At 33.4% G+C, this 72089-nt stretch overlaps 3 protein-coding genes across 4 annotated transcripts; 1 reads left to right on the top strand and 2 right to left on the bottom strand.

Moving 5' to 3' along the window:
* Nucleotides 1-46166: 46166 nt before the first annotated feature.
* On the top strand, nucleotides 46167-47175 carry LOC139902313 (uncharacterized). Its single transcript, XM_071884952.1, has 2 exons — nucleotides 46167-46205; nucleotides 46336-47175. The coding sequence occupies exons 1-2, from the start codon at nucleotides 46167-46169 to the stop codon at nucleotides 47173-47175; spliced, it is 879 nt and encodes a 292-aa protein (XP_071741053.1).
* A 4925-nt stretch (nucleotides 47176-52100) lies between these two features.
* LOC139898974 (methyl-CpG-binding domain-containing protein 7-like) lies at nucleotides 52101-57617 on the bottom strand. 2 transcript variants are annotated; one of them, XM_071881788.1, is made up of 9 exons: nucleotides 57346-57617; nucleotides 56176-56262; nucleotides 55371-55562; nucleotides 55217-55255; nucleotides 54975-55121; nucleotides 53940-54104; nucleotides 53460-53679; nucleotides 52990-53043; nucleotides 52101-52303 (listed from the first exon to the last, which is right to left on the bottom strand). In XM_071881788.1, exons 1-7 carry the CDS (start codon nucleotides 57496-57498, stop codon nucleotides 53482-53484), a joined length of 981 nt encoding a protein of 326 aa, XP_071737889.1. In that variant the 5' UTR covers nucleotides 57499-57617; the 3' UTR covers nucleotides 52101-52303; nucleotides 52990-53043; nucleotides 53460-53481. The 2 variants fall into 2 exon arrangements, with proteins under 2 accessions (XP_071737889.1, XP_071737890.1); XM_071881789.1 differs by having other exon boundaries at nucleotides 52101-52299.
* A 9793-nt stretch (nucleotides 57618-67410) lies between these two features.
* Nucleotides 67411-68648, bottom strand: LOC139902311 (uncharacterized). The gene is made up of 2 exons (XM_071884951.1): nucleotides 68455-68648; nucleotides 67411-67681 (listed from the first exon to the last, which is right to left on the bottom strand). The coding sequence occupies exons 1-2, from the start codon at nucleotides 68646-68648 to the stop codon at nucleotides 67411-67413; spliced, it is 465 nt and encodes a 154-aa protein (XP_071741052.1).
* Between the last annotated feature and the right edge of the window lie 3441 nt (nucleotides 68649-72089).

The raw sequence follows: 72089 nt of genomic DNA, 5'->3' as shown, positions 1-72089 counted from the left end.
AAAACGGATTGAGCAAACTATGAAGGAGGCTGTGGACAAATCACAAAGACTAAGCCTGCCTTCAAAGAATCCAAATGATTCAGTATCTGCTGAAGTCATTAACAAATACCTTACTTCTGCTTTACGGACAAAACTTCTTCATCATCCTTCGATATTAGAAATTCTAAGATATCATCGTATCTTTCATTATAAATATCCTCGATATTTCTGAAGATATTTTCATAACTATTCTTATTTGAAATCATTTATCTCTTCGTGATATCTGTGTTATATCATAAAGGAAACTGTTTTAGTTTCTAAAATCTGAAAAAATCGAATTTAAAATATGAATGTTTTTGAAGTAGTGTTGGGAATTGAAGCATGGGTTAGTATAATATAATGACACTTGATCAACGTGATTATGTTACAATAAGTCATGCTGAGTTTCTAATGGAACGTGATAAAGGTTCACAGATCATACCCTCATCATGAACCATGTTATATAACTCTTTCATGAAGCTACGAAATAAAAAGGGGGTATAAATCGCAGCAAACGGAAAAGATCATTAACCGTAGATGTCAATAATTATGGAAAGACAAATACAAGGAAGGATTATGAAAATCACCACCCCAAGAGCGAAATAGAAGTAAACAGATTCCTCCGGAAGAAGTTGGAAAAGAAGGATAATTGTTGCGACGGTTAGGAACATATCAAGGATCAGAACTGGATCAAGCATATTGTTAAATGTTTTAGAAGTATGAATTGGAGAAGAAAGTATAGAAGATGGGAGATGTAGAAGTAAGGAAATAAAAGGGGTGGATTTATAGTGAAACATCCGACAGAGCAATCGAAATAGATCATTGCATTTAACCAAAGAAGATCCTAATTTCCTTAATTACCGAAGAACCAAATCTAATTACGAAGATTTCCTCTAAAATCCCTTAAATTCCGGAAATCAACCGTGACTACGTCACCGGTTAAGTCAAATCTGCATTTACTCATTTTCACTCTTTTGCGATAGCTTCACTCGTACGGTTCACATAATCGAATCGTTTTATCTATATTAGTCAATAATGATAAAACTCTATTTATCCACTCATATTCGTCATAAAAACATTTTTATTGTTAGCCATGATGACCTCACTCAAATTTCAGGATGAAATTTATTTAACGGGTAGGTACTGTGACGACCCGGAAATTTCCGACTAAATTTATAACTTAATCTTTATATGATTTTGGCAAGATAAGCAAAGTCTGTAATATTGATTCTCAAATTTTTAAACTAATGTTATATATTCAGTTAACCTCTGACTATTGTCCGACGATTCACGAACATCTATTTGTAAATATATATATATATATATATATATATATATATATATATATATATATATATATATATATACAATAAGTTGGAATATTAATTATTCATAAATAACTTGCAATGTGTATTTAAAAACTGATTTATGTATATTAAATAAAGATATATACATATATATATATAATTTCAAGTTATTTAGTAAACGATAGTAACATTCGTTTATTGATTCGATTGATATTTAGATAATTTAACTAAAACGTTTAAGATAAACAAGTAAAACACTAATACTACAGTATTTTCGAATTGCTACAGTACCCGAAAAGCTACAGTGTTTTCGAAAATCACTATTTGCTACAGTAAAAATCATTTGCTATAGTGTTTTTTCGAAAATCACTATTTGCTACAGTGAAAACGACTTTGCTACAGTAAAACAATATTTGCTACAGTTAAAAATGACTTGCTACAGTAAATACTATTTGCTACAGTACACTATTTGCAACAGTAACCACTATTTGCTACAGTAAAAAATGTCGACAAACAAGAAAACAAAACATATTAGGTGCATACCAGCTGGCCATGCGATCGCATGGCAAATGGGAACGAAATCCATGTGATCGCATGGGGTTCAGTTCCAGGCCACATCTATAAAGCTCGCAGTTTTTGCTCCGAATTCATTCACTTCTCTCAATCTATATCGATATCTCTCTATATTTATATTATTATTATTATTATTATTATTATTATTATTATTATTATTATTATTATTATTAATCTTATTATTATTAGTAGTATTAGTATTATTATTATTTATACATAAAATACTACGACGAGGTTCTGCTCGCATGTTTTCAAGATGGGTTTTGCGAGCGGAATAGAGCTAAGGAAATTATGGGTATGGTTCGAGGGTATTGCTCATGAGTCAAACTAGTGTTTATCATCTCCGTTGCGTCTACGCACTTTCCTACAATATTGAATCACAATATTGATACGTGAGCATTCACATCTTATCTTTTATATTTTAATATTGTATCCATGTCTAGTGCTCGAGTATATATGTTTATGCATGCTTGTACGCTTTAATTTTGTCGTTAAACAGTTTATGATGAATCACGAATTTGATACATATGCTACTGATATAAAGTATATGATATGCATGATTTTGGAAAGCTGACGAAAAATTATTAACTTTTCATTTAGAAATCGCGTGATTTCGATGAACGGATTAAAAGATATGGTCAACTGAATTATGTTTGACGTTAATTGAAATTGTGTTTGAAATTGTAAATTAATATTTAAACAACTTGTCTATGAGATTGATAAATTGGATTTTTAGATATTACTAATCGAGTAAATTAATTTCTATATAAGGCACGTCTCGTTTTATTGAACAATTGTCAAAGTTGACTGTCTTATCAGGTTTTAAAGCTTTATAAATACTATAGTCTGATTTTACAAGTATTGGAAATGTGACAACCCGGAAATTTCCAATCAAATTTAAATTTTATCTTTATATTATTTCGACACGATAAGCAAAGTTTGTTAAGTTAAATCTCAAGAATTTTAAATTGTGTTCATACATTCATTATAACCTCGACCAAATTCAGACGATTCACGAACCGTTATATATAAATAAATATGTGTATATATATATATATATATTATAACTTGAGAATATTAATAAAGTATTAAACGTATAATACTTTACATGATCGTATTTGTTTCAATATGTTTATCGATGGAATTAGAAGATAATATCAAATTGTTGATTTATCAGATACATTATGATATGATTACGGGTCCATGTTATGAGGTCCACTGTGATCTAAGAAATCTATTCTTTTTGACAACATTCGGAAAATGGTAAAATGATTTATAAGTAAGAACGTGAAGTGTAAATAACTTAGATGTTGGATATCGACAAGTTAAGTAACTCGACATTTTTCATTAAGATGATTTCATACGTTTATTTAACCTTTGAACTTTATCCCATGCTTCATCAACAAACTGTAATTTAAAAACTTGAAACCTATTATGAATATATATGATTCTATTTTTTTAAAACATTTTATGATATAACAATTTCCATTATTTTAATCTTTAAACAAAATGATTCTTAAAAATATATTTGGTTTTGGAAAACAAAATTATTATATTTATTTGATTTAGTTTCAAACGTACAAAAACGTTTTCAGTTTAAAAAGAACTTTATTATTAAAACGTATATAACTTTTATAAATATCTAGAACCACTTTTGACAACTCATTACTTAACCAGTATGATAAAGATAACGATATTTATATTTTATTTTATTAAATATATATAACGATTTAAATTAATATTATATATATTTATACGCGTATTATACGTACATAGTTTTATACTTTTACTATACTTAAACTTTACCTTTACTTTATTTTTACTTTACTTTAACTTTAATAATTCACTTTAATAATTCATATTTTAATAATTCACTTTAATAATTCATACTTTAATAATTCACTTTAATAATTCATACTTTAATAATTCACTTTAATAATTCATACTTTAATAATTCACTTTAATAATTCATACTTTAATAATTCACTTTAATAATTCAAAAATCTATTATAAATAGAATTCAATAGGTTTCATTATTTCATAGAAACTTGAAAATATTTTTCTCTAAACTCTCTCAATCGATTTACATATATATATTTACTCCGTATTATTTCAAGATATTATTAGTATACATAAAATATTACATCAGAGTGCTGTCCGAGTGATTTCGAAATTGTTTTTCGAGTGGGATTGGATTAAGGAAATTATGGGTTATAGCTATGGAGGTGATTGGTATGGTTCATGGGTATGCTCGTGAGGTCAATATAGTGTTTATCATCTCCGTTGAGTCTACGTACCTTTCCTGCAATATTGAATCTCAATATTGATACGTGAGTACTCATAATTTAACTTTTACATACTAATAGTGTATCCCTGACTAGTGCTCGAGTATATAGGATTATGCATGTTTGTACTTTTGATATTGCCTTTAGTTAGGTTATGTTGAATCCTGAATTAGTTATATATGCGACTGAGATAAGGTATAAGATATGCATGTCGTTGGAAAGCTAGCGAAAAATTAAGAACTTTTCATTTAGATATCGAATGATTTCGATGAACGGATTTGAAGTTATAGTCCATCGAATTTTTGTATTATTATTAAAAATGATTATTATTATCGTCGTTATTATCATCGTTCTAGTTTTATCTTATTATTATTATTATTATCTTTATCAATAAAAGGATTTATCATTAAAAATTGTTATTTTTTTATTATTACTATCGTTATTATCGTTAAAGTTATAATTAGTATTATTATTATTATCCAATTATTATTACTATTATTATTATTATTATTATTATTATTATTATTATTATTATTATTATTATTATTATTATTGGTATTATTATTATTATTATTATCATTATTAATATATATATCATTATTTAAAAATAGTTATTGTTATTGTTATTATTATTATTACTATATTATCATTAAGATAATTATTAGTATTATCGTTAATAATGTTATAGTAACTATCATTATTAATATTAGTGTAATTAAAACAAATATTTGTAACACCTAATTATTTTGATTACTATTATTATCATTATTACGAACACGATATAAAAGACGATTAAAAGCTATTAAACGAAACGATTAGGAAATAATGGGTAAGAGTATCATGATGAAATTAAAATATTATAAGATATTGATTTAGATAAAATTATCGTTCTTATTATTTTTATCATTACTATAATTATTAAAATTATCGTTAGAATTAAAACTATCATTTTAAAAAAAATTATCATTTTAATAGAAATGTCATTGTTACTATAAAATATCATTATTATTATTATTATTTTAAATAGAATTATTATTTTAAAGATAATATTAAAAATTATCGTAAATATTAAAGTTATCATAATTAGAATTATCGTTTTATCATAATGTCATCTTAGTAATTATAAATATTGATATTTTTATAATAATAATTATTATTACAAAATAATACAACTTTTACTTACTTATCATTATAGATATTATTTTATCAAATAAATATTTGATACAAACGTATTTTACTACGTGTAATAACTTACTTTAATAATACGTATCATATTATCTTTATAATATTAAATGAACCCTATAAATTTTATTACTTAATATATATAAAAGTATATTTTATTATATAAATATAATATAAAATTTTATTTATTAATAAATAAATTATATTATTTACTCTAATAAATCTTTTAAAAATATTTAAAAATATAAAACGACGATATTTAAACTATATATTAATCATGTATAAATTTTTGGAAATTATTTTGAGTCAAATTTACTTTTGTTGACTTTTGCATATTAGTCTCGAGCATTAGGATTGTGGTACACTATGACTTGACCTAATTTGTTAGACAAATATTGACCAACACATAAATATATATAATTAATTTAGGTTCGTGAATCCGAGGCCAACCTTGCACTTGTTCAATGACGTTATATGTATTTTTACTACGAAATACAGTATGGTGAGTTTCATTTGCCTTTTTACCCTTTATATTTTTGGGACTGAGAATACATGCGCTTTTATAAATATTTGACGAAATAGACACAAGTAATTGAAACTACATTCTATGGTTGAATTATCGAAATCGAATATGCCCCTTTTTATTAAAGTCTGGTAATCTAAGAATTAGGGAACAGACACCCTAATTGACGCGAATCCTAAAGATAGATCTATTGGGCCTAACAAACCCCATCCAAAGTACGGGATGCTTTAGTACTTCGAAATTATATCATGTCCGAAGGAGGATCCCGGAATGATAGGGGATATTCTTATACGTATCTAGTTAATGTCGGTTACCAGGTGTTCACCATATGAATGATTATTTTTTGTCTCTATGCATGGGACGTATATTTATGAGAACTGGAAATGAAATTCTTGTGGTCTATTAAAATGATGGAAATAAATGATTATGATAAACTAATGAACTCACCAACCTTTTGGTTGACACTTTAAAGCATGTTTATTCTCAGGTGTTAAAGAAATCTTCCGCTGTGCATTTGCTCATTTTAAAGATATTACTTGGAGTCTTTCATAGCATATTTCAAAGAACGTTGCATTCGAGTCATTGAGCTCATCAAAGATTATTATTAAATCAATTTATAGTTGGATAGTGGATATTATGAAATGGTATGCATGCCTGTCAATTTTTGATGTAAAAAAAGATTGTCTTTTAAAAACGAATGCAATGTTTGTAAAATGTATCATATAGAGGTCAAATACCTCGCAATGTAATCAACTATTGTGAATCGTTTATAATGTATATGAACGGGTCCTTTCAGTTGGTATCAGAGCGGTGGTCTTAGCGAACCAGGTCTGCATTAGTGTGTCTAACTGATAAGTCATTAGGATGCATTAGTGAGTCTGGACTTCGACCGTGTCTGCATGTCAAAAGTTTTGCTTATCATTTCTAGTCGGAAATCATCTGCTTATCATCCATAGGAAATTACCTGCTTATCATTATTAGTCTAGACACGTCTTGCTACATTAATTGCATGAGTAGTGTATAGACAAACTTCATATCTTAGCGTATCTGCTAAATCATATCTTATCGTATCTGTTACTTTAAACTTTACCTGACATACCCCGCAAATTCCTCCGTAATCTATGAAATCTTTTGATCTCTATATATAGATATCCTATGTAAATAGAATACCACCCGATAGCCGAAAAATCATTTTTATATCGAAAATCCTTTATCCAATCGTACGAAATGGAATTTGTCATCAGTTCAAGTCACTCGGATTCCGAAATGGAATCTCACTCAAGCTCCGAAAGCAGTGTGACCGGAATGGATCAACCAATCAGTCATCACCTATTCTGGATGAATTGGGGATGGGTTCGTAGCCTCATCAATCATTGAAAACAAGAAGAAGGCGATCCTTTCCATCCACCACATTGCCCTCTTGGCGAAGAACCTGAAGCACTTACCGGCGAACCTGTTCGAGACACCATTTTCTCTTTCATTTCCAGGGTATTTCGTCACGATTATATACTACATCAAATTCTAGATTTTATTTATCCACTCGTTCCGACCGACAATCATCCTGGAATAATAGAAGAAGTCAACGAACTTCGCACTCGAGTAGTGGCTTTGGAGAATATGGTGCAGAGATTACAAACACCAGCAGCAGCACCAGCAGCATAACCAGTACCACCATCATCAACGCCAACAGTACCATTACCACCTCCAACCACAACCGCGTTGTAAACCTCAACTTCATAATCTGTCCCACGAGCATCAACGTAATACGCACCATAGATACCAAGGAGTACCAACAACAATAACTGACGAAGTATTAATTCATAACTTCATTGGAGAAACATTCCGCGGCGATTATATAATCTCTAAAGTCTTAGAGATTATCTAATCTAGCCCTAACCATAAATCAGTTAAGCGAACCAAAATGATAGAAGGAAGAGTAGAAACCCTGACAAAAATGGTGTGTGATTAACAAGTTAAACTTGTTTTACCAACAGCATCAACAGTACTGTCAACATCACCAGCATCGTCAGTACAGTCAACATCAGAATCAACAACACCTATAACATCACAAACTTCGTCAGTTCAAGAATCATTGTGGACATCATTACAAATCAATAACGTGTATATTGTATCAACAAGTTATGAAGAATTAACTCATTCCCTTTGAAGAAATTATATATATATATATATATATATATATATATATATATATATATATATATATATATATATATATATTGAAATAAAAAAATAAATCTTTCCGTGCTAAGCTATTGTGTGTGAATCTTAACTACTCAGTTAATTCATATTACAAATATGCAATAATGTACGTCCCTCACCCGCGACTTAACCATCGTTAACTACAATCTCTGTCTCAATTCAACAAATTCCAATTCCTAATAAATCAAGTATATATTTGATTTTACACTTCATCATTGATGTAACCGAAACTTTTCAGATAACATCATTCGTACTTTGCGAAGTTCACAAGAATTTAACGAAAACCAACATCACATCTCAACAAATAACGAAGTATTGATTCATAATTTTAATATTATTGAAGAAATACTTATGTAACCTCTAAACCTTCAAGGAATTATTCAATTCTAGTTCCAACCGTAAATCGAATGAGTTTAATTTAGTATTAACTCATTAAAATCTATGTTACATCTGAGGAGAATATATACATATATATTTTCATAAAGACTGTAATAAAATTCTTATGTACAAAATATTAATTGTGAAAATTTTTTAACGGGTAGGTAATACCCGAGAGATATATATAAATTCACAATTAATATGTTACATTCTTCGAATCAGATTAAGCAAATTATCAATTATACTTCCTACTTTCACAATAATATACATTCTTTCATAGAAATCAAAACAACCATACTCATTCAAACCCAATTACGTATTCTGATTTTAAAATCTCAGAATTCAATTCGAGATATAACCGGTACCATTACTTTTAGATTCCTACATCTTTCAAAGCTATACTTTGACTTCAAAAGTGTGTTAGAACATCAAATGTATACAAACGATTACAATCTATGTTCAAACCCTTCGAAAATCTCTGAAGACACTTCAAATAATGAGCAATCGAGATGATGATCCAACCACATATTACCCACAGTTATGTACTTAAAAAGCTCTCGAAACCAAAGTCATAATTCAACACATATCTGTGTCAGATCTTTTGGCATTTATTAGCAAAAATAACCATGCAATTCCTTTGCAAAGTAGCAAATTATATCACAGCTCCAGCAAGACAACTTCGATTTTTTCATTCGGAGTAGCCTTATCATAATTTTGATATATGTGATTACCCTTTTGTTACCGGAGAACCTTTCATATTCCACCACATTAGCAATAAACTTACCAACAACTTCACTGATCTTGGGCATTCCGATGAATCTTTATATTTATCGAAACCTCATCATTTACTCATCTGCCTCTTGTAACAAGAATTGTCATACGAATCATTGGGAGTTAGCAATCAGTATTTTGAAATCTCACAACATGTTGACGCCAACAGTTATACATAACGTCTATTTCCAAGGCTTACATACTTCGAATGTGAAGTTTCTGAAAAACACTCTCGAAATGCGGATGAAGCAACAAAAACTGTAAACGACCTTAGCAGTAAAAAGTTTGATGATAAAGATTAGTGTATTAACAAAGCTCAGAAATAGAGAAGTTTTGGAACTGGAAAACGGATTGAGTAAAGTATGAAGGAGGCTGTGGACAAATCACAAAGACTGAACCTGCATTCAAAGAATCCAAATGATTCAGTGTCTGCTGAAGTCATTAACGAATACCTTGCTCCTGACACTAAACCCTTACAGACAATATTCTTCATCATCCTCTGATATTAGAAATTCTAAGATATCATCGTATCTTTCATTATAAATATCCTCCATATTTCTGAAGATATTTCCATAACTATTCTTATCTGGAATCATTTATCTCTTTGCGCTATCTGTATTACATCAAAAAGGAAACTGTTTAGTTCCTATACTCTGTAAACCTTTGAGTTTAAAATATGAATGTTTTTGAAGTAGTGTTGGAAACTGAAGCATGAGTTAGTATAATATAATGACACTTGATCAACGTGATTATATTACAGTAATTCATGCTGAGTTTCTAAATGGAACGTGATGATTCACAGATCATAACATCATCATGTGCCATGTTATACGACTCTTGTATTCTATTTAACCTCTAAAATATCAAGAAAATATTTCTTGATGATTCGGCCTTTTCCAAGGTATTCTAGTAATTTGACAAGTCAAGATCGTGCCATCACAATTTCCTTCCTAGAACATTAACAATGTTCATTTCGAAAATCATATTTGTGAATTCTGGACCATTACAAGCGGTGCTTAATCGCAAGAAGAAGAAACGAAAGGACAAAACTCCGAAATAGAAATTGGGGTATAAATTGCAGCAAATAAAAGAGAGCATTAACTGTGGATGACAATGATTATAGAAGATAGAAACAGAGACTTTGAAATATAAGGGAAGATATAAAGCCCAACGACAAACCAAAAATTATAAACCATATATATCGATGCATATAGCAATATAAAGACACGGGAGAACTAGAAACACTATAAACCCAAGAGTATAGTAGAAGTAAATAGATTCTTCCGACGGTAGATGAAAAAAAAGAATGACCGATATGAAAGTTATAAGTATATCGAGAATCAGAACTAGATGGAGCATATTGATGAATACTTTAAAATATGAGTTGAGGGGGAAAGAATAGAAGGTGATGAAACATGACTAGGAACTTAGAAATCAACAGATTTAACTCACACAATGACGGAATAAGTGAATCAAACCCTCTAGTGAATAGGTTAAGCTTTTTGTGATTAATTTAGTCATACCACAACTAAATCAAGTGTGATTAGATCAATACCTAGAGCTATTATTCACCACCTGGGTGATTTGGGTTGAGAGAGAATCGGAGGAGCTCACCAGATCTGAGTGTGTGTAACAAATGAGAGGCTTAACCTAAAAATGAAGAACATAAGACTTTATATACCCCTGCTGTTGACTCACCCGTACGATTCATCCATCACACATATGAGTTGGCTTCATCAGCCGTACGGGTGATCACTCACTCGTGTCTTCTCATTTAGGTTGTAATTGTGACTTATCTCAGTATCAACCGTGCATATGAGCCTGTCAGTCGTACGAGTGAGGCTTCACTCGGGCGTCTGACTAAGTCTAACATAGTCAAACATCCACATCTCGTTCCTGGAGTTGCTGTAACCACATACAAACACGGATAGGATAATAACGAACGATCATGGTGGCCTGTAAACTGTTGTACCTGCAATGGACGTGGGTAGATGTCTAGGGACTTGCATAAAATGCATCAACAGAAGGTGTGAGTTGTAAGAAAAGGAAGGAGGTGAATTTATAAGAAAATCTCCGACAGAACAATTAAAATGGACGATCGCATTTAAAGCGGATCCTAATTCCTTTTGTTACCGGAGAATCAAATCTTATTACAAAGATTTTCTTCAAATCCCTTGAAATCTGAAAATCAATCATATCTACGTCAAATGATAAGATGAATCTACACTTACTCATTTCACTCTTCTATGTTAGCTTCATTCGTACTCTTCATATAAATGGATTGTTTATCCAAATTATTCGCTGATAATAAAACCCTAATTTTCAGCCTGTATGCATCATGAAAACATACTTATTATCATTCACGACCTTTCCACTCAAATTTCGGGACGAAATTTCTTTAACGGGTAGGTACTGTGACAACCCGGAAATTTCCAATCAAATTTAAACTTTATCTTTATATTATTCCGACACGATAAGCAAAGTTTGTTAAGTTAAATCTCAAGAATTTTAAATTGTGTTCATACATTCATTATAACCTCGACCAAATTCAGACGATTCACGAACCGTTATATATAAATAAATATGTATATATATGTATATATATATATATATATATATATTATAACTTGAGAATATTAATAAAGTATTAAACGTATAATACTTTACATGATCGTATTTGTTTCAATATGTTTATCGATGGAATTAGAAGATAATATCAAATTGTTGATTTATCAGATACATTATGATATGATTACGGGTCCATGTTATGAGGTCCACTGTGATTTAAGAAATCTATTCTTTTTGACAACATTCGGAAAATGGTAAAGTGATTTATAAGTAATAACGTGAAGTGTAAATAACTTAGATGTTGGATATCGACAAGTTAAGTAACTCGACATTTTTCATTAAGATGATTTCATACGTTTATTTAACCTTTGAACTTTATCCCATGCTTCACCAACAAACTGTAATTTAAAAACTTGAAACCTATTATGAATATATATGATTCTATTTTTTTAAAACATTTTATGATATAACAATTTCCATTATTTTAACCTTTAAACAAAATGATTCTTAAAAATATATTTGGTTTTGGAAAACAAAATTATTATATTTATTTGATTTAGTTTCAAACGTACAAAAACGTTTTCAGTTTAAAAAGAACTTTATTATTAAAACGTATATAACTTTTATAAATATCTAAAACCACTTTCGACAACTCATTACTTAACCAGTATGATAAAGATAACGATATTTATATTTTATTTTATTAAATACATATAACGATTTAAATTAATATTATATATATTTATACGCGTATTATACGTACATAGTTTTATACTTTTACTATACTTAAACTTTACCTTTACTTTATTTTTACTTTACTTTAACTTTAATAATTCACTTTAATAATTTATACTTTAATAATTCACTTTAATAATTCATACTTTAATAATTCACTTTAATAATTCATACTTTAATAATTCACTTTAATAATTTATACTTTAATAATTCACTTTAATAATTCATACTTTAATAATTCACTTTAATAATTCAAAAATCTATTATAAATAGAATTCAATAGGTTTCATTATTTCATAGAAACTTGAAAATATTTTTCTCTAAACTCTCTCAATCGATTTACATATATATATTTACTCCGTATTATTTCAAGATATTATTAGTATACATAAAATATTACGTCAGAGTGCTGTCCGAGTGATTTTGAAATTGTTTTTCGAGTGGGATTGGATTAAGGAAATTATGGGTTATAGCTATGGAGGTGATTGGTAAGGTTCATGGGTATTCTCGTGAGGTCAATATAGTGTTTATCATCTCCGTTGAGTCTACGTACCTTTCCTGCAATATTGAATCTCAATATTGATACGTGAGTACTCATAATTTAACTTTTACATACTAATAGTGTATCCCTGACTAGTGCTCGAGTATATAGGATTATGCATGTTTGTACTTTTGATATTGCCTTTAGTTAGGTTATGTTGAATCCTGAATTAGTTATATATGCAACTAAGATAAGGTATAAGATATGCATGTCGTTGGAAAGCTAGCGAAAAATTAAGAACTTTTCATTTAGATATCGAATGATTTCGATGAACGGATTTGAAGTTATAGTCCATCGAATTTTTGTATTATTATTAAAAATGATTATTATTATCGTCGTTATTATCGTCGTTCTAGTTTTATCTTATTATTATTATTATTATCTTTATCAATAAAAGGATTTATCATTAAAAATTGTTATTTTTTTTATTATTACTATCGTTATTATCGTTAAAGTTATAATTAGTATTATTATTATTATCCAATTATTATTATTATTATTATTATTATTATTATTGGTATTATTATTATTATTATTATCATTATTAATATATATATCATTATTTAAAAATGGTTATTGTTATTGTTATTATTATTATTACTATATTATCATTAAGATAATTATTAGTATTATCGTTAATAATGTTATAGTAACTATCATTATTAATATTAGTGTAATTAAAACAAATATTTGTAACACCTAATTATTTTGATTACTATTATTATCATTATTACGAACACGATATAAAAGACGATTAAAAGCTATTAAACGAAACGATTAGGAAATAATGGGTAAGAGTATCATGATGAAATTAAAATATTATAAGATATTGATTTAGATAAAATTATCGTTCTTATTATTTTTATCATTACTATTATTATTAAAATTATCGTTAGTATTAAAACTATCATTTTAACAAAAATTATCATTTTAATAAAAATATCATTGTTACTATAAAATATCATTATTATTATTATTTTAAATAGAATTATTATTTTAAAGATAATATTAAAAATTATCGTAAATATTAAAGTTATCATAATTAGAATTATCGTTTTATCATAATGTCATCTTAGTAATTATAAATATTGATATTTTTATAATAATAATTATTATTACAAAATAATACAACTTTTACTTACTATCATTATAGATATTATTTTATCAAATAAATATTTGATACAAACATATTTTACTACGTGTAATAACTTACTTTAATAATACGTATCATATTATCTTTATAATATTAAATGAACCCTATAAATTTTATTACTTAATATATATAAAAGTATATTTTATTATATAAATATAATATAAAATTTTATTTATTAATAAATAAATTATATTATTTACTCTAATAAATCTTCTAAAAATATAAAACGACGATATTTAAACTATATATTAATCATGTATAAATTTTTGAAAATTATTTTGAGTCAAATTTACTTTTGTTGACTTTTGCATATTAGTCTCGAGCATTAGGATTGTGGTACACTATGACTTGACCTAATTTGTTAGACAAATATTGACCAACACATAAATATATATAATTAATTTAGGTTCGGGAATCCGAGGCTAACCTTGCACTTGTTCAATGACGTTATATGTATTTTTACTACGAAATACAGTATGGTGAGTTTCATTTGCCTTTTTACCCTTTATATTTTTGGGACTGAGAATACATGCGCTTTTATAAATATTTGATGAAATAGACACAAGTAATTGAAACTACATTCTATGGTTGAATTATCGAAATCGAATATGCCCCTTTTTATTAAAGTCTGGTAATCTAAGAATTAGGGAACAGACACCCTAATTGACGCAAATCCTAAAGATAGATCTATTGGGTCTAACAAACCCCATTCAAAGTACCGGATGCTTTAGTACTTTGAAATTATATCATGTCCGAAGGAGGATCCCGGAATGATAGGGGATATTCTTATATGTATCTAGTTAATGTCGGTTACCAGGTGTTCACCATATGAATGATTATTTTTTGTCTCTATGCATGAGACGTATATTTATGAGAACTGGAAATGAAATTCTTGTGGTCTATTAAAATGATGGAAATAAATGATTATGATAAACTAATGAACTCACCAACCTTTTGGTTGACACTTTAAAGCATGTTTATTCTCAGGTGTTAAAGAAATCTTCCGCTGTGCATTTGCTCATTTTAAAGATATTACTTGGAGTCTTTCATAGCATATTTCGAAGAACGTTGCATTCGAGTCATTGAGCTCATCAAAGATTATTATTAAATCAATTTATAGTTGGATAGTGGATATTATGAAATGGTATGCATGCCTGTCAATTTTTGATGTAAAGAAAGATTGTCTTTTAAAAACGAATGCAATGTTTGTAAAATGTATCATATAGAGGTCAAATACCTCGCAATGTAATCAACTATTGTGAATCGTTTATAATGTATATGAACGGGTCCTTTCAGGAAAACTATGTGAAATAATAAAATATTTTCGATTGCCATGATAATTCAAATATAATATAACTCCTGAAATAAATAATATTTTGAGTTTCATAAACTATAAATTCGTTCAATTATCAAGACTTATACTATGATAATAAACATGTATAGATTTAAAGATCATATTGGGTCAGGTTGACTTTTGAGATGACTTTTGTTAACTTTTGCATGTCGGTCTCGAGCATTAGGATTGTGATACACTATGACCTGACCTAGCTTGTTAGACATGTATTGACCAACATATGTTCTCTAGGTTGAGATCTACGGTTATTTTGCATTCCGAGTTTCAGTCATATTTCGGTGAATGACCTTATGTGCTGCTAAGGTGAGTTTCATTTGCTCCCTTTTTAATTGCTTTTGCAATCTATATTTTTGGGCTGAGAATACATGCACTTTATTTTAAACGCAATGGATACAAGTACATACTAAATTCTACACTGAGTTTGAACCGAAAATCCCTTAGCTTTGGTAACTAGTAGCTGCCGATTATAAGAACTAGTAGGCGCGAATAGTTGTATATGGATCCATAGGGCTTGACATCCCCGTCTGTTCCAGGTATAAAAACCCTAGCCTGAACTATAAAACAGACGTATGCTATTTGAGGTTAGTACACGTTGGTTTGCGTGTATTGTACATGTTAGTTGCATGTATGTTAAAACAGGGGTACTTATTATATAGACGTTAAAGCTTAGTTACCAGGGTGCTCAATTTTGTAGAATATTTTGATAAACGTTTCTGATGAAACAACTGAAATCTTGTGATCCACCTTTATATATAGATTATGCGCAACATTAAAACTATGAACTCACCAACCTTTGTGTTGACACTTTTAAGCATGTTTATTCTCAGGTTCCTAGAAGTCTTCAGCTGTGTGCTTATACGTTATACATGCTATGTGCATGGAGTCATACATGCTTTATTCAAGAAAACTTTGCATTCACAAAATCATCACCATGTATCTTATTTGACTGTATTGTCAACGCATGTATTGATAGAAACTATTATATACGATGATTATCTATACGTAGAAATCATCAGAAGTCGAAAACCTTGGATTTATTTATTCATTTATGGTGTACATTTTCAAAATAATGCAATGTTTACAAAACGTATCATATAGAGGTCAAAACCTCACTATGAAATCAATGAATGATGTATTCGTCCAAATGGATTTGGACGAGTCATCACAAAATTAAAAGACAAGGGTTCTAAAATGTCAGGCGGGCTAGGAAAAAAAGCCCAATTCATTGAGAACAAAGGCAGTTCACGAAGTGTACATCATAGTTTAAACTCAGAAGAGGTCTCGCTCTGTAATGGGTGTTATTGGGATGCGATTGGAAACTTGAAAGCATCCTCCAGACTATTGCGTCTGAAGAACTTAGCTAGAAGTGGTGTGGATATATCCAAAGACAATCGCTATAAGTGCAAAAGATGTTGTAACAAATCGAAAGCGAAGGTAAAATCAAAATCAAGGTCGTATGTGAAGCAACCTTCAAAGGGTGTCTCGGCTGGTGCAGATGTATCTGAGGAACAATCAATCAATAATGCGGTGTTAAAAGCGTTCGGGGAACAAATCGGGTTGAGGTGGCCAAACCTTAACCCTATGTAAGTTTCTCTTGTGTACCTCGTCTTTTATGGTTATTAATGAAGATTATTTCTTTAAATATTCGCGGTTTTGGGGTCAAGGGTAAATTCGGGTGGGTTAAAGAAATTTGTTGTAAAGAAAGGCCGGATATCGCGGCATTTCAAGAAACTAAATGTAGAAGTTTAGGGGATAATTGGGTGCGTAATTTGTGGGGTTATGATAGTTGTGATTTTTTTCAAAAAGACACCATTGGGAACTCGGGGGGTTTACTAATGGTTTGGGATACCTCGAACTTTATTGTGGAAGAGGCGGTTACCAATGAATTTTTCATAGCTATTAGGGGTAAATGGTGCGGGTCGGGGCATGAATCAATTGTTGTGAACGTTTACGGACCACATAATGATGAAAAGAAAAGAAAGATGTGGAGTGCCTTAGAGGAGATTATCCAAAATATTGAGTCGGCTTGGATTGTATATGGGGATTTCAAAGAGGTAAGATGCCATACGGATAGGTTGAACAGTGTTTTTCACCCCTCTCGGGCTTCAAGGTTCAATGATTTCATTCTTAAGAACAATTTAATCGAGATACCTCTCCTTGGGAAAAGGTTCACGCGCATTAGTGATGATGGCTTAAAGTTTAGTAAAATCGACCGTTTCCTCGTAAATGACAAGTTTATTAACCTTTGGGTTGATCTAGCGGTGGTTCCAATTGATCGTAGATGTGACGCCCGTACAAAATCATCCTGTACGGATCATCAACAACAGGATCATTACAAGGTCAAACACTATATGCTGTTTAAAAACAGTTTTGCATTCATGAAAAGATAACTTCAATTGTTTTACAAAAGATAACGTGACACAAAGGTCCTTACAAAGCCATTATTCAAAATAACATAAGTTACGAATGCAAAATAAAAGTTCCATGATTGAGACATCCCTAAGTAATGCAGCGGAAGTCTAACACAGCGAGTCTGTAACAACAAGTCTATAACACCAAGATAGCAAGTCTAACAGCGAAAGCAACAACGTCTAAGCACCTGAGAAATACACGCTTAAAAGGTCAACACAAATGTTGGTGAGCTATAGTTTGTTTGTAATCAGTAATATAATGTAGACCACGAGATTTCGTATTCAAAACAGTATGAAAAGTATATGCTTATCCGTGGGTACCCGGTAACTAACTTAATAAGTAATATCACCCCCTAAAAGTACACCTGGAAAGTGCGTAAGTTTACAAAGTATTAAACACCCGTTGAATGCTAGCGCGACTAGCCCGAGTGGGGTTGTCAAACCCTATGGATCCATATCTAAGATTCGCATCACCCGGTTCATAAACCAATAGTTAAACGTTACCAACCTAAGGTGAATATTTGTGCCGTTATGTCACCCACACATATAAAGTTTAAGTACTCGTTTCTAGAATGTAAATCATAAAAAGCGCATGTATTCTCAGTCCCAAAAATAGTTAAAGTAAAAAGGGAGCTATAACTCACAGTGAATGTGCGGTGAAAGTTGCTATGAAAAGTATGCAAGTAGTAAGTCGGTCCGAAAGGTACTCAACCTAAGTCAAAGGTTAATAGGTCAGTAAATTGTCCCCAAAAGTTTAAAAGTGAATAAATTAAGTCTTAAGTATCATCATCATTATCATCATCATCGTTCGTAAAAGATAAAGTAAATTTTCAACAAGAATAGAGATCGAAACAAAAGGCTGACTTCGGACAGCTGCTACGACCTCTATACAAACCGAAAAGATGCGTGGTCAATGGAAAAGGCTCCGTATGTGAGTCCTTGTACTGCTATCCAATTTTCAGATCCTAACTCGATGTCGTTTGACCGTGGTGACGGTTCAAGCGCGAGTAGGTCAGAATTTTCAGCACGTCGTTACAAAGGCGTAGTGATTTTTGGAAGGCTATAAATCCTAAACCGTATATCGGATTTAGGCTAGTCTTGAACGAAAAGTCATCTAATCGAAACGAACAATCTGAAAATAAATTTTCCAGAAGTCCCAGGAGTCTGATCATACCCCAAAAAACAGTAAACAAGTGCTCCGGTGGGTTTCTTGGTGCTTGATGCTCATCACGGTTCTCATCCTTGATGCGTGTAAGCTTCAAGTGTACAACTCTTTGATGTTTTAGCATCACTTTGACCAAGTTTCAACCATCAACACACAACTAAGAGTAAAAGCTAACATTCTACAAGTTTTGAACATCAAAGTTGTCTCTTTATTGCATAAACACAATAAAGCTTCAACCTTTGTCCTTTTGACACAAGTTTATGCATCTTCATCATATGAAATGATGAAGACTTGATTTTTATCACCATAAAAATCATAAAAAGGTTCCAAGTAAGTGAGATCTACAATAATAACTTAGATCTCAAGTGTTAAGAAACCCTAAGCTAGAAAGCTTGTATCTTTACAAGATTAATGAAACCATAAGCTAGAAAGCTAAGATCTAGTAAAAGTAATGAGATCATAAACTTAAAAAGATTAGATCTAAATAAAATAATGAAACCCTAAGCTAGAAAGCTTGGATCTTTAATGTTCTTGAAGATCCTTAAAGCAAAAGGCTAGATCTACAAGTTACATGAAGATCATAAACACAAGTTTTGATCTTTTAACAAAATAAAGTGATCTTAAGCTTCAAAACTTAGATCCAACAAAGTAATGAAGATTCAAAGCTAAAAAACTTAAATCTTTCATGTTCTTGAAGATTTCCAATCAAAGTTTGAATCTACAAGATATAACAAGATCAAGAAGCTAAAAAGCTTGATCTTATGATGATGATGTCGTGTATAAGAAGAAAAGATGAAGAAGAAGAAAATTTAAAACTTGTTTTTTTAGTGTGAGAAAGACTAGAGAGAAAATTAGAGAGTAAGTTTGTGTAAAATGAGAATGAAATCAAGTGTAAAATGGGTGAATGAGGCTTGATATATATAGTGGTGGAGGGGTGCTAGGTGGCGTAGGTTTAGGGGGGACAAGGGGACAACTTTTTGCTTTTTGCTTAGTGGTGGTCTAAAGGTGGTGCTTATTGTTGGGATCCCATGCAACATGTGTGGTAGTGGTTAACAAAAATGCTAGCATGTTAGCTCATCTTAATGGGTTTTTGTCCTACATATTAATGGGTCATAATTCCATTAAAACTGGGCTAAATTAAAAGTCCAATAGCTAGAGTAGGGTGGGCTTAGGTACAATAAGGTAGAAAGTCCATTAAGACTAACTAGTAGTAAATTACTAAGCGTAATTAAGCAACCAATAAGCCAAATAATTGTCATTAGAAAATAACAATTAGTATTACGTAGCCATAATATTCTAATTATGACAAAATTTAAACGTGTACCAAGATACATAGCTCGTTCTAAACGTCAAGTCACACTAACGGTCATAAAAGCATTCGGGGATCAAGTTAAGTAACTAAGTACTTAATGGCACGCTGTATGGTATTAACGAAAGTAATTAACATGAAATGAGATTTCAGAGCATAAACTAGCTCGGTACGCACAAATACGCAGTTTTGTGAAAGTATATAGCACAAAAATATAAGTCGAAAAAGTCGGTTCGTTACATTAACCACCTGTTAAAGAAAATTTCGTCCCGAAATTTTGAGGAGGGACCAACAACGGTACCGAATTTGAAAAAGAAGGAGCGTATCAAAGTTCTGAGAGACTCGTGGGCTCAGAAGTGAGCTATTTACCTTGAAAGATACTTTGGCGTATAAAAGTAAGAATAGGTATATGCCATTAATTAAGTCCCTTGACCCTATGATCAACAAATTGATCTCGTTTCTGGTTAACATGAGTATGTCATCTGAATATATATCCACAAAAGGAATGATGATGTTTTTAGCCTTACAGGCATCTTCAGTAAGCTGGTTGCATGAAATGCGTCATGAATGTTACCAAACTCATCTAAAACATTGAGCGCTTATGTCGCAATACAAAGCTGACAGGTAGAATGGAAAACATGGTGATCATAACCATGTGATTTGATGTCTGGATAGTGTTAGCCACGGATTTTACTAACCCCTTAATTTCGGAAGGAGACCATAGGCATAAAGAACCCGATATTTAAGAAATGTTTCATTTGAATAAATGAATTGAAATTTTAGCTGAGAGTGACTAATCAAACTTACATGCAATGCAAGCCATAATTATTTATAGCGTCTTCAGGACGGTCTGAACGAACAATGAAGGATATCACCCAGTTTACCATACTGCATATGAACTTATCCTTGGATGGAATGAAAACACAGTTCCCTAATATAACTATATGCTTTTAGTTACTTATTGAAGTTAGGGTTAAGATCGACTAGAACAACATATAGTTGAAACCAACGAAGGAAGAAATATATAGAGTAACCACATCAGTGCTATAGATGTTTTAAGCAGTCCCTTCCAAGAGGATAACAAGATTCATAGATTTTTAAAGTATTTTACATTACATTCCGGAAAGAAAATTGCACGAAAGGTGTGATCTTTGAACGTTAGTGAGCTCTTCGTACAACGAGTGAGTTGATCTGAATTTATCCTTATACTTAAGGGGATGCGCGGATGAGAAGATACGTGAACCCTTGGTCATAAAGAATGGTTTACTCCAAGTGAAAAGGATCTCAAAAACGATTTCTTGTACCTCAATATACTGATTCATAGAGATGATGTTTACGAGGGTGTTGCGATTAGCCGTGAAATATTGAGAGTAGAAACCCACCTAGTGCCTTTCCTACAATGGGGTGACCACTGAGCGTACCTCAGAAAACTGATTTATCGGCCCGCGATTTTGCCATGTCTAACCTTAAAAGGAACATTTTATGAGCGCAAAGACCTCCTAATAAATTTTATAAAACTGACATCCAAAGTGGCTCAAAAGTTTTTAACAAAGATCTTAACCGTAAGCTTTATCCCTAGGCGGAGGACGAGAAGAAGTGTGATCCATGCATGGTGTAGTTTAATACGAAAACCTTTAATAAAATCAACCAAGGAAGTTTTGAAAAACCTTTAAACGTTTGATGTGACAACATAAGCCGAATGAAGTTCTTAGTAGATTTAGAAGTATGTACAACGTGTACCATTTTGCACAAAACTATTTGGCTTTAAGTTAAACAACTCAATAAAGGAGCGATTTTTAAATAATTTGAAGGTATAACTTAGTATGTACTAATCAAAATAAGTAAGGGTAAATTTATTAATTTAATTATATACATATATATATAATTTTATAAATCGCATAAGTGACAGAAAAATTTTATTACTTTCATTTATCCATATATCTCGTGAGAACCGCACAAATAAACGTGTAAAAATTTTGATAACATAGTTTTTCGTATTTCAAAGGTTGCGAGTTGAAAAAGATCAAGTGAAAAATCTTTGAATCATCGAGTGACATATCACTAGGTAATGAAAACTAATGAATTAAATGTAGTTTTGATAATTATCAGGACATAAGTCTTTGGGCCAAAAATGTTCACGTGCGGAGCCGTTGCTAAAAAGTGAGGTATGAAGGATAGAGCATGAGGTCGAGAAGTTAATCGCTTCTTGACTTTTCAAAATGCCAAACAGGTTATGACTAATATTAAAGTCAGAATACTGATGGTGTTAAAATCACTAAATGGGAATCCCCTGGAATAAGTCAGGACTTAGAGTTATGTAAAAAAGAGCATCATTCCAACAGGTGTGGCAATTAAGATCCTTGGGGTAACGCAAAAATTTTGAATGGTTTAAGTGTTAGTGGATGCCCGAAGGCTCTGCATGATGTGGTAGTAAGTGCCTTTATCACATACACACACATGAATCTCTCGATTTCGACGGTTGTAAAGTCTTCATGATGACTTAATGCGGATAAGCAACGAAAAATTTTATATAATAAGCGACGAAAATTTTATAGAAATCGTTTTAGGTGACAATGTAAGAAAAGAAACGAAGTTCTTAGTAAACTAGAGTTATGTACAACATGTACTATTCTAAGTAAAATATCTTGCGAATAAAAGAATTGATTTGTAAAAGTGAAAGTAAAATTTCATATGTACTAGTCAAAAATAAGTAATTATTTATTTTATTTTATATAACATATACGATTTCAAAAATTTGCACGTATGGCAAATAAAATAAATTTATTTTTATAAAACTTTGAGAGGATCGCACAGTAAAATAGTGTGTGTAAAATTTTAGCAAACAAAATTTTCATATTTCGGAGGTTACAAGTTGGAAAAAGATTGATGAGGATCGAGTAAAAGATTTTTGAAAATTTCGGGTGATATTTGAGCAACAATGTCACGAGGTAATGAAAACTGTTGAATTTAAATGTGGTTGATGACTATTAGTAGGGCATAAGTCCTTTGACCAAAAATGCTTAAGTGTGAAGCTGTTGCTTATAAGTAAGATACGAATGGGAGAGTATGAGGATGAGAATTAACCACCCATTGATTTTGGAAAAATTTTGAACTCGTATGACTAATATCGAAGTAAGAAGGATGATGGTGTGATTATCATCGAATAAGAAATCTCTCGGAATAAGTTAGGATTTAGAGTCGCGTAAGAATGTGTATCAAATAAGAATCTTAGGTAGTCTTTAATATAGAATTTGAATCGCTGAAGTGACGGGATACAATTTCCTTTATGTATCATTGTGCAAGTTTTCCCATTGTATCGGTTTCCTTCATGGCTAGAAAGTGAGCAGATTTTGGTGAGATGATCAACAATAATCCAGAGAGTGCCATAACCGCCTACCATTTTCGGTAGCTTCGTGATGAAATCCATTGTTATTCCTTCCCATTTCCATTGTGAGATTTCGGGTTGTTGAAGTAACCCAGATGGCTTTTGGTGTTCGGCTTTGACCTTGGAACAAGTCAGACACTTCCCAACATAAGTAGCAATGTCATTTTCTCATGACCTTTTGTGCCTTCAGGAAACTAATAAGGATCATCTTCGGGATACTTCTCTTCCTGTAAATTATTAATGGCTCACCATTCTCGCGAGGTATACGAATGGTCTTCTCACTATAAATAACTTTCGTGTTCATCCTTGAAAGCCAGTCCGTTGCAACTATTTCATCAAAGCTTCCTAACTTGATGAGTATTAGGTTAATCCTAAAGTCCATTCCAACTATTGCATCAAGCTTCCCGAATTGATGGGGGTTAGGTTAGTCTTAAGGTTCATTCCAACCAAATCTTATTGTACTACCGTGAAAGATTCTACCAATCTTCTTAAATGGCATCTGTTTGTGCGTAAATAACTAATCCTTTCCACTACCACTTTAAAACTTCCAAGTTTTGTTGACATTAGGTCATCTCCAAATGACCCACCTATTAATTTTAAGGTACTACCTTAAATTATTCTTCTATCTCTGTCAGCTTACCATTAGCTTGTCCTATAGAATACTTAACTCTCATGGTTGTTAATGGCTTATTAGTCATAACACTAAGGTTCTTAGATATAAGATTTCTATCGCTCTAGTATTAAACAACTTCGAGTCAATAAAATGTTGTGACGAAACGTACCCTAACTAAAAATCAGGATCCATATGGGTCTCCATAGCTGAGATAACGATTGCTCTAACGCAAGTAAGTCCAAAGTTTTTTCCTACTGGAGAACTCTTTCCTTAAGTGTCCAGGGTGTCTATATCTATAACAAATTATCGGGTTATCAATTCTACAATCAAGGCCCTCCTTGTACAGTATCTGGGTTAAGTGGTTATTTTTTCTCTAACTCTAACAGACCATAATGCGTATACTCAAGTGGTTCCTACCAAAATTTTCTTTGAATCACTTCATATTCCTTATATAGTAACATTGGAACTTCTGCATGATTTACTTCAATATAATCACGCTGGCCTGACATCATTATATTGTACTAAATCGTACGTTCATTCCAATATCACTCCATATGATCAATGTAACGTGATCACTTCAATATCTACTCAATTTCATCTAACGGTGCTTTATCTATGCTATCTCAAAACAAAATATATAAAATTAATCTCACGGTTTCTCGGTGTGGGTGCGTAGGTTCCGTAGGTCATGCATCAATGCCTAAATGTCCCGAAATTTTCTTCAAAATGTTCGGGTTCAGGTAATGTCGTTAGGTTCCTTTCTAGAAATTCAATACGGGTCTCGTGTCGAGTTGTACGTGTAGCAAGTAGTAATACGATATGTCTTGAGGCAACTCCTAAGTCTTTAGGTATGGCTGAGCATCAGTAGAAGACACTCTGACCTTGTGAAAGGAGATGCCTTCCCGACCTCTCCAATGCCTAAGAGTGTTAGGGACCTAAGTCCAGAAGTGTCGTTAGATTGTCGAGCAGTGGTGAAGGATGAAAGAGATAAGTGATGGTTATGAAAGCGTACGGGATACAGGTCAACTTGTGGAAACTGAACAACCTTCTAATGTTCATACATTGTACGTGGCTAACTAGGGTGAGCTCGGGGGTGGGGCTAGGTGCGGTTACTCTGACAAGTCCTCACATATCTCCTCCTCCGAGGATCAACTTTAGTGGGCGTGAAATCCGAGGGGTACTCTTCCTAGATTGTGTGAAGTAATGTTTCGATCTCCGAAACGGTGGAACGGTAGTAACAGGTGGATTACATTACTAGTTCTTAGGGTTAGACGAGTGGGAAAAGGGTTCATAAAAACACCTGAACTAGAAAAGATAAATTTTCCAAGTCGGTACAGCGAATAGCAGACATGTAGCAAGAACGTAATCAGGCATAATAACTACAGCAGCCTAGATCGTCTACAGCAGTACATAGTATGGCAATAAGAACAGCATCAAACAGAAGTATCATGCAAAAAGCAGATAGTAACATGCAGTAGCTAGAATAAGCAGTAGCATACAGTAAGATCATATAGCAGTAAAAGTAAGCAGTAGCATTGTGACACCGCTATTTTCTTTTATAATAAATACGTGGCGGAAGCATAATATTAATTAATTACGATATCGACATTTGTACAAACCGATGTCACGTGTCATTAAAACAACTTACATATTAACAGATACATTCTGTTTTCAAAAGTACACGGTTCATATTCTAAAAGACCACATCAGAGTTGACTCATGTCAAACATAACATCACCATGCCCGTCTTCTCCCAAAAGCACTATCTACGCAAGCTAACAACCTGCAGGGAGGAGATGGAGGGGAATTAGCACGAAGCTAAGTGAGTACGACTAACTACAGGCCATAACATACATAAGTGTTATACTAATCATGTCACAATAGTCTAACACACAAACATCAACCAAGTGCCGTCTACAGAGACTCTGGCGGCTCGGCCAAACCATTAACCACCAGCTGATCGGACTGGGGCTTACCAGAAGTTCCTCCACCACCGTATGTATATACATAATCCACACGCGACGGACGCGTCATTCACATATATATACACCACGACTGTCTAGGCTACCACAGAGGAACCCAACCCACAGGTTGATCTCTCCTACCGAGGCTACCACACAATAGGGACGCACTAGGCTCCAGCAGACAAGCATCAACTAACATGCAATCATCACAAGGAACTAACTAACCATAACAATAAGTATATCTAACAAGCAAGGCAATCATAATATAACATGCTTCTATATACTATATTCTCCAGTTAGTCCCACTCACCAAATACCAGCAAACGAGAAGGTATTCAGCTATCTAATCACTGAACCTTCTCTTTCTCCTTTTCTCCTGAGAAAACATATACACAAGTTAGTTTCTGTTCGTTAACATCAAATAACACAATATATAAATTTTTGTCAGAAAAAGTATCCGCTAAAAATTTTTGCTTAACACTTGTGCACTTTCAAAAATTACATCAATATCATCAAAATACAAACGGGCAGCATAACGGCCAAAACTCAACACTCAGTAAAAATTTATACTGCATAGACCATCGGTCGATCGTCAGGGACGGTCGGCCGATTGTCACTACACCATCGGTAGATCGACCACACTATCGGACGATCGTTAAAATTACAACCGTTGGTCGAAGGACTTCCACCATCGGTCGATCGTCTAGTCCATCGACCGATCGTCACACACCATCGGTCGGTGGTCAGAGACCATCGGTCGATGGTAGTTCATCTGCAGCAGCAGCTACCAAAGTGACGGGTTTCTCACCAAACTCACCAATTCTCGATCTAGAGCTCGTTTTTAACCTCAAAACTTACCAAATCGAAGACACTATACATTAAGAAACGTAAACCTACAAGATTTGGACTCAAACAACATCAAATTTAACCACTTAGACCCAAATTACACACTTTGTAAAAACTAACACAAAAACTCAATTTTCTCAATGATTAAAGCATGAAAAGCTATGAATCTTACCTTGTTAGAATCAGTAAATCAAAAGGAACACGAAAATGTAAATGATTTGAGCTCTAAAACAAGAATCAAGGATTAGGGTTTGGTAGGTGAGGGAGATGAAGAACGGGTGTGTGTGGAAGAGTCTGGAAAATGAGAAAGGAACCAGCACACTAGTCACTTAATTGGGTTAAATTCCCACACTGTGCAACACACGGGTATTTATCAGTTATCTGATATCTTTCGTACATCATTTGGCAGCCCAAACGAAGTCCAATTTAAATAAACAAACCTGTTCTGTGACCCTTGTCACAAACTGGTCCTAACCACAACATTATTTAATAGTAAATATTAAATAAAAAATAAAAGCATATAATAACGCAATACAAACTTAAGGGCAATCTAGTAATCTTACATCTAGGCCCGATTGAGGATGTTACAAGCATGCAGCAGTTCCGCAGAAACAAGTAAATGAGCAAGTTGTAGATTAGTCCTATTAGTGAATCCTATTTAACTCGGTCAAGACACACTAATGCAACCTAATTCCCTACAACCGATGCTCTGATACCAAATGTCTCTCCCCGTACAAAATCATCTTGTACGGATCATCAACAGCAGGATCATTACAAGGTCAAACACTATATGCTGTTTAAAAACCAGTTTTGCATTCATGAAAAGATAACTTTAATTGTTTTACAAAAGATAACGTGACACAAAGGTCGTTACAAAGCCATTATTCAAAATAACATAAGTTGCGAATGCAAAATAAAAGTTTCATGATTGAGACATCCCTAAGTAATGCAGCGGAAGTCTAACACAACGAGTCTGTAACAGCAAGTCTATAACACCAAGACAGCAAGTCTAACAGCGAAAGCAACAACGTCTAAGCACCTGAGAAATACACGCTTAAAAGGTCAACACGAATGTTGGTGAGCTTTAGTTTGTTTGTAATCAGTAATGTAATGTATACCACGAGATTTCATATTCAAAACAGTATGAAAAGTATATGCTTATCCGTGGGCACCCGGTAACTAACTTAACAAGTAATATCACCCCCTAAAAGTACACCTGGCAAGTGCGTAAGTTTACGAAGTATTAAACACCCGTTGAATGCTAGCGTGACTAGCCTGAGTAGGGATGTCAAACCCTATGGATCCATATCTAAGATTCGCATCTACCGGTTCATAAACCAATAGTTAAACGTTACCGAGCTAAGGGGAATCTTTGTGCCGTTATGTCACCCACACATATATAAAGTTTAAGTACTCGTGTCTAGTATGTAAATCATAAAAAGTGCATGTATTCTCAGTCCCAAAAATAGTTAAAGTAAAAAGGGAGCTATAACTCACAATGAATGTGCGGTGAAAGTCGCTATGAAAAGTATGCAAGTAGTAAGTCGGTCCGAAAGGTCCTCAACCTAAGTCAAAGGTTACTAGGTCAGTAAATTGTCCCCAAAAGTTTAAAAGTGAATAAATTAAGTCTTAAGTCTCATCATCATCATCATCGTTCGTAAAAGATAAAGTAAGTTTTCAACAAGAATAGAGATCGAAACAAAAGGCTGACTTCGGACAGCTGCTACGACTTCTATACAAACCGAAAAGACGCGTGGTCAGTGGCCAAGGCTCCGTATGTGAGTCCTTGTACCGTTGTCCAATTTTCAGATCCTAACTCGATGTTTTTTGACCGTGGCGACGGTTCAAGCGCGAGTAGGTCAGAATTTTCAGCACGTCGTTACAAAGGCGTAGTGATTTTTGGAAGGCTATAAATCCTAAACTGTATATCGGATTTAGGCGAGTCTTGAACGAAAATTCATCTGCTCAAAAGGAACTATCTGAAAATCAATTTTCCAGAAGTCCCAGGAGTCTGATCAGACCCCAAAAAATAGTAAACAAGTGCTCCGGTGGGTTTCTTGGTGCTTGATGCTCATCACGGTTGTCATCCTTGATGCGTGTAAGCTTCAAGTGTACAACTATTTGATGTTTTAGCATCACTTTGACCAAGTTTCAACCATCAACACACAACTAAGAGTAAAAGCTAACATTCTACAAGTTTTGAACATCAAAGTTGTCTCTTTATTGCATAAACACAATAAAGCTTCAACCTTTGTCCTTTTGACACAAGTTTATGCATCTTCATCATATGAGATGATGAAGACTTGATTTTTATCACCATAAAAATCATAAAAAGGTTCCAAGTAAGTGAGATCTACAATAATAACTTAGATCTCAAGTGTTAAGAAACCCTAAGCTAGAAAGCTTGTATCTTTACAAGATTAATGAAACCATAAGCTAGAAAGCTAAGATCTAGTAAAAGTAATGCGATCATAAACTTAAAAAGCTTAGATCTAAACAAAATAATAAAACCCTAAGCTAGAAAGCTTGGATCTTTAATGTTCTTGAAGATCCTTAAAGCAAAAAGCTAGATCTACAAGTTACATGAAGATCATAAACACAAGTTTTGATCTTTTAACAAAATAAAGTGATCTTAAGCTTCAAACTTAGATCCAACAAAGTAATGAAGATTCAAAGCTAAAAAGCTTGAATCTTTCATGTTCTTGAAGATTTCAAATCAAAGTTTGAATCTACAAGATATAACAAGATCAAGAAGCTAAAAAGCTTGATCTTATGATGATGATGATGTCGTGTATAAGAAGAAAAGAGGAAGAAGAAGAAAATTTAAAACTTACAATTTTAGTGTGAGAAAGACTAGAGAGAAAATTAGAGAGTAAGTGTGTGTAAAATGAGAACGAAATCAAGTGTAAAATGGGTGAATGAGGCTTTATATATATAGTGGTGGAGGGGTGCTAGGTGGCGTAGGTTTAGGGGGAGACAAGGGGACAACTTTTTGCTTTTAGCTTTGTGGTGGTCTAAAGGTGGTGCTTATTGTTGGGATCTCATGCAACATGTGTGGTAGTGGTTAACAAAAATGCTAGCATGTTGGCTCATCTTAATAGGTTTTTGTCCTACATATTAATGGGTCATAATTCCATTAAAATTGGGCTAACTTAAAAGTCCAATAGCTAGAGTAGGGTGGGGCTTAAGTCCAATAAGGTAGAAAGTCCATTAAGACTAACTAGTGTGCATTAGTAAATTACTAAGCGTAATTAAGCAACCAATAAGCCAAGTAATTGTCATTAGAAAATAACAATTAGTATTACGTAGCCATAATATTCTAATTATGACAAAATTTAAATGTGTGCCAAGATACATAGCTCGTTCTAAACGTCAAGTGACACTAACGGTCATAAAAGCATTCGGGGATCAAGTTAAGTAACTAAGTACATAATGGCACGTTGTATGGTATTAACGAAAGTAATTAACATGAAATAAGATCCCAGAGCATAAACTAGCTCAGTACGCACAAATACGCAGTTTCGTGAAAGTATAGAGCACAAAAATATAAGTCGAAAAAGTCGGGTCGTTACAGTAGAGAGTCGGATCATTGTCTGATTATGCTTAGGGACCGGGTTATTGACTTCGGTCCTAAACCATTTAAGTTGTTTGATGAGTGGTTTAATAAGGAAGGGGTGGACAAGGTAATCATTGATGCTTGGAGTAAACCGGTGAGTAGTTCTAGAAAAGATTGCATTTTTAGAGATAGATTAAAAAAAAATTAAAAATGCTTTGAAGATTTGGAGTAAAAGAGAATTTGGGAATTTGGAGGGTGAAATAAACGAGTTAAAAAGATTTGTTGCTTTGTTGGAAGATTTAGCAGAGTCAGGGTCTATAAATGATGAGGATCGGGCACGTTGGTTAGAAACTCGGAGATGTTGGGTTGAAAAAGAAAAAAAAATTCCGGGATGTTGAAACAAAAAGCTAGAATTCATTGGATTTTAGAGGGTGACGAAAATTCCAAGTGCTTCCACTCCACTATCCGTAGAAAACTCAATAAATGCAATATTCGGGGATTAGTTATAAATGGGTCCTGGTGCGGTGATCCACCGGTTGTAAAATGTACTGTTCTCGAGCACTTTAAAAGGGTATTTGGTAGGAAAAGTGCTATCAGACCATCATTCTAGTTTGCGAGTAATGCGGGTTTAAGGCCTGTTGGGCCTGGTGGGCCTGGTAACTTGGCGCATAACAAATCAGTCCAGTCAGGGTACTTGATCCCATCGCCTGACATGCATATTAGACCGGCTGGACTGAAGTTCCATAGTGGGCTGCCTACGGGTATTGGGCCGGGGAATTCTGCTGAACAAGTGAGGGCTGATAGGGTTAATGGCAATGAGGCATTCGGATTCTGTGGTGATACAGGTCGTTCGGGGTGTGTTTTAAACAGATTAGTGGTAGCGGAATCGATCGCGTTAGAAGAGATGTTTAGTGAATCTGAAATATGGGAAGCGGTTAAAGTATGTGGTAGTTCTAAAGCCCCCGGCCCGGATGGTTTTAACATGGGATTTTACAAGAAATTTTGATATGTTATTAAGGAGGATCTAATCGAGGCAATTAATTTATTTTGGGACAGTGGGGAAATATCTAAGGGGTGCAATGCCTCCTTTATCACCTTGGTGCCCAAAAAGCAGGATCCACTCGGCTTAAATGACTACCGCCCAATTAGTTTGATTGGTAGTTACTATGAAGTCATCGCGAAAATACTTTCAAACCGCCTCAAAAAGGTGGTTCCTAATCTTGTGGGGTCCGAGAAAAGTGCATTTATAAAAGGGCGAAATATTCTAGATGGTGTGCTAGTTGTAAATGAATCACTTGCTTTCCTAAAACGCAAAAAAAGAAAAGTGTTTTGTATTCAAGGTGGACTTTGAAAAAGCCTTCGACTGTCTCAATTGGGATTTCTTGCTTGAAGTTATAAATTTCATGGGATTTGGATCAAAGTGGAGGAAATGGATAATTACATGCTTCAAGTCGGCCTCCATATCTATTCTTGTCAACGGGTCACCGACTAGTGAATTTAATCTTGAAAGGGGTGTTCGACAAGGCGACCCACTATCCCCTTTCCTCTTTATCCTCGCGACGGAAGGTCTAAATGTGCTACCTAAAAATGCGGTCGAGAATAATTTGTTCAAAGGGGTGGAAATCGGGAATGATAAGACCATGGTCTCCCATCTTCAATACGCGGATGACACGATTTTTTTGGCACATAGAGTGAGGGAAATATTCGCAACCTCATGAACCTACTCAAGTGTTTTGAACTAAATTCGGGCCTTAAGGTTAATTATCACAAGAGTAATTTAATTGGGATCGGGTTGGACAATGTGGCGGTTGAGAACATGGCTAGCTTGTTTGGGTGTAAAGTTGGGTCACTCCCTTTCATGTATCTCGGACTCCCGGTTGGTGGTAATATGAGAAAAGAAGAGAATTGGAAGCCGGTCATAAATAAAGTTGAGAAAAGACTCGCGGATTGGAGAGCCCGTACGGTGTCTTTTGGTGGACGTTCGACCCTTGTTAAATCGGTTCTTAATAGTCTCCCGTTGTACTACTTCTCTGAAATGTCCCGTTCTTATTGATTAAAAACGTTCCATATTAATTGATTTCGTTGCGAGGTTTTGACCTCTATATGAGACGTTTTTCAAAGACTGCATTCATTTTTAAACAAACCATAACCTTTATTTCATCAATAAAGGTTTAAAAAGCTTTACGTAGATTATCAAATAATGATAATCTAAAATATCCTGTTTACACACGACCATTACATAATGGTTTACAATACAAATATGTTACAACAAAATAAGTTTCTTGAATGCAGTTTTTACACAATATCATACAAGCATGGACTCCAAATCTTGTCCTTATTTAAGTATGCGACAGCGGAAGCTCTTAATAATCACCTGAGAATAAACATGCTTAAAACGTCAACAAAAATGTTGGTGAGTTATAGGTTTAACCTATATATATCAAATCGTAACAATAGACCACAAGATTTCATATTTCAATACACATCCCATACATAGAGATAAAAATCATTCATATGGTGAACACCTGGTAACCGACAATAACAAGATGCATATATAAGAATATCCCCATCATTCCGGGACACCCTTCGGATATGATATAAATTTCGAAGTACTAAAGCATCCGGTACTTTGGATGGGGTTTGTTAGGCCCAATAGATCTATCTTTAGGATTCGCGTCAATTAGGGTGTCTGTTCCCTAATTCTTAGATTACCAGACTTAATAAAAAGGGGCATATTCGATTTCGATAATTCAACCATAGAATGTAGTTTCACGTACTTGTGTCTATTTTGTAAATCATTTATAAAACCTGCATGTATTCTCATCCCAAAAATATTAGATTTTAAAAGTGGGACTATAACTCACTTTCACAGATTTTTACTTCGTCGGGAAGTAAGACTTGGCCACTGGTTGATTCACGAACCTATAACAATATATACATATATATCAAAGTATGTTCAAAATATATTTACAACACTTTTAATATATTTTGATGTTTTAAGTTTATTAAGTCAGCTGTCCTCGTTAGTAACCTACAACTAGTTGTCCACAGTTAGATGTACAGAAATAAATCGATAAATATTATCTTGAATCAATCCACGACCCAGTGTATACGTATCTCAGTATTGATCACAACTCAAACTATATATATTTTGGAATCAACCTCAACCCTGTATAGCTAACTCCAACATTCACATATAGAGTGTCTATGGTTGTTCCGAAATATATATAGATGTGTCGACATGATAGGTCGAAACATTGTATACGTGTCTATGGTATCTCAAGATTACATAATATATAATACAAGTTGATTAAGTTATGGTTGGAATAGATTTGTTACCAATTTTCACGTAGCTAAAATGAGAAAAATTATCCAATCTTGTTTTACCCATAACTTCTTCATTTTAAATCCGTTTTGAGTGAATCAAATTGCTATGGTTTCATATTGAACTCTATTTTATGAATCTAAACAAAAAAAGTATAGGTTTCTAGTCGGAAAAATAAGTTACAAGTCATTTTTGTAAAGGTAGTCATTTCAGTCGAAAGAACGACGTCTAGATGACCATTTTAGAAAACATACTTCCACTTTGAGTTTAACCATAATTTTTGGATATAGTTTCATGTTCATAATAAAAATCATTTTCTCAGAATAACAACTTTTAAAACAAAGTTTATCATAGTTTTTAATTAACTAACCCAAAACAGCCCGCGGTGTTACTACGACGGCGTAAATCCGGTTTTACGGTGTTTTTCGTGTTTCCAGGTTTTAAATCATTAAGTTAGCATATCATATAGATATAGAACATGTGTTTAGTTGATTTTAAAAGTCAAGTTAGAAGGATTAACTTTTGTTTGCGAACAAGTTTAGAATTAACTAAACTATGTTCTAGTGATTACAAGTTTAAACCTTCGAATAAGATAGCTTTATATGTATGAATCGAATGATGTTATGAACATCATTACTACCTTAAGTTCCTTGGATGAACCTACTGGAAAAGAGAAAAATGGATCTAGCTTCAATGGATCCTTGGATGGCTCAAAGTTCTTGAAGCAAAATCATGACACGAAAACAAGTTCAAGTAAGATCATCACTTGAAATAAGATTGTTATAGTTATAGAAATTGAACCAAAGTTTGAATATGATTATTACCTTGTATTAGAATGATAACCTACTGTAAGAAACAAAGATTTCTTGAGGTTGGATGATCACCTTACAAGATTGGAAGTGAGCTAGCAAACTTGAAAGTATTCTTGATTTTATGAAACTAGAACTTTTGGAATTTATGAAGAACACTTAGAACTTGAAGATAGAACTTGAGAGAGTTCAATTAGATGAAGAAAATTGAAGAATGAAAGTGTTTGTAGGTGTTTTTGGTCGTTGGTGTATGGATTAGATATAAAGGATATGTAATTTTGTTTTCATGTAAATAAGTCATGAATGATTACTCATATTTTTGTAATCTTATGAGATATTTCATGCTAGTTGCCAAATGATGGTTCCCACATGTGTTAGGTGACTCACATGGGCTGCTAAGAGCTGATCATTGGAGTGTATATACCAATAGTACATACATCTAAAAGCTGTGTATTGTACGAGTACGAATACGGGTGCATACGAGTAGAATTGTTGATGAAACTGAACGAGAATGTAATTGTAAGCATTTTTGTTAAGTAGAAGTATTTTGATAAGTGTATTGAAGTCTTTCAAAAGTGTATAAATACATATTAAAACACTACATGTATATACATTTTAACTGAGTCGTTAAGTCATCGTTAGTCGTTACATGTAAGTGTTGTTTTGAAACCTTTAGGTTAACGATCTTGTTAAATGTTGTTAACCCAATGTTTATAATATCAAAAGAGATTTTAAATTATTATATTATCATGATATTATGATGTACGAATATCTCTTAATATGATATATATACATTAAATGTCGTTACAACGATAAACGTTACATATATGTCTCGTTTCAAAATCATTAAGTTAGTAGTCTTGTTTTTACATATGTAGTTCATTGTTAATATAATTAATGATATGTTTACTTATCATAATATCATGTTAACTATATATATAACCATATATATGTCATCATATAGTTTTTTTACAAGTTTTAACGTTCGTGAATCACCGGTCAACTTGGGTGGTCAATTGTCTATATGAAACCTATTTCAATTAATCAAGTCTTAACAAGTTTGATTGCTTAACATGTTGGAAACATTTAATCATGTAAACATCAATCTCAATTAATATATATAAACATGGAAAAGTTCGGGTCACTACAGTACCTACCCGTTAAATAAATTTCGTCCCGAAATTTTAAGCTGTTGAAGGTGTTGACGAATCTTCTGGAAATAGATGCGGGTATTTCTTCTTCATCTGATCTTCACGCTCCCAGGTAAACTCGGGTCCTCTACGAGCATTCCATCGAACCTTAACAATTGGTATCTTGTTTTGCTTAAGTCTTTTAACCTCACGATCCATTATTTCGACGGGTTCTTCGATGAATTGGAGTTTTTCGTTGATTTGGATTTCATCTAACGGGATAGTGAGATCTTCTTTAGCAAAACATTTCTTCAAATTCGAGACGTGGAAAGTGTTATGTACAGCCGCGAGTTGTTGAGGTAACTCAAGTCGGTAAGCTACTGGTCCGACACGATCAATAATCTTGAATGGTCCAATATACCTTGGATTTAATTTCCCTCGTTTACCAAATCGAACAACGCCTTTCCAAGGTGAAACTTTAAGCATGACCATCTCTCCAATTTCAAATTCTATATCTTTTCTTTTAATGTCAGCGTAGCTCTTTTGTCGACTTTGGGCGGTTTTCAACCGTTGTTGAATTTGGATGATCTTCTCGGTAGTTTCTTGTATAATCTCCGGACCCGTAATCTGTCTATCCCCCACCTCACTCCAACAAATCGGAGACCTGCACTTTCTACCATAAAGTGCTTCAAACGGCGCCATCTCAATGCTTGAATGGTAGCTGTTGTTGTAGGAAAATTCTGCTAACGGTAGATGTCGATCCCAACTGTTTCCGAAATCAATAACACATGCTCGTAGCATGTCTTCAAGCGTTTGTATCGTCCTTTCGCTCTGCCCATCAGTTTGTGGATGATAGGCAGTACTCATGTCTAGACGAGTTCCTAATGCTTGCTGTAATGTCTGCCAGAATCTTGAAATAAATCTGCCATCCCTATCAGAGATAATAGAGATTGGTATTCCATGTCTAGAGACGACTTCCTTCAAATACAGTCGTGCTAACTTCTCCATCTTGTCATCTTCTCTTATTGGTAGGAAGTGTGCTGATTTGGTGAGACGATCAACTATTACCCAAATAGTATCAAAACCACTTGCAGTCCTTGGCAATTTAGTGATGAAATCCATGGTAATGTTTTCCCATTTCCATTCCTGGATTTCGGGTTGTTGAAGTAGACCTGATGGTTTCTGATGCTCAGCTTTGACCTTAGAACACGTCAAACATTCTCCTACGTATTTAGCAACATCGGCTTTCATACCCGGCCACCAAAAATGTTTCTTGAGATCCTTGTACATCTTCCCCGTTCCAGGATGTATTGAGTATCTGGTTTTATGAGCTTCTCTAAGTACCATTTCTCTCATATCTCCAAATTTTGGTACCCAAATCCTTTCAGCCCTATACCGGGTTCCGTCTTCCCGAATATTAAGATGCTTCTCCGATCCTTTGGGTATTTCATCCTTTAAATTTCCCTCTTTTAAAACTCCTTGTTGCGCCTCCTTTATTTGAGTAGTAATGTTATTATGAATCATTATATTCATAGATTTTACTCGAATGGGTTCTCTATCCTTCCTGCTCAAGGCATCGGCTACCACATTTGCCTTCCCCGGGTGGTAACGAATCTCAAAATCGTAATCATTCAATAATTCAATCCACCTACGCTGCCTCATATTCAGTTGTTTCTGATTAAATATGTGTTGAAGACTTTTGTGGTCGGTATATATAATACTTTTGACCCCATATAAGTAGTGCCTCCAAGTCTTTAATGCAAAAACAACCGCGCCTAATTCCAAATCATGTGTCGTATAATTTTGTTCGTGAATCTTCAATTGTCTAGACGCATAAGCAATCACCTTCGTTCGTTGCATTAATACACAACCGAGACCTTGCTTTGATGCGTCACAATAAATCACAAAATCATCATTCCCTTCAGGCAATGACAATATAGGTGCTGTAGTTAACTTTTTCTTCAATAACTGAAACGCTTTCTCTTGTTCATCATTCCATTCAAATTTCTTCCCTTTATGCGTTAATGCAGTCAAGGGTTTTGCTATTCTGGAAAAGTCTTGGATGAACCTTCTGTAGTAACCAGCTAGTCCTAAAAACTGGCGTATGTGTTTCGGAGTTTTCGGGGTTTCCCACTTTTCAACAGTTTCTATCTTTGCCGGATCCACCTTAATACCTTCTTTGTTCACTATGTGACCGAGGAATTGAACTTCTTCCAACCAAAATGCACACTTTGAAAACTTAGCGTACAATTCTTCCTTCCTCAATACTTCTAACACCTTTCTCAAATGTTCACCGTGTTCTTGGTCATTCTTTGAGTAAATAAGTATGTCATCAATGAAAACAATGACAAACTTGTCAAGGTATGGTCCACACACTCGGTTCATAAGGTCCATGAACACAGCTGGTGCATTAGTTAAACCAAACGGCATGACCATAAACTCGTAATGACCGTAACGTGTTCTGAAAGCAGTCTTTGGAATATCATCTTCTTTCACCCGCATTTGATGATACCCGGAACGTAAGTCAATCTTTGAATAAACAGACGAGCCTTGTAGTTGATCAAATAAGTCGTCGATTCTCGGTAGTGGGTAGCGGTTCTTGACGGTAAGTTTGTTCAACTCTCGGTAGTCGATACACAACCTGAATGTACCATCTTTCTTCTTGACAAACAAAACAGGAGCTCCCCACGGTGATGTGCTTGGTCGAATGAAACCACGCTCTAAAAGTTCTTGTAATTGGCTTTGCAGTTCTTTCATCTCGCTGGGTGCGAGTCTGTAAGGAGCACGAGCTATTGGTGCAGCTCCTGGTACAAGATCTATTTGAAATTCAACGGATCGATGTGGGGGTAATCCCGGTAATTCTTTCGGAAATACATCGGGAAATTCTTTTGCAATGGGAACATCATTGATGCTCTTTTCTTCAGTTTGTACTTTCTCGACGTGTGCTAGAACAGCATAGCAACCTTTTCTTATTAGTTTTTGTGCCTTCAAATTACTAATAAGATGTAGCTTCGTGTTGCCCTTTTCTCCGTACACCATTAAGGGTTTTCCTTTTTCTCGTATAATGCGAATTGCATTTTTGTAACAAACGATCTCCGCTTTCACTTCTTTCAACCAGTCCATACCGATTATCACATCAAAACTCCCTAACTCTACTGGTATCAAATCAATCTTAAATGTTTCGCTAACCAGTTTAATTTCTCGATTCCGACATATATTATCTGCTGAAATTAATTTACCATTTGCTAATTCGAGTAAAAATTTACTATCCAAAGGCATCAATGGACAACTTAATTTAGCACAAAAATCTCTACTCATATAGCTTCTATCCGCACCCGAATCAAATAAAACGTAAGCAGATTTATTGTCAATAAGAAACGTACCCGTAACAAGCTCCGGGTCTTCCTGTGCCTCTACCGCATTAATATTGAAAACTCTTCCACGGCCTTGTCCATTCGTGTTCTCCTGGTTCGGGCAATTTCTAATAATGTGGCCTGGTTTTCCACATTTATAACAAACTACATTGGCATAACTTGCTCCGACACTACTTGCTCCGCCATTACTCGTTCCGACACCATTTGTTCCTTTCGTTCTATTAACCCCTGGTCCGTAGACCTCACACTTCGCCGCGCTATGACCATTTCTTTTACACTTGTTGCAAAATTTGGTGCAGAACCCCGAGTGATTCTTTTCACACCTTTGGCATAGTTGCTTCTGATTGTTGTTGTTGTTGCGGTTATTATTGTTGTTGGGATGATTGTTGTAGTTGCTGTTGTTGTTGTTGTTGTTGTTGTTGTTGTTGTTGTTGGGCCGTTTGTTGTAGTTGCGATTGATGTTGTGATTGTTGGGATAATTGTTGCGATTATTGTTGTAATTGCTGTTGTTGTTGTATTGGTGATTCTTATCACCGTTTTCCTCCCACTTTCTTTTGACTTGCTTCACATTGGCCTCTTCAGCAGTCTGTTCTTTAATTCTTTCTTCAATCTGGTTCACTAGTTTGTGAGCCATTCTACATGCCTGTTGTATGGAGGCGGGCTCGTGTGAACTTATATCTTCTTGGATTCTTTCCGGTAATCCTTTCACAAACGCGTCGATCTTCTCTTCCTCATCTTCGAATGCTCCCGGACACAATAGGCACAATTCTGTGAATCGTCTTTCGTACGTGGTAATATCAAATCCTTGGGTTCGTAACCCTCTAAGTTCTGTCTTGAGCTTATTGACCTCGGTTCTGGGACGGTACTTCTCGTTCATCAAGTGCTTGAATGCTGACCACGGTAGTGCGTACGCATCATCTTGTCCCACTTGCTCTAGATAGGTATTCCACCATGTTAACGCAGAACCTGTGAAGGTATGCGTAGCGTACTTCACTTTGTCCTCTTCAGTACACTTACTTATGGCAAACACCGATTCAACCTTCTCGGTCCACCGTTTCAATCCGATCGGTCCTTCGGTTCCATCAAATTCCAAAGGTTTGCAGGCAGTGAATTCTTTGTAGGTGCATCCTACACGATTTCCTGTACTGCTAGATCCAAGGTTATTGTTGGTATGTAGCGCAGCCTGTACTGCGGCTATGTTTGAAGCTAGAAAAGTACGGAATTCCTCTTCATTCATATTCACGGTGTGTCGAGTAGTCGGTGCCATTTCCTTCAAAATAGTTAAATGGAACAAGTTAATCATACAGAATATTAAGAGTAGTTAATAGTATTTCATAGCATAATATGAACTCATTTATAAAAGCTTTTTCTTCATATTAGCGTTTTATAAGTTTAAATTCGGGTAGTACCTACCCGTTAAGTTCATACTTAGTAGCTAATATACAATTCAACTACTACAATTCTATATGAAAAACTGATTGTAATAATATTTCGCGTTCAAACTTTTATACAATATTTTACAAACTTACAATACCGCTTATTTTACATAAAGCATGAAATATAGCACACAATAACTTTGATACAAGATAGTTGTGAAGACAATTCTAGCTAGTACACAAGTCGTTCGGCAAAGGCAATAAAGACACGTAATTCATACGTCCAGAAACAAGTCATGCATTCTGGTTTTACTAGGACTACTTCCCATCCTTGGTCTTGTGCAACATAACCGTTATGGCCGTTGATAAGACAGCGTGTTGTAACGTCATCAAAGGGACGAGGGTTACGTAATGTCCAACAGTCCCGTAATAATCTAAAAACCTCATTTCTTACCCCAATTACCGACTCCGTCACTTGTGGAAACGTTTTGTTTAATAGTTGTAGCCCGATGTTCTTGTTCTCACTTTGGTGAGAAGCGAACATTACTAATCCGTAAGCATAACATGCTTCTTTATGTTGCATGTTAGCCGCTTTTTCTAAATCACGAAGTCCAATATTCGGATATATTGAGTCAAAATAATTTCTTAACCCGTTACGTAAAATAGCATTTGGGTTCCCCGCAATATATGCGTCAAAGTAAACACATCGTAACTTATGGGTTTCCCAATGTGATATCCCCCATCTTTCAAACGAAAGTCTCTTATAAACCAAGACATTCTTGGAACGTTCTTCGAATGTCTTACAAACTGATCTCGCCTTAAATAGTTGTGCCGAAGAATTCTGGCCGACTCTAGACAAGATTTCATCAATCATGTCTCCGGGTAGGTCTCTTAAAATATTGGGTTGTCTATCCATTTTGTGTTTTTAAACTGTAAAATAGACAAGAGTTAGATTCATAAAAAAAAAATACTTATTAATACAAGCAATTTTTACATATATCATAAAGCATAAGAACACTATATTCCATATATTACACCACACGAATACAACTATCTTATTCTGACTCGCTCATTTCTTCTTCTTCGGTTTTGGTTCGTTTTGCCAAGTTTCTAGGGATATATGATGTTCCCCTAATACGAGCCGTCGTTGTCCACATTGGTTTAGAAAAACCTGGTGGTTTAGAGGTTCCCGGGTCATTGTTACAACTTAAGGACTTCGGGGGTTGACGATACATATAAAGTTCATCGGGGTTGGAATTAGATTTCTCTATTTTTATGCCCTTTCCCTTATTATTTTCTTTTGCCTTTTTAAATTCAGTTGGGGTAATTTCTATAACATCATCGGAATTCTCGTCGAAATCCGATTCATCGGAGAATTGGTAATCCTCCCAATATTTTGCTTCCTTGGCGGAAACACCATTGACCATAATTAACTTTGGTCGGTTGGTTGAGGATTTTCTTTTACTTAACCGTTTTATTATTTCCCCCACCGGTTCTATTTCTTCATCCGGTTCCGATTCTTCTTCCGGTTCCGATTCTTCTTCAGGTTCCGACTCTTCTTCCGGTTCCTCTTCGGGAACTTGTGAATCAGTCCACAAATCATTCCAATTTACATTTGACTCTTCATTATTATTAGGTGAGTCAATGGGACTTGTTCTAGAGGTAGACATCTATCACATAATATCAAACACGTTAAGAGATTAATATATCACATAATATTCATATGTTAAAAATATATAGTTTCCAACAAAAATGTTAAGCAATCATTTTTAAAGAAAACACGGTCGAAGTCCAGACTCACTAATGCATCCTAACAAACTCGATAAGACACACTAATGCAAATTTTCTGGTTCTCTAAGACCAACGCTCGGATACCAACTGAAATGTCCCGTTCTTATTGATTAAAAACGTTCCATATTAATTGATTTCGTTGCGAGGTTTTGACCTCTATATGAGACGTTTTTCAAAGACTGCATTCATTTTTAAACAAACCATAACCTTTATTTCATCAATAAAGGTTTAAAAAGCTTTACGTAGATTATCAAATAATGATAATCTAAAATATCCTGTTTACACACGACCATTACATAATGGTTTACAATACAAATATGTTACAACAAAATAAGTTTCTTGAATGCAGTTTTTACACAATATCATACAAGCATGGACTCCAAATCTTGTCCTTATTTAAGTATGCGACAGCGGAAGCTCTTAATAATCACCTGAGAATAAACATGCTTAAAACGTCAACAAAAATGTTGGTGAGTTATAGGTTTAACCTATATATATCAAATCGTAACAATAGACCACAAGATTTCATATTTCAATACACATCCCATACATAGAGATAAAAATCATTCATATGGTGAACACCTGGTAACCGACAATAACAAGATGCATATATAAGAATATCCCCATCATTCCGGGACACCCTTCGGATATGATATAAATTTCGAAGTACTAAAGCATCCGGTACTTTGGATGGGGTTTGTTAGGCCCAATAGATCTATCTTTAGGATTCGCGTCAATTAGGGTGTCTGTTCCCTAATTCTTAGATTACCAGACTTAATAAAAAGGGGCATATTCGATTTCGATAATTCAACCATAGAATGTAGTTTCACGTACTTGTGTCTATTTTGTAAATCATTTATAAAACCTGCATGTATTCTCATCCCAAAAATATTAGATTTTAAAAGTGGGACTATAACTCACTTTCACAGATTTTTACTTCGTCGGGAAGTAAGACTTGGCCACTGGTTGATTCACGAACCTATAACAATATATACATATATATCAAAGTATGTTCAAAATATATTTACAACACTTTTAATATATTTTGATGTTTTAAGTTTATTAAGTCAGCTGTCCTCGTTAGTAACCTACAACTAGTTGTCCACAGTTAGATGTACAGAAATAAATCGATAAATATTATCTTGAATCAATCCACGACCCAGTGTATACGTATCTCAGTATTGATCACAACTCAAACTATATATATTTTGGAATCAACCTCAACCCTGTATAGCTAACTCCAACATTCACATATAGAGTGTCTATGGTTGTTCCGAAATATATATAGATGTGTCGACATGATAGGTCGAAACATTGTATACGTGTCTATGGTATCTCAAGATTACATAATATATAATACAAGTTGATTAAGTTATGGTTGGAATAGATTTGTTACCAATTTTCACGTAGCTAAAATGAGAAAAATTATCCAATCTTGTTTTACCCATAACTTCTTCATTTTAAATCCGTTTTGAGTGAATCAAATTGCTATGGTTTCATATTGAACTCTATTTTATGAATCTAAACAAAAAAAGTATAGGTTTCTAGTCGGAAAAATAAGTTACAAGTCGTTTTTGTAAAGGTAGTCATTTCAGTCGAAAGAACGACGTCTAGATGACCATTTTAGAAAACATACTTCCACTTTGAGTTTAACCATAATTTTTGGATATAGTTTCATGTTCATAATAAAAATCATTTTCTCAGAATAACAACTTTTAAATCAAAGTTTATCATAGTTTTTAATTAACTAACCCAAAACAGCCCGCGGTGTTACTACGACGGCGTAAATCCGGTTTTACGGTGTTTTTCGTGTTTCCAGGTTTTAAATCATTAAGTTAGCATATCATATAGATATAGAACATGTGTTTAGTTGATTTTAAAAGTCAAGTTAGAAGGATTAACTTTTGTTTGCGAACAAGTTTAGAATTAACTAAACTATGTTCTAGTGATTACAAGTTTAAACCTTCGAATAAGATAGCTTTATATGTATGAATCGAATGATGTTATGAACATCATTACTACCTTAAGTTCCTTGGATGAACCTACTGGAAAAGAGAAAAATGGATCTAGCTTCAATGGATCCTTGGATGGCTCAAAGTTCTTGAAGCAAAATCATGACACGAAAACAAGTTCAAGTAAGATCATCACTTGAAATAAGATTGTTATAGTTATAGAAATTGAACCAAAGTTTGAATATGATTATTACCTTGTATTAGAATGATAACCTACTGTAAGAAACAAAGATTTCTTGAGGTTGGATGATCACCTTACAAGATTGGAAGTGAGCTAGCAAACTTGAAAGTATTCTTGATTTTATGAAACTAGAACTTTTGGAATTTATGAAGAACACTTAGAACTTGAAGATAGAACTTGAGAGAGTTCAATTAGATGAAGAAAATTGAAGAATGAAAGTGTTTGTAGGTGTTTTTGGTCGTTGGTGTATGGATTAGATATAAAGGATATGTAATTTTGTTTTCATGTAAATAAGTCATGAATGATTACTCATATTTTTGTAATCTTATGAGATATTTCATGCTAGTTGCCAAATGATGGTTCCCACATGTGTTAGGTGACTCACATGGGCTGCTAAGAGCTGATCATTGGAGTGTATATACCAATAGTACATACATCTAAAAGCTGTGTATTGTACGAGTACGAATACGGGTGCATACGAGTAGAATTGTTGATGAAACTGAACGAGAATGTAATTGTAAGCATTTTTGTTAAGTAGAAGTATTTTGATAAGTGTATTGAAGTCTTTCAAAAGTGTATAAATACATATTAAAACACTACATGTATATACATTTTAACTGAGTCGTTAAGTCATCGTTAGTCGTTACATGTAAGTGTTGTTTTGAAACCTTTAGGTTAACGATCTTGTTAAATGTTGTTAACCCAATGTTTATAATATCAAAAGAGATTTTAAATTATTATATTATCATGATATTATGATGTACGAATATCTCTTAATATGATATATATACATTAAATGTCGTTACAACGATAAACGTTACATATATGTCTCGTTTCAAAATCATTAAGTTAGTAGTCTTGTTTTTACATATGTAGTTCATTGTTAATATAATTAATGATATGTTTACTTATCATAATATCATGTTAACTATATATATAACCATATATATGTCATCATATAGTTTTTTTACAAGTTTTAACGTTCGTGAATCACCGGTCAACTTGGGTGGTCAATTGTCTATATGAAACCTATTTCAATTAATCAAGTCTTAACAAGTTTGATTGCTTAACATGTTGGAAACATTTAATCATGTAAACATCAATCTCAATTAATATATATAAACATGGAAAAGTTCGGGTCACTACATTCTCGCTCTTCCGCGCTCCGCCATGTGTGATTAAACATCTTGAGTTTGTAAGACGTTCTTTTTTTTGGGGCGGGACGGGAAATAATTCAAAAATTTCTTGGGTCAAATGGGATGATACATTACTACCATGTTGTGAGAGCGGGCTAAATTTGGGTTCTCTTAAATGTCAAAACGTGGCTTTGATTGGCAATTGGTGGTGGAGGTTCCTTTCCGAGCCCAACACTTTGTGGGTCAAAGTCATCTCGAGCATATATAGGTCTTCGGGTGGGCTTTCACTTAATGGGTCATCTCATATTGGTTCCTTCAAATCAATTTGGAATGATATCATTAAGTGCGGGTGGGACATTGAAAAAACTAACATTCCTTTTAGGAAACTTTTTGTCAAAGATATAGGTGATGGGGCTTCAACTTCATTTTGGAATGACGTTTGGATTGGTGAGGTGGCGTTGAAAGATAGATTCAAGAGATTAGCGAGACTCGAGACCAACTTAGAGGCGACTGTTCGTGATCGGTTACAATATGATGGTTCGAAATGCATAGGTGTTTGGTCATGGGCAAGATCTTCCTCCGGGCGTGCTAATGGAGAATTGGAAAATCTCAACGAGCTACTAGTAGGCGCGGTTATTAATCCACTAAAGCAAGACATGTGGAGGTGGGGTGCGGCTAACAACGGCAAATTCACAACAAAATCTTTAAGGAAATTTATCGATGAAAAAATGATACCTCGGGGAAATGGTAATATTGAGACTTTGCGCAACAACTTGGTTCCAAAGAAAATAGAAGTATTCGTGTGGCGTGCAAGAAGGAAAAGACTTCCAAACTTAATTGAATTGGATAAAAGAGGAATTGACTTAAACACGGTTCGTTGTCCACTTTGTGATGATGATATCGAATCGATAGACCATTCTCTTTTTTTGTGCAAACATGTAATGGAAGTATGGAACAAGGTTTTCGAGTGGTGGGGTCTTGAAAAACTTGATCCCTGTAACTTAGGGGACCCATTGGCGGATACGGGACAAGCAAACTCGACATTTGGGAAGGACATTTGGCAAACAGTAATTTGGTCTTCTAGTTACCTTATTTGGAAAAACCGTAACCAAAAATTTTTCTCAAATAAGTCTTGGAATGCACCGGTTGCTCTAAATGAGATACAAGTAAAAAGCTACGAGTGAGTTGCGAAGAGGTGTAAAGACAAACTTCTTGATTGGCATAATTGGATTCATAATTCACAATTTTTTCTAATGTGAGATACTTGCAAATGTGTGATGTATTAGTCTAATCATAAGTTGTCATCTTGACATCTGTATCATCAGGTCGTAGGCTGCGAGGAACAAACAAACACTGTACTGTGTATATCTTGAGTTACATAAAATCTATTTGCTTTTCAAAAAAAAAAAATTTGTGAGAATTCTAATTGGGATTTTATGTTCAGATTTTTTAAATGGACCATTAGGGATTTGTGTAAATTGGACTTATGATTCTCTTAATGGGCTAAGCACTATGAGGTAGGGCGACAGATTAAAATTGCTTAAACATTCAACTGTAAATGCCCAAAATATGCCAAATGGCTAATTTATTTATATTTATATTTATATTTATATATATACTAATAGACAAAACACTATTTTACTATTCATCAACAGTAACCAAAACACTCTTTCACTATTCATCAATAGTAATCAGGGGTATTTTAGCCATTTCACCTTTTTTCAACGATAAAATAAGCAACTTTCGTAAAAGAACCAACCATTCAATGTTACCAAAAGATGTCGAAAAAAATTCTTTTTTACAAAAAAATCAACTAACTTTTTTTTCCCTTCTTTCTTTTCTTCTTCAACGATAAAGGAGACAACTTTCATAAAATGAACAACTCTTCAATGCTATCAAAAGATGTCGAAAAACATTTTTTTTTACAAAATAGATCAACTAACTTTTAAAAAAAACAGCGAACGCTAAAAGAAGCAACTTTCACAAAAGGAAGAACCCTTCAATGTTAGATGTAGAAAAAACTTTTTTTTTACAAAATAGATCAAGACTTTTTTTCTAACTCGCATTCAAAACGGAGCCCCCGACGCGAAGCGAGGGCTCCACAACTAGTTACTACTATATACAATTGAACAAATTTTGAGTTACTATTCCTCAATAGCAACTCTTTTGTCCTTTTCTATTTTTTTTTCATACCAAACTATTTTTGTCTTTGCTCCAACAACATCTAACCGCCATACTTTTGACAATGCAACTTTTAGAACTTACCCACATAGCTTTTAGACCTAAAAAACCTCATAAACCCACCCCAAACTTTGAACGCAAATACTTTTATTTTTCTAGCGAAATAAAAAGACACCACCTACACAAATTAACTCACAACATATTTTCGAACATACAATTTTTACCAGCAATCGGCCTGAAGAGCACTGCCACACGCCACACACATAGGTCATCGTAAATTTCTCCCGCCACTTTTTCTGAGTTTTTCCATGTAGTATAGATGTGTTCTTCATTGGGAACAAAAGATATCAGCGATGGAAAAAGGAAAGAAAGAAGAAAAGTCCGGACGTTCGGAGGATACCGGAAGCCGGAACGACGCCGAAAAAAAAATCAGATAAGCGAGACACATGAGAGAAGGCAGAGTCAACAAAAATGTACAGACTCATAGAGCAAATATTCAGAAGATATTGTAAATGGTTACCTGAGAAGAAGACCGGAGACCAGAGAATCAAATGGAAAAGGCAAAATGAGATGAGTAGATTTTAAATTAAGAGAGGAATATATAAGGGAGCACGTGATAACTTTTTTAATACTAGCTACATAGATATAGTCCTTGCTCCAATTAAAGACTTGGAGTCATTAATAAAATATTCCTTTAATGTGTAACACAAATTACGTTACAATTAAAATTATAAATTACATCAAAATTGGGTCATTCTTTTCTAACTTGAATTTTCAAACATTATAAAATCATTTTTCTAATTTATACGAAGTAATTTTTATTACGTGTATAAAAATTTATTTACGTGTTATATAGTAATTATTTATAACAATTAATTTGATACATCTAAAAAAAATATTATACAATATAATTTGAACAGTTCGGGATAATAAATTTGTTACAACTCATATAGTAATATATGACAGTATGTTTCTTTGCAATTGTATTAGATATTTAATATGTTAAAACGAATTATTGTCTTATAGCTAGGTTACGTTAACTGCTTTGCTTCAATATATTTTTATTAGAATATATATAATTGGATGCTACAAATTTTTTTTTACGTAAACGAATGGTGGCCGCCGCAACGCGCGGCTGACCATCCTGCTTGTTAGAAGAAAAATTTAAGGTGGGGCAGCCTCCCCCCTTTGTCTTGTAAATACTCCGCCCCTGAGTCTTTGATTATTTTTATTATTATAATATATTATTATTATTATTATTATATTATTATTATATTACTCCACTACTGCACGGAGTATTATTTATTATTATTATTATTATTATTATTATTATTATTATTATTATTATTATTATTATTATACAAACATGCAGAATCGTTACAACTTGTCTGGTGACTAATTTTGATCTCTTGTACTTCGTGTTAGTTGCCTTGTAAATCTTCGTCTTTAACCGATTTCTTGACATAATTTTCACCTTGAAGTTTCATTTACAAACTCGAATTATTTATACAATTACAACTTGAAAATGAAACAATTACAATTAAAAACTTATTTAGGACTGATATTCCGATTAGAAATGTGTATATTTTTAGCAATATCACACACTTTCTAGGATGCCCCAGTAAGTTGTGTCTATGTTATGAGATGATCAGATCCGACTCAAGAAAGCAACCTTCGAGTTGGAAGGTTATGGTTACGTTTATGATTATGTTTATTTTATGTTCACGCCATTTTATCTACCATTAACTCACTAAGCATGTGACTTACCCCATTTATGTTGTAATGTTTTTAGGTTCTAGATGGCATCAGGAAGGTAAAGAATCGGCTAAGGATTAGTGGAGCATTGACATATTATTAAGTGGTGTTGCAAGTCTCTTTTGAACCTAATTCTATGATAACTGCTTAGTAACACGTTGGGTCAATTGTGTCTTTTATATTATCTATGTTTGAGTTATGACGCGAGACCAAATGTATGTGATTAATGTTTGTGTAACGGGATATCCATGCTGAAGAAATGTTTGGATGATGCTTGATAAATGTTATTTTTTGCTATAAATAAACACTTAATGGTTTTGAAGTATTGATTTGATGTAAGGTTTAAAGTATAACATGTGGTATTTGAATTTTGTCTGTCATTGTCGAAATGGGTATTTATACACGGGTCGAAAAGAGTTTAAAAAGGCTGAAACTGAAGTTTCAAATTTCAGCACATGATGTGCCGCCCTAATGTCTTCGTGCGCTGCACCATAACCAGCGAAATGGACAGAGTTTAGTCAGTAGGTTTTGATGATTTAAAGTGCGCCGCAATCGCCACTCGGTGCGCCGAAATCACTGGGTGCGCCGCACCTGCTGTAGAAAAAGAAAAAAAAATTCGTTTTCTATTATGGGTGCGTTATAATTCGTCATTTCATCTTTCATTCTTTACTTCTTTCTCCTCTCTCTATTTAAATAACACGACAACGACGTTTTCTTTAACCAATTCAACCACAAAAATACAACTGTGTTAAAAAAAAAAAAAAAAACTATAAACTAGACCGTGTTAACAATTTCTTTATGTCATTAAAACTTTCTTTTTGCACTTATTGTGATATCCTACGCGTCATTATCGATATAATTATAATCAATCTTAGGGGTTGATTACATATCTTTCTATTAACTCTTTAAATAACATATACAGTATATTCAACTAACCGCAAGGTGTTAGTGCATTGGCGATGACTCCAATATGATGCAAAAAAAAATTTCCTTGTGCTTACCCGCTCATTTCATTGGTTTCGGAGGTTTCAGACGTCTCTGCGTTTGAACCTCACCCCGGGGGTTTTACCACACGCGATGTCCGTATGAATTCTTCGTAGGGTTTCCTCCGAGGGGCGGTAGGATTGTGTTGGTTCGCCCAGAGAAATGATCAAGTGAGGGGTTCCAACATCGCGTACGGACCCCGTCAACGACTCCGAACCGTTGTTAAAAAACATATATACTCAACTAAATAATATAACATCAAATATACCCAATTTAAATGCTAAAGCACTCATATTTATCCTTTTCATTAAATATTTTATATATTCAATTACACACAAAAAAATCAGATGAACCCGAAACTCTAATAATCAATAACTCGAAAGCTGAAACTCTAAATCCTACAACCTTAATTCTAAACTCTCTACACTAATGATTAATAAATACTAGACTCTAAACTCTAATGATCAATAAACCTACGGATGGCAAAAAAAAACTCGTACCCGATGGGAAAACCCTAAAGCCAATATTTTTGGGCAGAGTTTGGGCGGGGTAAATGGGTCTAGGGCCAGGTATGGAGATGCTTTTAGTTTTTTTGCGGGTCCGAGTATGGGAACGGTTTTAGACACAAACCTGATTACCCGACTCAGATACCCGAAAAGACCCGAGTCCATATACCCGACCCATAAACCTGATTACTCGGCCCGTATTCCTGATTATTATGTCTGTCATTTACCGAATAGTTCGTAAGTAAATGGGGATCTGGATACCTTTGCGAAAACTCATTACTTACTAGTTAGTAACTAACTAGTAACTAAACAGGGACTGGTGGGTCCAGGTTTGGGACCTTTTTTACTTAATCCGAACTCAAATCCTGTCCGGTGCTATCCCTATAAATTCAAATCCTAGCGGTCTAGGATTTATTGGTCGTTAAAGTTTAGGTTTCATTTGATATTTTGGTTTGAAATTATTTATAAATATTTTTTTATAATAAAATAGATAAATATGAGAGTTTAATTTAGTTGAATATATATGTTATCTATAAAAGTTACTAGTATTCTTCTGGAATATTTAATAGCCCCATAGCACAAAATATAGTACAGTACTATTCAAAACAAAAAGTGGAAACTTAAGTTGTTTACATTTTACATTTACATTTACATTTTACATAAAAAACAAAGTAAAAAAGGGCAACGAGAAATGAAAAAAAGCGATAGATAAAATGTTATAATATAACATGTTAACCTTACACACTTGACTTCGAAAATTAAATAGTCAAACGTAGACAAGTCACTTGTTATAATTTATTATAATAACAGACACTACTACTGTACACATACTTCATCATCTCCAGATGGTCCCAAACTACAACTCATGCTGCAGATTCAAGCCTACCTTCGTAGATCAACAAACGAAAAATAGTATCAGTTCATTGATTCAGTTGACTACATTAAAAGAAAAGTCACCTTCAATTAATTCTACACATGAAACTATCAGCACTTAATTTGTAAGTAAAAATAAAAAGGTAGAAGGTTTGCCTTGTTCGGGCTACCCGAGAGGGCGGGTGATCCGACCCCATACTCTGATCTACTCAGCCCAACATGATTATTCTTTGGCTGTTTCCAACCCATCCCTGGCCACAACTACTAAATATTCGTCCTAGACAGGAGGATTCGAACCCGAGACCTCTTGCAAGGAACTCAGGCCCCAACCACCTGGCTATCTTCGAAAATGTGTCCCTTTTTTATTGAAATAAGATACATTACATTCTTGTAAAAATCGCATTTATTTTCGATTGACATGAGTCGTAAGGTTTCTACAATTAAGCTTTTCTAAACACTTGTGGGAGACTTTTGGCTTTAAAATTTGAATAGAAGGTTTCTTCGTATATGTTTTTCCCAAAAACCCAATGATCTTAGTTTAAGATGGCATATGAGTTAGTCTTCCCGATCTTAATAAAAGAAATCAAAACGTCTTTTAATAACTTTTATTCAGTCATATCAGATAATGATGTCAAGAAGACAATCTTTTTTGCTTTCGGCATATGAATATACCATAATCGAATAGAGTACAAGATTTACCTGTCAGCACGAGAGTCCATTTAAAAGGATCTTCCATAATATAGTCGGTCAAATCTGAAATGTAACCAACATTTGCAAATAATTATTCTCTTATAGCAAAATCTTGTTCTTGAAAAACAAAGGACAACTAAATAAAAATGAAAATAATAGATAAATAACTTCCAACTTCTTTCCAAGACAAGCCTGCAGTTTCATAACCAGAGTGCCCAAACAAAACTTACAAAAACTAATGAAGATATGCAGTTACTAGACGTGTCAAAATGGGTCATTCTTCTATACACGTTAAGTTGGGCTGACCCGAAATGGTTGTACTCTTTTAGCGTGAGACAAATGATCACACAAATTATGTAAGTTCACCTAGCTTACTTTTAACGCATTTGACAAGATACAGATATAACCTAGTTTGACTCAACTCATGTAATAAGTAAATGGGTCGAAATTATCATTCCTAACTAACAAGATTTAGATACCTTATTACATAGAATTTGGAGTTCATTGTTTTGTTTTGATGGCCATCATAAACGCGTTAACCCATTGTTGCTTAACGGGATCTTGAACCAACGTCTCATCCACAAACGCGTTCCAATCGTGTGCACCGTTACCAGCAATTACCCAATTAATTTTGCTTGGAATTGAAGTTTTCTCTTTTCTAGATGCACTTTTCTTCCATGAATTGTACGAGCCACATTTCTAAAAAAGATAAAAGGTGACAAAATGAGTGGGTCAAAATTGATATTTCTAGTTTTTTAATCTAGAAAAGAGTGGGTCAAAATGATTATAGAGTGACTTATAAACAAACTTTTTAATTTTTAATCAATTGACCTGTTAGATATCAAACAGCATCCAGACGACCCATTATTAGGTAAATGGGTCAAAATAGATATTTTTAGTGGTAAGCAGCGGTGGAGTAACAGAAGAATAAAAAACAGAACTTAATTAGCGAACTAAACCTTTATACAACTGCTTAACTTAAAAGCTTTGGAAAGGGGTAAGTGGTTCTCTTTAATTTCTTCAAGAACAACTGATAATGGTGAATGTTCTTCAAGTTCTGTAAGATATTTCTGAACTGCAACCAAAGATCGGAACCTTTGTCCACTCCCAGGTTCATAATAATACTGCACATTAAGTGGTAGATGTTTCATCATAAATATTTGATTAATAAAAAAAAAAAACTGTTATTGAATAAAAAAGTAGTACTAAGTTTTCTAACATGAACCAATACTAAAAATCAAAAAGATAATTTAAAAGGTATACAACATAGAACTATCAATACATGAAAGATCACGTAGTATTGTCTTTCATTAATTCCTGTTGTGTTGGAAGGGAGAATACACATTTGGTACATATTTGGTTTAAAAAGAATCAGTAAACATATGATTTAAGAGATTGAACTGAAATGACAAGGTTTAAAAAGACGCGAGACGGAGACGAGTCAGCCAGGACCTTGAAAGGCAAAGTTAGTCAAGACGGGGTCGAGACGGAGGTTGACCAACATTGACTTTTATATATAAATACATAAAAAAAATAAATATTTTAAGCATGAATATTTAAAAATAAAAGATTTACAAATAAGATGATGTGGTGTTAGTTAACCTAAAATATAAAATATAGGTTTTTATAATGTTTTTTTTATAATTATAGTGTATTTGTGTATTTATATATTATTCTTAGGTATACTAGGTAACTCGGTGTGTTTCCCAGATAATTCATAAATAGGCTTGGGATTTTCATTATACTAGAAGAAGACCAGGCTTTTGACCGACTTTGACCCGACTTATTCCGACTATGCCCCGACTGTTTAGCGTTGACCGACTAATTTTTGGGCGAAACATGACAGGCTAGTCACCAAACCGTCGCAACCGCTGTTGGCAATCATGATCGACAAATAGCATTATTAGAGAATAGCGATCAAACAAGGTTTCCAAAAGTCAGAAGACACAATATAAACAACACATGTAAGTTACAGAAGGAATAAAACATGTTACCCTGTCAATATGGTCTCCAGTTCTACGAGGCACCATCTCGACAACCCATCCATCAGGGAGTTTGAAGGAAGAGCGAGGTGAAATTGATGCGGGAGACACAATAGCCAACTGGTTTTGATTATCTTTATTTTCTTCTAAAGCTAATATCTGCAATGTCATTAGCATCACCATAATCATCAATTTATATTGTCGAATAACTATTAGTTGTGGGCTTGTGGCAGGGCTGAATGTTTAAAACTGACCTTATCACTGGCCACAATCATACGTCGACTGGCTGAATTCTACAAAATGCAAATTTTACTAACTAACATATTTCTTAATCACAAGTTAGAGAATTTAGAGCTTATCTTGAAACAAAAAACATCAACGCCTGAACAAAACATTTATGGAACTCACCTCTGTATCACGATGATAAGTTAGCCTCCTGGGTCGTAATTTTGTATGTGTAATTCCATCAGTAATATTTTTCTCATCATTTTCATCATAAATAATTCGCCTTTTCTTTGAAGGTAAAACTCCTTCAGTAACGTATCTCTCAACCTCTTTGAGAGATCTGAAATATCGTCCAGTTTTGGGATCACGATAATACTGCACAAAAGTATCAAAAATATACATCACTTTTAATGCTACATGAAATGAAATACTTGTATGATACTACATAAAGGATTTTACAATTTTCAAAATTTCTTAAAAAGAGAATGATAGGAGGAGGAATAAGTACTGAAACGTGAAAAGACTATTAATCTGAATTTAAACCATTATCCAATTAAATAGATCATGATCTATTACACTAAATATCTAATTTTGATTGCATTAAGGATCCAATTAGATGAAACATGTCATTTTAACTTTCATGATATAAGAATTTTTAGATCAACATCCATAAAAATAACAGTATATCTGTAACTGTAACTGTATAGTCCATGTGTTTAGAATAAAACCTTACGGCTTTTAGTGTATAAAACTATTACTGTAAATTATAATATAAATACATTCATTTGTAAAGAGAAAACCAATGTAGATGTACTTTAGAAGGTTGTTTATTCTGTAAAGTGCATATGTAAAAGCTATCATATATAAGGTTTAATCTATTGATCTATATTAGATAGATAGTAACACTACTTCAATAATTATAAATTTACAACTGCTACTATCCCCGCATAATATTTTTCGTTATTAGTATATAACCGTTTACAATTACCTTGTCAGCAGCATCTCCGTGCTTACGAAGTACCTTTTTCACATGCCAACCTTCTGGCAGAGTAAACTTAGAGGCTGTTGGAAACAACTGCAATAATCGTTACTATTAGCATATGTAAACCATATGGTGCTTTTTAAATGGCCGTGTTTGGCAACAAGTTTTTTGGAGTTTTTAGCTTTTATGAAAAAGCTCCTATCAAATAAAAAACTCCGTTAGGTTGCAAGAGCTTAAAGCTTTTTGAGGGAGGGAAAAATCTAAAAGCTAAAACCTAATAGAACTAGTGTTTAGCTTTTAACTTCTAGCTTTTTGTCATTTTACTCTTTAGCTACTTTGCCAAACAACCAAATACATATAAAAAGCTAATAGCTATCCGCTATCCGCTATCCGCTATAAGCTAACAGCTAAAAGCTACCAGCTACTAGCTAGTTTTGTCAAACATACCCATTGTATATATAGGAGAACGATCAAATGAGAAGCTAATTTTGGGTGAAAAAGTGAGAAGATGTTGATTCACTATATTTACAACTATGAATTATAATTCTCCTTCGAAAATCATCTTCATTTGATAATGATCTCATACATAAACATAATTGTGAATCAAAATTACAAATTGTAACTAAACATTATTAATCCAATGATAATATTCAAAGCTAAAATTTTAATAAATTATATCTATATTTATCTATAATAAATTATATATTATAAAATAAAATTTTACCAATGAAAACACAACAGTGAAGGATCGTGCATGTACAGTGATGCTTTTCATAAAAAGCCATCACGCAGTATTTTATATAAACCTTCAAAATCATTTTTCAGATGAATCTTCACAGTAAAGATTTTGTGCAAAACTTTTATTATTATAAGAAAATAAATCTTCAGATCACTTAGTGTATGGTATATTGTATGAATTTTTTGCACATTAATTAAGCTAATGATAGTTTGCTCATGCAAATCAATCGGCACACACAAAATGTAATTCACTCAATTGAATTACACAATTAGCAAACGTACAGATAGAATAGGTAAATCAACTACTTTTAGAATATGTAATAACGAATTTAAACGCATTTTAATGAAATCGAATAATAATTAGGTGAAATGCACAGCATAATTAGGTCAAGTAAATAGAAATAGATACAGATACACTACTGAATTGACGCCGTAGACCTTTTTAACAACGGAATCGTGATCAGGAGTGATTGAAGATGAAGTGGAGATATCATATGAAATTGGAGTTACGACGTCGACAGGAACAAGCTGACGGTTAACGGCGTAATCATCGGTGTCCATTAGCTGATAATCGTGAATCGTGGCACGCATACACCGTTGTAACTCGCACAGGTCATTGCATTTTTGGCACCTATTTGCAGTTTTCGATCATAACAATTTTTCTTTTTTGCTCAAAGTTATTTGGAAATTAGTACTTACAGTTTTGTGTATTAGTCATCCGTCTCAAAACAAAAATAACCATCTGTTTTAATTTTTAGAGTTTCTTATTTCAATTTTAATTTTAAGACAAAATTCTTAAATTCCTCCCCTGTGTTTGTTCCTTTTATTTTTTTTAGTCCCTCCCAATTAATAGCTGCAAAAACCATCCTTATTTCCATTTTTAAGTCCCAATTTAGTCCTTCTGTTAACATCCGTTTAAAGTTGCCATTAGTACTATTTTGTGCTAGTCACATGACTGTTTAAAACATACCCTATAAGCAATTACAAATATTAGAACCCTAATTCAGTTCGATACTTCTCAGGCACCTTTCCAGAGCAAACTTCGATCCAAGGAAATCAATGCATGTGTATTGTGTGTGTGGTAGTTCTTCTGTTATCTGTATCTCAAAGACATCAAAGAATCCAGGTCGTAAGTTCTTTTGTTGTGCTCGAAGTGTAAGATTTGTTGTCGTATTCTTTTTTTTTCTTTTTTTTTTGTAAAATTAAAATACATATTTAATTGACAAGATAATCGATATGCTACAGGAACGTAAGATTTCGGTTTCATTTGCTTGGTGGATCCTCCAATTGAAGAAATATTACGTGAAAAGGATGCTCAATTGCTAAGATGGGAGAAACTTGTTTTTTTCATGTCGATTTGTTTTTTTGTTATTTGTATTTCAATTAGATAGTAGTGTAGTTGTAATGTGATAGGTTGATCAATTGATGTAAGTCAAGTTTATTAATTTGGTCTTTCATTGGAACTGAACTTGTGTAACTTATACTCCATGAAATGAAAATGGTGACTGTTTTTTACCCACTTGTTTGATGTGTGTGTTTTGATTGGAATTGGACTTGTTTAACTGATATTCCAGGAAATGAAAATGGTGAATGTTTTGACATGATGCATTAACTCACTTTTTTTGACCCATTTTATGTATCAAACAAGTGACAATGACAGTAATATCACATTTGATCACATTTGATATGATTTTGAAGAAGGAAACAATGACAGTAATTATATAACAGGCAATTGTCCTATCTATAACCATTACATTACAAATTAAATATTATATAGAGGTTCAAGTAGACCATCATCAGCGTATAATATTCCTAATTAAATTCAACAGACGCTTCAGCTATTTTATCCAAGTTTATACACCTAATTAAACTGTAACTATCTCAAAATACTTTCATAACAAGAAGATATGACCCAAGTTGAAAACAATTGACTGTTTTGACCCATGTTGAATACAAGTGACTATTTTGACCCAAGTTGAAAACAATTGACTGTTTTGACCCATGTTGAATACAAGTGACTATTTTGACCCAAGTTGAAAACAATTGACTGTTTTGACCCATGTTGACTGTTTTGAAACAAGTTAATTCTTTTGACCCATTTAACCTAAACATTTAACCTAAACATTTTAACCTAAACATTTAACCATTGTTGACTGTTTTTAAACAAGTGACTTCTTTTGACCCATTTTAACCTAAACTTTTAACCTAAATATGAAACCCTAGTTGACTGTTTTTAAACAAGTGACTTCTTTTGACCCATTTTAACCTAAATATTAAACCCATGTGGACTGTTTTGAAACATTCATTGATAATATGCATTCAAACACAACCATTCAAAATCCAAATAGATTCAAAATAACCATCCAAAAAACAGTACATTAGATTCATAATAACCATTCAAAATCCAAAATAGCATCAACGCTAGTTCAATTAAACATTCAAAATCCAAAATAAGCATTAAAAAAAACACTACATCAGATTCATCTTGATCATTCAGAAACCATCATGCATTTCTCTTCACTGGTAGTTTTTGTCTCTGTTGACCATATTGACTTGAACCATGATTCCAGCTTTGACTCCATCGTTGACTTACATTTTGACTTCCACCTTGACTCCATCATTGACTTTCAAATTCACTTGTTTGACCACCACTTCTTCCACCACCTGTTTGACCACCACCTCTTCCACCTTGAAGAACCACTATCATGACCATTTTCATTTTCATTATCATCAACATTAACATAATCTTCTAAATTTTGATAACCAGAGTGTTCCACTAAAGCCAAATCATCATCAATATAAGAAATCAACTGTCCACTATCTATGATTAAATTAGAAAAAAAAAAAACAAAAATCATTATTATCAATGGAACAGTTCTTTTACTGATATTTATAAAATTAAACAAAAAAATAAGAAAGAAAAAGATAAATCGAAAACTTACCATAACTTTTTTGCAGATCAGCATTGTCAATACCCTCAATAGTAGATGAAGGAGAAAACGCGGACATTTGAGTCGCATAAACAGGTGGATGAACTGCAATTGTATCTTGAGAAACGACTAGGTTTTTTGGCAACTGCATAATATGAAACGTTGCATTGCTGGTCACGTGAGAAGCATGTGATTAATTAACCTTGCAACACTTTTGGACTGTCACGTGAGCAGCAGCATGTGTCCATTACCCTTAACGGACGTTTAAGAAAAAGTAACAGAGGGACGAAATTGAGATTTAAAATGGCATTTAAGGACTATTATAAATGATTTTGAGGGAGAGGGACTAAAAAAAAGAAAATTGACAAACACGGGGATGAATTTGGGAATTTTGTCTAATTTTAAATATTTTATTGTGTTATATAATCATATTATTTTTTATTTTATTTTTTTATTTTTTTTTTAACCTGAGTATCCAACATTTTTTAAATGACTAATCCAGGGCGACTACCTGCTTTGCGAACAGTAGAGTTATTGCAGACGAACCTCTGTGGCCATGAGAGAGAATAAAGTCAAATAATGGACAAAATTGCATCGTTGGTCTTTCACCTTTGTATCAAACAACAAAGGTAATTTTTTTCTTTTTTTGACCTCGTTAACCCTCATTTATCATTTTATGACATGGATGACCATGTCACTAATGATCGTTAGTATTTCTCTGCTTGATCATGTGCAATGCACATGAGGATAATTTCATCAATTCGTATTGTACTTTTGTTAACTTTTGTCTTCATCCCCAAAATTTCAATTTTCTTCCTATCAATCTTCATCTTCTATATATATATATATATATATATATATATATATATATATATATATATATATATATATATCAAGTAATTACACTTGATATTAAAAATCATTTTTTGATAATATATATCAAGTAATTGCATTTGTAATTGTAATGCAGATGTATCTTCGGTGAAAAATAACGTTTACAAAAAAATATATACTTAATGGGTGCTTTTATGTGTAGGATTTAGGGATGGCAAAAAAGTCCGAATCGGACGGGGAAAATCGAAACTCGACATAATTGGGTCGGGTCTGTTCCGGGTCTACGGGTCTTGGGCCGGGTATGAGATTGATTTTCAAAAAATATCCGGGTTCGGGTTCGAGTCTGGGTTTAAATAAAGACCCGTCTACCCGGCCCGTTTACCCGGTCCGTATAATAATAATAATAATAATAATAATAATAATAATAATAATAATAATAATAATAATAATAATAATAATAATAATAATAATAACAATAATAATTAAAAATGAATAATAATAAAAATTAAATTAAAAAATATGTTGATTACAAAGTTAATATGAATTTATATATTTATTTATCATCTATCAACTTCACATTTTCATCTGCATTCAAATCAAGAATCTGATTTATAAAAATATTTAAAAATTGATAGTGATAATAATTGGAAATACGAAATAATATATATTGTACAAATATACACATATAAATAAAGCATATAATTTACAGAGTTATAGATTATATATGCTTTTGGTAATGTATTTATTTGCTAGAAAAAAAATAAATTGAGGTACCCGTTTACCCGCGGGTAAACCCGTTTACCCGCTAGTTAGTAAACCCGTTTACCCGCTAGTTAGTAAACCCGTTTACCCGTCGGGTATTTGGTCCGGGTTTGGGACTAGTTTTCCTTATTGGGTCCGGGTCAGGGATTACCCAAACCCGGTCCAAACCCGGCCCGATGCCATGACTAGGATTCATATAAAACCATTCAGGGGTGAATATCTATGTGTTGAAATTGCAAACAAGGTATGTAGTGCCAATAAAATCGACTTTTATTAGCAAATAATGTTTTTAAATTTGATGTAATGGTTATTAATGATTATATCTATTAAATCTAAACGTCATATTTTTGAAAAGTCAGCTTTGAATAAATTGCTTTCTTAATATAGCTTTTGTTATAATAAAGATAAAGAAAGAAAGAAATATAAAGAAGATTGAGGATGAGAAATTGACGATTGAAGATTGTTGAGGATTATAATGTCACATTAATTATAGTATGGGACGTATCAAGTAGCTCATAATCGCGTAATAAACGATACTCCGGTGACGAATTAAGTCGTAAATAAATTAAATATTAAATAATTAATATATATTATGAAACAAATATTAGCAACGAAGATCGTAATTTTTCCTTTTATTATTTTCTGAAAAAATTACGTCGATAGTACATGTGGTTTGTTTTGTTTTTCATCACATCATCTATACTTTTTTTTTGCTTCATTAGTACTTTTTGTTGGACAATCGTGGTTAGTACCCAACACTTCACATGTGCAACGCATGTGAGGGTAATTTTGTCATTTACGTATAATAAGTAAAGCTTAGGTATTACTTATGCAAAAGTGTACAAACCACGGGTACCAATGGCGTAATTTTTTCTATCAATTACTTGAAATGAATTATTTATTATTATTATTATTATTATTATTATTATTATTATTATTATTATTATTATTATTATTATTATTATTATTATTAATTTCAATTAATTATCTCTTTAAATTTGGTCGTCTAAATAATATGAACAACATTCTATATCCCACATAAACTGATCAATCCCTAATTAATGATGTTACTTAATTACGGATCGAGTGCAATGAGATTATGATGGAGGATGGAATGTTTGATGATTATTTTGGGCCCCGATGATCGTCTTTCACTTTAACTATCAAGTGATCAACCACCCCGACCCGGTCTTGATTGTTAATTAGCATGATTCACCTTAACTCAATGCGAAAGTTCCTTGGGCAAAGTCACAAGTGAAATTCACAAAGGCTTGGGCAAATGGCAGAGAATCAACAACCTATAAATGAGAGGCCATGCTCTCTATTTATAGTATTCGATATATCTGCGGTCTGCGAATTGCTTAACTGTCTGCGGAAACTCAGCGGATTAAACCGCAGTCCTTTATTAGTGCGGAAACATAACCATTGTACTTATTTTCAGCGAATATTTCATAGCTTTGGATTACAGTTCGCGCAATTCTGCTTTTGGCATTTAGCAAAGAAAATATACATATACAATGCTATGTATATGATCAAGTCCCCCCAGTTTATTATGATACATTTCGCGAAGCAAATGTATCATGATAAACTCTAAAAATTCGCAGTTATCGCAACCATCATTCGCACTTAATCATATTCGCTTTGACTTAGTTACCGTTACAGGCAAAAGTTACCATTTGAGTTATCACAACGGTTAATTAACACAATCAATTGCCATCCTTATCTCCCCTATATATATCGTGATTCACAATCACCAAGTTCTCACTTGCTTTGTCTGACATACTTCTGTATTACAAAAATTCGCAATTAACCCTTACAAATTCTCAACCACAACTTCGCCTTCGTAGACAAAAATGAAGATTGATGAGGTCGATAGAAAAGTGGATCCCAAGGCTCTAATTACGAAACTGCTAACAAGCCCGGAATCTAAATCGACAGCATCTTCCGGCAGCCAAATCAAGCAGGAAAAACAGGCTATTCCTGTCGTTGATTTGACGTTGAAACGACCACTTCAAACTCTACCATCATCGCAGAGCAAGAAGCTCAAACAAAGCACCCCCTTATTCGATAATCCACTCATATCGGATTATGAAGGAGAGCAACAAACTGGTATAACACAATCATCTTTGATGCATGTAATTTTCTAGATTTTTTACTTTTGCTATTATAATAATTACATTGTTTTGCAGGAGGCTCGCCTTTCAACCTAGTTTACCCTAGTCCGCAGTTCGCGGCACAAATCACCGAGATATTTCGCACTCCACCGGATTCTTATGGTGTGCGAATCGATGGTTTATCAGGATACACTTATGCATCATCTGGCGCTGCTCTGGATCAGCGCCAACAGATGAAGTTAGCAATCCCCGTCGAGCTTCACCGCGAATTCTCCAGACTTTCTGCGCTTGATGCGCATAACAGTTTTGTTCAGAACTTCTACATGTGTTTCAACTCGGCGTACGATATGATATGCCGTCAAGAACAGTTTTTCAATGTTCTTGAAGCCGAGCAACAGAAAATACAACACTGAGAGGATCAAAGCTTAAAACAGCGAGAAACGTTGTGTTGATCTCTCATTTGAACTCACCGCGTCTAAAATCGCGGTGGATGACTTGAAGCTGCAAGTGTCTGCTGCAGCTGAAAAGTAAAACAATCTCCAGACTATTATCTCCTCCTTACAAGAGGAGGTTTCAAAGCTTACTGCAGAGCGAGACACCGCTCTGGCCTCCGCAGCTTCCGCGAAGCTTGAGTTCATCCAACTCCGCCAACACTTACCGGAGTTTGCTAAAAAGGTTCTCAATTCGCGTCCCGTGAATGTTCAATTTTCTACTTACGCAGCTGCTTTACGATTGCGCGAGAGAGTAGAGTTCCTGGATGAAATTGCTCCATACTTGATAATGCTAAAAACGAACATATATTTCATAGCATTATTCCTCAAGAAAGTCAAGCTTTTAGTTGCAATTGTCCTATTTACAAGTGATATTCGTTTAAATAATAAAAGGTGAAGACAAAAGGCAGATTCGACGAATTGAAGACGCAAACGACCAAAAAGCTCAAAAGTACAAAAGACAATCAAAGAGGTTCCAATTATTGATAAGAAACGTCTCAAAATTACAAGAGTACAAGATTCAAAACGCAAAGTACAAGATATTAAATTGTACGCAAGGACGTTCGAAAATCCGGAACCGGGACCAGAGTCAACTCTCAACGCTTGACGCAACGGACTAAAAATTACAAGTCAACTATGCACATAAATATAATATAATATTTAAATAATTCTTATAATTATTTATATATTATATATTATATTATTAAAAACCGTCGGCAGAAAAAACAAAGGCATGTGAGCCTCTCCAGCTGGCCATGCGATCGCATGGCCTTGAAGGGTAAAGCTCATGCGATCGCATGAGCCACTTTTCCAGCCCACATGCCTATAAAATTCGCAGCTTGGTGAACATCAAAACACATCTTTTTCTTCTCCTCATTCATACGTAGTATATATTTATATTTATATTTTAATTTTAATTCTAATAATAAGGGTATGTTAGCGAATGTTGTAAGGGTGTAAGTCGAAATTCTGTCCGTGTAACGCTACGCTATTTTTAATCATTGTAAGTTATGTTCAACCTTTTTACATTAATGTCTCGTAGCTAAGTTATTATTATGCTTATTTAAAACGAAGTAATCATGATGTTGGGCTAATTACTAAAATTGGGTAATTGGGCTTTGTACCATAATTGGGGTTTGAACAAAAGAACGACACTTGTGGAAATTAGACTATGGGCTATTAATGGACTTTATATTTGTTTAACTAAATGATAGTTTGTTAATTTTAATATAAAGATTTACAATTGAACGTCCCTATAAATAACCATATACACTCGATCGGACACGATGGGCGGGATATTTATATGTACGAATAATCGTTCATTTAACCGGACACGGGAATGGATTAATAGCCACTAGAATTATTAAAACAGGTGTGAATTTTGTACAAGGACACTTGGCATAATTGATAACAAAGTATTAAAACTTTTGGTTACACTCAGTCGACATCCTGGTGTAATTATTAAACAAAGTATTAAAATCTTGTTACAGTTTAAGTCCCCAATTAGTTGGAATATTTAACTTCGGGTATAAGGATAATTTGACGAGGACACTCGCACTTTATATTTATGACTGATGGACTGTTATGGACAAAAACCAGACGGACATATTAAATAATTCAGGACAAAGGACAATTAACCCATGGGCATAAAACTAAAATCAACACGTCAAACATCATGATTACGGAAGTTTAAATAAGCATAATTCTTTTATTTCATATTTAATTTCCTTTATTTTATATTTAATTGCACTTCTAATTATCGCACTTTTATTTATTGTTATTGTATTTAATTGCAATTTTAATTATCGTACTTTTTAATTATCGCAAGTTTATTTTATCGCACTTTTATTTATCGCAATTTCATTATCGTTATTTACTTTACGCTTTAAATTAAGTCTTTTATTTATTTAATATTTTACATTTTATTTTAACTGCGACTAAAGTTTTAAAATCGACAAACCGGTCATTAAACGGTAAAAACCCCCCTTTATAATAATAATATTACTTATATATATATTTGTATTTTTATAAAATAAAACTAATATAGCGTTAAGCTTTGATTAAAAGATTTTCCCTGTGGAACGAACCGGACTTACTAAAAACTACACTACTGTACGATTAGGTACACTGCCTATAAGTGTTGTAGCAAGGTTTAAGTATATCCATTCAATAAATAAATAAATATCTTGAGTAAAATTGTATCGTATTTAATAGTATTTCCTTGTAAAATATAAGCTATTTTATATACACCTCGCAGAACATCAATACTGCACCATACCAGATCCACTACCTCCCGCCATCAATGACCGCGTTTGTTCACTTGCCGAAGCACGTGATGCTGCTGCTATTGCGCAAACAAACTTAGCGGACATTCCAATCGACAAAGTTAATGCAATAAGTCAACAGGATGATGCCACTGTGAAAGACAACATCGCACTTGATTTAGCTAAGAAAGAATAAGACTTTGTAAAACTTAGCGCGCAGCTATCTCTGCGTAATTATTAATGAAATTTTGTATTTTCATATTTATTCGCGAGTACTCTTTATTTATATAGCGCTTTTTCGTAAACAGTATTCATAACACAAACTTGTCCTTTGCAATTTCCAACCTTTATTATTGTGCACATAATAAATGCGTACTTTTGCGAAACAATCTGTATGCGTATATATTTATACGTTATGAATCTTTTAAGTCCGCCAAAATGATCATTAGGCAATTAATTAGCATTGTGAAGCATCTAAGTATTGGCAAAACCAAATACTTAGGATATAAAATTCCTTTCGCAATAATTTGCATGCAAAAGTGGGCAATTTCATCACTTTGCTATCAAAACACTTGCGAAATACTACAACTCTATGAAACAAACTATAAAACATTTCATAATCGTTCGCATTTCACAGATAAAATTTTCACATACTTTTACAAGTGTTTATTTTTAAAATTCCTACAAGCGTGATCAAGACTTGCAAAAAAAATTAAAAACAAAAACACCTAATAAGTATATCAGCCATATGCCTTGAATTCAATTTCGCACTTTGTACACATATCCTAGATAGTTTTCACAAAAGCTATGCATAATATCGCTTTAATAAGACAACATGCCACACATTAGGTAAAGTTCGCCCTTCCATATCCGCGAGCTTATATGAACCTGCTGCATTAATTGCCACAACTTGATAAGGGCCTTCCCAATTAGGACCCAGTTTTCCAAGCTTTTCTGCTCTGCTTGCTTCATTATTTCGCAACACCCATTCACCTATAGTGAAAGACAAAGTACGCACTCTTTTGTTATAATACTTAGCAATTTGCTGCTTATTATTCGCTTCTCTGATAGCGGCCATTAACCTCCGCTCTTCAATGAAATTCAGGTTTTAGCTCAACGCAGCATCATTCGCTTCTTCCTCAAAGTTAACTATTCTGTGCGTTGGTACCAGAATTTCTGCGGGAATTACTGCTTCAGAGCCATACACCAAACTAAAAGGTGTTTCCCCTGTGCTCTTTTTGAAAGTTGTGCGATGTGCCCACAACACATTGGGTAATTCATCTACCCAACCAGTTCGCTTTTCGCATAACCTCTTTTTAATTCCGCTTACTATACCGCGGTTGGTTGCTTCGCATAAGCCATTAGCTTGTGGTGCGCTACTGATGTAAACTTTTGTATGATATTTAAATCAGTGCACCATGTTTTGAAAGGATCTTTCGCTATTTGTGCGCCATTATCTCTAACCAGTTCTCGCGGAATGCCAAATCTACAAACAATGTATTCTCATACAAAATTTCGCACTTGTAGACCAGTAATAGTGCGGACCGCCTTAGCTTCAACCCATTTGGTAAAATAATCGATTGCCACAATCAGGAATTTAACATTACCAGGCCCTGTGGGAAATGGTCCTACAATATCAATAGCCCATTTGTGAAATGGCCATGGCGAATTGACAGGAATCATATCATGCCTTGGCATTCGATTCTGCGGGGCATGCCTTTGGCAACTTTTACATCTTTTAACAATTTTCGCCACATCGCGGTATAGGGATGGCCAAAAGTAACTCATCCGCATAATTTTTGCTGCAATTGTTTTGTAGCCTGAATGCAGTGCACAAGTACCATTATGCACTTCATCTACAATCATTTCTGCCTCAATTGGGCCAACACATCGCATCATTGGTCCGCAGTACGATTTGCAGTATAAAATATCATTTTGAATGATATACATTGGTGCCCGCTCTCTTACTAAACGAGCTTCGCGGCTGTCGCTTGGCAAAGTATCATTGCGGATATATTGTATAATTGGTTCCATCCAATTTGGTTGTTCTTCTTCAACAGATGCGACCATTAAGTCGCTATCTATTGACTTACTTGGTAATTCCTCAACTCATACTTGTTTTTGAAAATGTGAAAATGTTAAAGCGACCAACTTGCTCAAAGCATCCGCCTTCTTATTTTGACTTCTTGGCACTTGCGCAAGTTCAAAATGCTCAAACCGCGCTGCTAATTCTTTCAATAGCTGCAAGTATTTCTGCATAGAAGGATCATGTGCTTCAAAAGATCCATTAAACTGATTCGCTACTAACTGCGAATCTGTAAATGCTCGCAACTTAGTGATATTCATTTTTCGCGCAATATTTAAACCAGCAAGTAGTGCTTCATATTCTGCTTCATTATTTGACACATCAAAATTAAAACGCAGTGCATACGTATCGCAATTTCATTATCGTTATTTACTTTACGCTTTAAATTATGTCTTTTATTTATTTAATATTTTACATTTTGTTTTAACTGCGACTAAAGTTTTAAAATCGACAAACCGGTCATTAAACGGTAAAAACCCCCCTTTATAATAATAATATTACTTATATATATATATATATGTATTTTTATAAAATAAAACTAATATAGCGTTAAGCTTTGATTAAAAGATTTTCCCTGTGGAACGAACCGGACTTACTAAAAACTACACTACTGTACGATTAGGTACGCTGTCTATAAGTGTTGTAGCAAGGTTTAAGTATATCCATTCAATAAATAAATAAATATCTTGAGTAAAATTGTATCGTATTTAATAGTATTTCCTTGTAAAATATAAGCTATTTTATATACACCTCGCAGAACATCAAGTATTTTTTGGCGCCGCTGCCGGGGACAATCTAGCTTAAAAGCCGGAAGCACAACGCTAATATATATAAAAAAAAAGATTTTTCTTTTTAGTTTACTTTTATAAAAAAAAAATACGCTTTTGTAAAAATACGTTTTAAATATTCAAAAATATAAAAAGAAAAACAAAAATATAAATATTTTTAAGAGTTTGGTAAATATTTAAGTTTTATAAAGTTTCTTTATTTCTATTTTTTAGTTTGTAAAAATATAAGTTTTATTTAATTTATAAATATATTTTATAAATATATTTTACAGCAAAAACAGAAAATAAAAAAAAATATATTAAAACTCGAGTCCGGTACTGTAGCAGCCCACTCTGTGGCCCGAAACCCTAGCACATGCGATCGCATGGCCGGGTAGCTTAGGACTCATGCGATCGCATGAGACCGTCTGACATGCCACAGTTGACTGCAGCCTGCATTAATTACGAATTATAATTATTATTATTATATTTAAACCCTAATTAGGGTTATATATTATATAATTTAATTTAGTGTTATTTATTTAATTTGTATTTTTAGTTTAATTAGTTTATTTAAATTGTAAAATTAATAGTTTTATTAAATAAATAATATAAAAATAATATTTTTATAAAAATTGTAATTTTTACAACTTTTAATATATTTTTATATTTTGTCCCTTTTTATTTGTTTTTAGCGTAACTTTTGTATTTTTCGTTCATATTTAGTTTTAAGACATAGTTTTTGCCATAGTTATTTTTACTTCTACATTTTTAGGCTTTGCCGTAAAATCCCTTAAGTGCCTTTTCTTTAGACTAAGATTTAAGTGCTTTAGAATTTTGCGACGCCTTTTTAAGTTTTAGTTTCTTTTTAAGTTATTTCCATTTGGGATATAGATTTACTTGTAAGCTTTAATATTTTTAGACGCCTTTTACCTATGTATCAATTATCATTCTAATTAGTAATCTCAATTTGCGATTATAATTTTAAGTTAGTGATAGTAATAAGGTTGGGTTAGTCGAGTGTTTTTAAGTTTTATAGTCATTCTCTGTTTCTTTCATTTTTCGACGCCTTTTTCAATTTTTTTTTCTTTTTCGACCTTTTTTGACGCGCTCTTTTTCTTTCTTATTTCTCGCTATTCTAGTTTTAGGACATAGATTTTTTTTCTACTTCTTATCTATACTTCTTAAAATTACGAAAATTTATTTTAAGTGGTTAAATTGATAGACATCAAAATTTTCTGGTTCGTAGTAATAGTTGGATTTGTACGTGGACCGGGTTATTGGAGCCAAACAGTCCTCAATTATATTGAGACCAAACGAATCCTGCCCCTCTGCTGCATCTTTTGGCTATTCGAAACGTGGGCAAAATCAGAAAATTCTATTAATTGGATAACTTATATAATTTTTCTTTCCTTTTAAAAACTAATAGGATATTCAGTGAATGCACCGAGCAAGACGTTCACCACCTTTTGTACGTTCACCACCTGTAACTAGATCAAGACATCTAGCAAATATTACCGCCGTTGATTTTCCTTTAGAATCGTCATCCAGTCGACCAAGTACTCCAATTCAAATTTTCGATAATCCATTTTTTGAACCCGACCTCACAATTGAGAATCCGGGGAATATTCAGGGACAATTCGTAGATCCTGAACCATTAATTTTTTCTCCGGAACCACCAATCATTCAAACAGAGATTGTTGAGGAATGAACCATTAAATCAGAATCCTCTAGTGATTCAGATTTAACAAATTTAATTATGGAAAATCTGGAACCTTTAAGTATGGAAGACCGAATGAGAGCTAAACGCACTGGCCAAGGTCACGCAATTACTCATCCAGACATTAATGCGCCAGATTATGAAATCAAAGGACAAATTCTACACATGGTGACTAATCAATGCCAATTTAGTGGTGCGCCGAAGGAAGATCCAAACGAACATCTTCGTACCTTTAATAGGATCTGCACACTATTTAAAATAAGAGAAGTTGAGGATGAACAGATATATCTCATGTTATTTCCCTGGACTTTAAAGGGAGAAGCCAAAGATTGGTTGGAATCGTTACCTGAAGGGGCGATCGATACATGGAACGTTTTAGTTGACAAATTTCTTAAACAATTCTTTCCGGCATCTAAAGCCGTAAGACTTCAAGGAGAAATTGTTACGTTCAAACAGAAACCGAATGAAACTCTATATGAGGCGTGGACTAGATTTGGAAAGTTATTAAGAGGATGTCCGCAACATGGTTTAGACACCTGTTAAATAGTACAAATATTCTACCAAGGATGCGACATCACTACAAGAAAAGACATCGACATAGCAGCTGGTGGTTCTATTATGAAGAAAACCGAAACTGATGCTTATAAAATTATTGATAACACTGCTTCCCACTCACATGAGTGGCACCAAGAAAAAGATATCATTAGATCATCTAAAGCAGCTAGAGCCGATTCTAGCCATGACTTAAATTCCATTTCCGCAAAGATAGATGCTGTCGAGAGACGAATGGAAAAGATGACTAAAGATATCCACTCAATACGAATTAGTTGTGAGCAGTGTGGAGGACCACATTTGACAAAAGATTGTCTCAGTATTGAATTAACAATGGAACAAAGAGAGAATATTTCATACATAAACCAAAGGCCTGGAAATAATTATCAGAATAATTATCAATCGCCAAGACTGATTTACAATCAAAACCAGAACTATAACCGAAATATTCCATACAACAACCAACAAGGTCCTAGCAATCAACAAGTATCCAATAATACTTACAATCAGCAAAGACCTAATTTTCAAAACAAACCACCACAAACCGATGATAAAAAGCCGAATTTAGAAGATATGATGACAAAGCTAGTTGAAACTCAAACGCAGTTTTTCACATCTCAAAAACAAACTAATGAACAAAATGCTCAAGCATTTAGAAATCA

Source organism: Rutidosis leptorrhynchoides, chromosome 3 (genome assembly GCF_046630445.1).
Source record: "Rutidosis leptorrhynchoides isolate AG116_Rl617_1_P2 chromosome 3, CSIRO_AGI_Rlap_v1, whole genome shotgun sequence".
Taxonomy (NCBI): domain Eukaryota; kingdom Viridiplantae; phylum Streptophyta; class Magnoliopsida; order Asterales; family Asteraceae; genus Rutidosis; species Rutidosis leptorrhynchoides.
Note: the sequence above shows the minus strand (reverse complement) of the source record. Positions and strands in the feature narration are given on the sequence as shown.

What these genes read in the sequence shown, in the direction of transcription:
- LOC139902313 (XM_071884952.1), top strand. Translation starts at nt 46,167, where the DNA reads ATGTCAAAACGTGGCTTTGATTGGCAATTGGTGGTGGAG. An exon ending in ATTGGCAATTGGTGGTGGAG is followed by an intron (nt 46,206 to 46,335) that starts GTTCCTTTCCGA and finishes GATATCATTAAG; the next exon opens with TGCGGGTGGGACATTGAAAA.
- LOC139898974 (XM_071881788.1), bottom strand. Translation starts at nt 57,498, where the DNA reads ATGCGTGCCACGATTCACGATTATCAGCTAATGGACACCGATGATTAC. An exon ending in ACGATTCCGTTGTTAAAAAG is followed by an intron (nt 56,263 to 57,345) that starts GTCTACGGCGTC and finishes CGATTATTGCAG; the next exon opens with TTGTTTCCAACAGCCTCTAA. An exon ending in CTGGAGACCATATTGACAGG is followed by an intron (nt 54,105 to 54,974) that starts GTAACATGTTTT and finishes CTTAATGTGCAG; the next exon opens with TATTATTATGAACCTGGGAG.
- LOC139902311 (XM_071884951.1), bottom strand. Translation starts at nt 68,648, where the DNA reads ATGAATATCACTAAGTTGCGAGCATTTACAGATTCGCAGTTAGTAGCG. An exon ending in AAGGCGGATGCTTTGAGCAA is followed by an intron (nt 67,682 to 68,454) that starts GTTGGTCGCTTT and finishes AGTTTACATCAG; the next exon opens with TAGCGCACCACAAGCTAATG.